This window comes from Chiloscyllium plagiosum, chromosome 24 (assembly GCF_004010195.1).
Source record: "Chiloscyllium plagiosum isolate BGI_BamShark_2017 chromosome 24, ASM401019v2, whole genome shotgun sequence".
NCBI lineage: Eukaryota > Metazoa > Chordata > Chondrichthyes > Orectolobiformes > Hemiscylliidae > Chiloscyllium > Chiloscyllium plagiosum.
The window spans coordinates 10,774,001-10,846,089 of record NC_057733.1 but is presented as its reverse complement, the minus strand read 5'-3'; positions in this window follow the sequence as shown (position 1 = coordinate 10,846,089).

The following is a 72,089-nucleotide window of genomic DNA, read 5'->3' as shown; positions in this document are numbered from 1 at the left end:
CACCAACTTTTGCCATAAACTATTTTTAAAAGACCATCATGCACCTGGATAAGTACTGCCTGTCCAGAGCTGCCCTGCATGGTTCCTGACATTTGCCCCAGAAGCTGGTACATAGGGAGCAATCAGATTGCCATTTTGCAAACAGCATCCTCAATGGAGTGATGCAAATGGAGGCCTTCCTTCCCCCAGTATTGGAGGCCATGCCAGCCTGGTCCAAGGTTGTCACTCGGATTGAAGCAATCTCAGCCGTTTAGAGGAATGTCCAGCATAGTAAGAAGGTGGTCAGTGTCAGAGTATGTACCACCATCTTTTCACACTCACTCTACCTCTGCTATGTCACCCACCACGGCTCACGCTCTACCCCATTCCCTGCAACATCTTCCCTCACTCCACGGCACCATTAACCCTGCATGCCCTCTGTGCCAAGATTAGAGTGGTGCTGGAAAAGCACAGCAGGTCAGACAGCATCCCAAGAGCAGGAAAATCGGCGTTTCGGGCAAAAGAAGGGCTTTTTCCCGAAACGTCGATTTTCCTGCTCTTGGGGTGCTGCCTGACCTGCTGTGCTTTTCCAGCACCACTCTAATCTTGACTCTAATTTCCAGCATCTGCCGTACCCACTTCCGCCCATGCCCTCTGTGCCGCCTACCCGTTTACTCAAGACACTTCGTAACCTGGAGCAAAAGAAACAGCCAGGCCACCCACTTTTATTCTTGCCTCTCTCTCATTCCAGGAGATAAACAGCCCTCAGTCAGGCTGGAAGCATCAGCACAAGCTGCCAGACATTCAGCTCCTCACCTCTTCTGTGGAATGGATCCTCACTCTTACCAAACCAAATGGCTGACTGACCGACTGTGTCCAAGCCCTGGGACTGGTATCAGAGCTTTGATTTGCTGTACCAAGATCCTTAAGCTAAGGCCTGCTGTCAACCACAATGAGCTCCCTTCCTTTGTGCCTCAGCTAAGTAATACTACAAGACCATTTGAGCTGGGTAGCTCTGGCTGAAGGGGCAAAGTGTACAAAGGCAAGGATCCCGTGGGAGTCCAGGTAGGCTCAGGATGAGCAAGCATTACAATCATGAGCGAAGAGCCCAGCGATACATCCTGGTTCAGTCTATGAGCTGGTGAGTGTCCCTGGGCACACAGTGTGCTTGCCGCAGTGTCACAATGATAGGTGCTGGTGCAGCCTGAGTTGCAGCATTGAAGTAAATAAGTGTCCTCTAATGGATAAGAGCTGTAGCACAAGCGATCTTAGAGGGTGGCATATATTGGAAGCCAACATCTGCGGACATGGGTTGCATGTCTATGAAGTATGCCCTGACATGTTGATGCCTAGTGCCCATGATCGATGTCCTTCGGTGTAGGCGATGAGCTGAATCACCAACTACACGTTCTGGTTTTCGTGATTTTTAATTGTTTGGCATGTTTGAATGACTTGAGGAGGGGTGAACATTTGGTAAGGAGTTTAACAAGCTACCTGCCTTAATTGGCAACTTGGTGTTGTGGTTCTGTTCGCCGAGCTGGAAATTGGTGTTGCAGACGTTTCGTCCCCTGTCTAGGTGACATCCTCAGTACTTGGGAGCCTCCTGTGAAGCACTTCTGTGTTCTTTCCTCCGGCAATTGTTTGAATCTGCCGCTTCCGGTTGTCAGTTCGAGCTGTCCGTTGCAGTGGTCGGTATATTGGGTCCAGGTCGATGTGCTTATTGATTGAACCTGTGGATGAGTGCCATGCCTCTAGGAATTCTCTGGCTGTTCTCTGTTTGGCTTGTCCTATAATAGTAGTGTTGTCCCAGTCGAATTCATGTTGCTTGTCATCTGCATGTATGGCTACTAAGGATAGCTGGTCATGTCATATCGTGGCTAGTCATGGATGCGGATCGTTAGCTGTCTTCCTGTTTGTCCTATGTAGTGTTTTGTGCAGTCCTTGCATGGGATTTTGTACACTACATTGGCAAAACCAATGTAGTGTACAAAATCCCATGCAAGGACTGCACAAAACACTACATAGGACAAACAGGAAGACAGCTAACAATCCGCATCCATGAACACCAACTAGCCACGAAACGACACGACCAACTATCCTTAGTAGCCACACACGCAGATGAAAAGCAACATGAGTTTGACTGGGACAACACTACTATTATAGGACAAGCCAAACAGAGAACAGCCAGGGAATTCCTAGAGGCATGGCACTCATCCACAGATTCAATCAATAAGCATATTGATCTGGACCCAATATATCGGCCACTGCAACGGACAGCTGGAACTGACAACCGGAAGCAGCAGATTCAAACCACTACAAATGCCGGAGGAAAGATCACAGAAGCACTTCACAGGAGGCTCCCAAACACTGAGGATGTCAGCTAGACAGGGGACGAAACATCTGCAACACAAATTCCCAGCTCGGCGAACAGAACCACAACAATGAGCACCCGAGCTACAAAACTTCTCACAAACTTTGGCAATTTGGTGTTGTCTGGTGAGAAACCTGGCACATCACTTGGCAAAAGCAGAAAGGACAATAGAACATGTTTCTGGCATTGAGATAAACTCACCAGATTCTTTTTTCTATTCTGCCACATATCTCCCCATAGCCCACACCACTCAGACTCTGATAAAGTTCTACCCTTGGTTTCTACCGATTTTTAATGAAGAGTGTTCCAAGCTCGCAAGAACCTCTGCGAGAAAAAGATTTCTCCTGATCTTGTTTTTAATGGGTGAGCTCTCAGGATCTTATCTCATCCCAGTTCATTGTCTATCACTTTCTGTGCTATAAATATCCACGGAAAATCCATACATTGCTGTTAACCATGAGTTGTGAATATACGACAATTAAAGTTGGAGCATTATTTAATACAGATTAACAGCATTGACCTCCATTAACTAATGGATAAAACATTCAAAATGTACTATCGTCTATAAGCATTTACCTTTATCACATATGGGAAGAGTTCCATGGTTGTAGTGAGTTGGTACAAATGATTCAACTAATAGACTGTTCACTGTGTCTGCCTAAATGAACCTAATCTGATTGCTAGAAATCTAATGGAAGACAATTCGATCTAATTGGTATCTTTTCCCCTTTGCGTGACCAACGTTTGGAACTAAAACTACATTTGCAAACAACTTGTTCGAATTTGTCGTGCAGCTCAAGAATCATTGCCAAGCTTTAGCAGTTGAAATTATTGGGAACCATCTCTGCTCAACTACAATAGAAGTTTCCACATTTGTCTAAACCCTGTATTAGCTAATAAGAGCATGCCTAATCTCTAAATACACATTGTTCGAGTAAAAGTGGAAACGGAATATAAAATAGGCAATTGAAAGATATCAAACAATAGAACAATCCAACCCCAATTTATTGCAGCTATTTTAAAATAAACATACACTACACGGTGGTTAGGAAACCATGTGAGATACCTGCCTTTAGCCGAGGCATAGAACCTAACAGCAGGAAGGTTATGCTGGAATTGTATAAAATATTAGTTAGATCACAGATACAGTATTGTGTGCAGTTCTGGAATTGTAGGAGGGATGTGATTGCACTGGAGAGGGTACAGAGGAGATTTACTCAGATGCTGCCCAGACTAGAGAGTTTTAGTTGTGAAGAAAGATTGCATAGGATTGGGTTGCTTTCCTCAGAGCAGAGAAGACTGAGGCAGGTGACATAATTGAGATGCACAAAATTACGAGCGGCACTGACAAGGTGGATAGGAAGAAGTTTTTTTCTCCTTGATGGAGGGATCAATGATTTAAGATAAGGGGCAGGAGATTTAGAGGGATGTGAGGAATTCTTTTTCATCCAGAGCATGGTCAGAATCTGGAATTCACTGTCTGGAGGGGTAACAGAAGCAGGAACTCCATAGCATGCAAGAAATATCTAGACATACACTTACAATGCCAAGGCATTCAAGTAATGGAAAATTGGAGGCCAAGTGCTGGAAAATAGCATTGGAAACGTTTTTGACCAGCACAGACTCAATGGGGTGAAGGGCCTTTTTTCAGTGACATAGACCTCTATGACTCTATAATTTAAGCTTATAACCAGGGTTATGCCAGTAATCTTAATTTAGTGTTTGTAAAATATATTAGCATTTCCTAAATTGGAATTGAGCTGGTTGTGTACAGTGTTCTTCTTAATAGTCAACTTGATGGTCTCATCAACTGAGTCACATTAATTTCACTGTTCTGACAGGATTGAAGAGCATTTGTTGCCTTCTTGAGGAGAATATAATGCAATACATAGCTGTAATAGCACAGCCCTGGCATGTAGCCTTTTGTAAAATGGGGCACATAGAATGCAGAGTTTGCATCACACAGCAGGCAGCACTAAATCTTTCCCTATAGTGTTTATGGTTAGGACACATTCATTGCTGTTTTGTGGATAGGGGTAACAGGACATTATTAGTAATTTCTCCAAAGCCTCTGCTATAATCTACAGCGTTCCATAATGAAATAGATGTAGTAGTGGTTATAATTGTCCCAGAGTTAGTTGGTGTTATTGTTGGGGGTTTTAGAGTGGATTCACACAGAATTGTAAGTACTTTATTTCCTGAAATGCACGTCTCCAGTCTTCTTAGATAACTGTCTGCATTGACAGACTAGGTCACCCATTTTAAGGCTCATATTACAAAATTAAGGCATGTTAGTGAACTACCCATGTTAAAAATATATTTTGTACAAATTTGGAAGACTTGACATTGATAATGAGTACCTCACATTGTAATGAGTTCTAGCAACTAAATATCTTTTCATATTTTTCTTAAGCATCAATATTAATGGAATTACAATAACAAATAAGTATATGATTCGGTGCATGGTTATATCGCAGCTGTTGAAAAACATGCAGATGGGATTTGAGTTTTTTACAGTGATGAGAAGGAAGTGTCACTGACTATCACTATCTGTCCCACCACTTTCTTGAATCTCTGCAGTCCCCTGTAGGTGCACAAACAATGCTTTTGGTTAGGGACTTCCAGGATTTTGATCCAGCAACATTGAAGAAATAACAAGATAGTTCAGAGGCAGGACAGTTTGAAACTGGGAGGGGATTTTGAAAGGAAGAGAGTTGCTCTCGACCTCTGCCTTTGTTCTTCCACAGCTTAGAGGTTTCAGATTTGGGTTGAAAGAGCTTGGAAAGTTTCAACTGTATATCATTGGACAAGCAATGTGGGAGGGAATGTTTAAACTGTTGAATAGTGGAGATGTCTTACAGACTATGGCTAAGCTCTTTTTTAAAGGCTGTTGGAATAGATTCAATTAGTTGATGGAATTATTGATTCTCTTTACAATGTAGAAGACAGACTTTATTGGAGTTATACTGGAGTCAAAGGATCCAAGTTGTCTAGCTGATGGCCGTCATCCAAACATTTATGTTCCACAGGATGGAACATGATCTTTACTGGACCATTTGTTTTCCTTGGAGGGTCTGCTCTGGGAAAAGGCAGCACAAGTCAATAGGTGAAAGCATGAAAGCTTTCGGGTTTGTTTGGTTCTGAGTGTATAGAACAAGCTTATCTTAGGGGGTTGTGATCACAATTACCTGACACGGTTGACAATCTGCAGCATTTTTCTGATAGTTTATAAGAAACTGCAGTTTAGATAATTAGGCAAATAAGGAGAATATATGGCCTGTGACAGATGAGAATGCTTCACTAATCCTGGAGCCATTCTGTAGAATGAAGGAGTAATAGCACTACACTCTTACATCCTAGAGTTTTATGATCGCTTGTGGTAGTCTTTGCTGGCAGCTGTCTTTGTTCATCCTTTGAGCTGATGTAGGGCAACTCCTGTTCTTGCTCATATCCCTTGTCCCTGCCTATTCCTATTGATTTACATTAGGGGGCTGGCCACTTCTGCTGTATCAATCACATGTCTAAACCCTCTCGGTCAATGACCATGGGCAGCTACTCACGATGGCAGGGTGACCTTTGGCCATTTGCCCAGCTCCATTTGAAGTCTAGTTTGGGTCACTTCGAGAAACAAAACCTTCTTCTTGTAACACGCCTATTGCCTGTGGCTGGTCACCTTGAGAACCTAACAACTGTTTGTTCAGCTGGGTGGCTCATTAAACCACTTCAGAGGACACTGAGAATCAAGTGCATTGTCTGCCACTGAAGTCATCCAACAGCCTTCTGGCAGAAAGATCAGAGAACTGGCTGTGCTACAGCTGGCAGCCAACACACTGTCGAAATGTCATTTTAATTTTCACATTTCATGATCAATGGCATCTGAGCAAAAAGCTAACTGTTGTAGTCTACCAATGGTGAAGCCAGTTTGCACGAGTAAAGGGAATTGAATTTAAAGGTGTGGTTGACTTAGTAGGAAGGCAGCCATGATGGAATCTGGGAAATATCTTGAAATGCATGGACACGTAGGCTGAAAGTGGGGATGAATTCAGTAGTCACAGAGTTATACAGCATGGAAACAGACCATTCAATCCAAACAGTCCATGCCAAACATAATCCCAAACTAAACCAGTCCCATCTGCCTACTCCTGGCCCATTTCTCTCCAAACTTTTTCCATTCACGTACTCATCCATTAAATGGTGTAACTTTGCCTGCATCCATCACTTCCTCAGAAGGTTATTTCCATATGTGAACCGTCCTCTGTGTAAAACATTTGTCCCTCATGTCTTTTTTAAATTTCTCCCTTCACACCTTAAAAAAATGTCCCCAGTCTTGAAATTCCCCCACCCTAGGCTGTTGGATATGAAATGATGGGAGTCTTCCTGAAAGTTAGTGGCTGATGTCAAAGTATAATTTCTGGATGGTTCTATAATTGCAATTGAGACAGGTGGTATTGGACAAAAGATAATTCACCGAAAGTAAAATGCTTAACTTATTTATCCTTTAGTCAATGCATTCATATCCATACTACAGGAAATTTTATGACAGTGTGTCCACATTCCCAATCAGTGCATTATGCATTTGTGCTGCTCCTTGGTCATTGATATTGTCCAATGTGTACCAGATGGAATACAGAAATTTGCCATCACATGTTCCTTTCAACTTACCAGCGATCCATCCCTACAGAGAAAAAGCTTTATATAAAAGGTAAATCCCATGAAGAGACATGTTTACTCACGTGAGTGTGCATTCCCTATGACTCTACACATGGAAGGCTGCTTTCTCTCCTCTGAAGTTGTTTTAAGTGTTTCCCAAAAATGGACTTTGGAGTCAAAACCAGAGAAAGGTCACTTGGACCAGAAAAAGATCACATGGCCGGGCAATAATCTATTGAGGCGAGGTCTCTGAGAAGTTTATTCCGAAATTAATCCCACTAATTTGCATCAATGTTTGAAGCAAAGCTGAACCATAATTTGATATTCATGGTTCGGTTAAAGCTGAATTACTGTGAGGCCACTGAGCTGTCTTTACAACCTGTGTCATTGAACTCATTAGTCAACCACATTTCTTTATTTGCATACTCAGTGCTTAATGCTAATCCTGATTTTCAAGTTGTCATAAAGTTATACTCCTTTCTATTTTGAAGAAAGAATTTTGAAAAAACTTTCAACTGGTTGGACCTATTGCAAATTGGATGGCAGGTCCATGTGGACTTGTTGTGCCGAAGGGCCGGTTTTCATACTGCAGGGAATCTAATCTAAAAAAAAATGCTTGGCCTGAAAAATGCTCAGTTTTGTCTGATCTCGGAAGTTAAGCAGTCTGAGTTACCTGGACTCTTCATCCTCACACCCTGCTTCCAGTAAAAACTCCATCCTATTCTCCCAATTTCTCTGTCTCCATCATATCTGTTCTGATGATGTCATCTTCCACAGAGGGACCTCAGAGATGTCTGAAATATTCCATAACCCACCACCATGACTGACAGGACTCTCAGGTGCATCTAACCCATTTCCTGTACTTCTGCTTCCACTCGCTTTCTTCCCTCCTACAACAGACGTAGAATCTCCCGATCCTCAATTTCTATCCAAGCAGCATTTGCATCCAAAGGATCATTAGCCCCCATTTCTGCCACCTCCAGACACATAATCCCTTCCCCTCCCTTGGGACCTTATACAGGTTTTTAAAATCATGAGGGGGACGGATAGGAATAATAGACAAAGTCTTTTCCCTGGGATGAGGGAGTCCAGAACTAGAGGGCATAGGTTTAAGGTGAGAGGGGAAAGATATAAAAGAGACCTAAGGGCAACATTTTCACATAGAGGGTGGTGTATGTATGGAATGAGCTGCCAGAGGAAGTGGTGGAGGCTGGTACAACTACAGCATTTATAAAGCATCCGGGTAGGTATATGAATAGGAAGCATTTAGAGAAATATGGGCCAAGTACTGGCAAATGAGACTAGATTAGATTATATATCTGGTTGACATGGACGAGTTGGACCGAAGGGTCTGTTTCCATGCTGTACATCTCTAAAACTCTACGACTGCTCCATTTAGTGTACAGATTGTAACAAGGTCAGCCAGGTGGACCTCCTAGAATCTGAGTTTCCCTGAGTGTATCATATTAACAGGTCCCATCAGGGAGCCCTGGCTGACTGATAAGGAGTTTTTGTATTAGTGGTGCTGGAAGAGCACAGCAGTTCAGGCAGCATCCGAGTTTACCTACCTGACTGATAAGGAGTGTCAGAGATTCTGTTCACTCTGAGAGCTGGATCAGTGTCAAGGTTCTCCACATGTAAATAAAGGGTGACTAGGTGATGGGAATCTGCCCTCTGTGGAGTTATTTCACTTGGACACCCTGGAGCATTCATCCTTTACTCCCCTACATCCCCACAGCACCTTCACGTGCAAGCACAGAAGGCATATCACTTGCCCGTTTACTTCCTCCCTCCTTACCTTTCAAGGCCACACATACACCGTCCAGATGAAGCAGTGATTAACCTGCAATTCACACAATCTAGTCTACTGTTTTGGCTGCTCACAGTGTGGTCTCCTCAACACTGAGGAGATGATATGCAGACTGGGTGACCACTTTGCAGAACACCCATATTCGGTCTGCAAAAATGACCCCAAGCATCCAGTTATCTGCCACTTGAACACGTCACCATGTTCCCTTGGCTAACATCTCTGTCGAGGGCTTGTTGCAGTGTTCCAGCGAGGCTCAGTGCAAGCCAAATCTGCAGCACCTTGCTTTCCCCTTGGGGAGCCTACAGCTTTCAGTTCTTAATATTGAGTTCAATAATTTTAGAGCCTGAATATCTTCCTCTGTCTTTTACCTACCACACGTATACACCCCCATCCCTACATCCCAGACCCTGTCACGACATGGGCTGCTTTAATCACTGTCTACCCATTTGTACCTACTCATTGTCTACATTATCAGCTTTTATTCTTCCCTGATTACTATCAACCACTCCTTTGCCTGTCTAATTTCCTGCCTGTTTCTCTGGGCTCTGTCTCCAGCTATCAGCTCACTCCTTCCCCACACTGCCTGTCATCAGCATAAACACCACCTTTTCCTTGCTACTATCAGTTCTGAAGAAGGGTCACTGGGCTCAAAATATTAACTCTGCATTCTCCCCACAGATTTTTCCATACCTACTGAGTTTTTTCCCAGAAATTTCTATTTTTGTTAAGGACTCTCTCCCTCTCTTATGGAAATGGTGTCTGGTTCTGCAAAACCTGATCAGCACAAAGAGGAAACCAATTGGGAACTGAGATCTTTTCAATAACTGCAACATTCTGCGTGACTGGCTGTATCCAAGAAACCAGATGCACAGATTTGGCCTCAGGTTAAAAGTTTATGTCTGAAATAAAATCATGAACTTTAAACTGTGTATCCTTTCATCTTCTTTCGTATTGGACACATTTCCCGTGTGCATGTGTATATGGATGTGTGAGTGTGCATAAAGGCCATATGCTTGACATTATGTTGGTATTATTTTGCTTGTGTTTGAAAGGGGATGGGATGGCCTAATGGTATGATCACTGGACCATTAATCCTGAGACTCAGGTAATAATCTGGGGACCTGGATCCTGTAACGGCAGATGGTGGAATTTGAATTCAGTGTAAATCTGGACTGAAGAGTCTAATGACAACCAATAATCCATTGTCAATTGTTGGAAAAACCCATTTTGTTCACTATGTCCTTTAGGGAAGGACATCGCCATCTTTACTTGCTCTGGCCTACATGTGACCCCAGACCCACAGCAGTGTGGTTGACTCTTAACTGCCCTTTGGACAGTTAGAGATGGGGAATAAATGCTGGCTTTAGACAGTGATGCTCTTAATCTGTGAATTAGTAAAAATAGTAACAAATTTGATTCAAGGAAACCTTATTTATTTACTCCTTATTGATAGCAGCAACACGTACTAACTAAATTTTAATTGAAAAAAGTATAGCCACATTTTCAAAATAACAAACATTTGTTTTGACCAATTATGAGCATAGCCAGAGGGGATCCAGCTATATTCCTCAGCTGCAATCCTCTTGCAATAAAGCTCAACATGCCATTTGCCTCCTGAATTCCATTGGTACACCTGAAAGCTGAGTTTTTGCAGTCTATGTGTGAGCAATCCCAAGGTTATTTGAACATCAACATCTACACATTTCATGTTTTTAAAAAAAGTCTAGTTTGTTTATTCTTAGGCGAACGTGACATCTGCAGGTGCTGGAGAGTGGAATCAAGAGAGTGGTGCTAGAAAAGCACAGCAGATCAGGCAGCATCCGAGGAGCAGGAAAGTCGACATTTCGGGCAAAAGCCCTTCATCAGGAATGAGACTGTTCACTCTTAACTAACTTCACACTTCCTTACATTATATTCCATTACCCAATCAGTTGACCAGTCCATATTTCTTCACAGAATCTCTGGCTTACCTTTCCATGTGATTTTTTATCATCAGCAAACATAGATACATTACTGTCCCTTCAGCCATAGCAATAAACATGGGCTGAATTTTTAAGATTTTGTAGCTAAATGTGAGTTGCGATGAGATTTTTGTAGGTTATTTACTGAGAGCTCCAATGAGAAATCTCACTGTACTTTGCCACAGCTCGATGGTGTTCCTCCTGTCTGATTCTAGCCCCATCTTACCACTTGCCATTCCCAGAACAACCAGCAACTCACTAGATACGGGTGAAAAAAAAATTGGCATTCCTTTGTTCCCATTCCATCTTTAAGAGCCTTTGTGCATCCAAACAAGCACCTCGAGTCTAGAGTTGCATTGCATGTATCTTTGTCCGGACATGGCGGACAGAGGGTATTAGCACTTGGCCTTGTAGCCAATGACCCAGACATCCTGCTGAATGGATCATGTAGATGTCCTTTGCCCCCAGGACCAGCAGCAGAGCCAATGACACCAGACCACACTGGCTTCGTTACACTGACTCTATCTCTGCTTGCTGTACCCTCCTTCTATCAAGGTTCCTGCTTTACCTCTCTTGTTATTACCTGCAATGGCTTCTCTGATCGCTCTCGCCCACCTCACTCTGAACAAGAACCCGACATGCCGTCTGTGCTGCTTACTCGTTTGCTAAGGGCACCTTACAACTTGAAGGAGAGATAATAGCTAGGCCATCCACTTTCATCTCCTGAAGCATCAGCCTCTCTGTCAACCCACAATAGGTCAGAAAGACTCAAGAAAAGGCAGTGGCATTCCCAACCTTTGGCTCCTCATGTGGAGATAACCCTAACTCTGACTGTCCCAAGCAGCTAGTTGACTGAGTCCCTGGAATGATATCGGAGGCTGCCCTTAACTTACACTGCCAAGGGAACCAGGGCGATATTGCCAGTAACATAACTGAGGCCTACTGTCAATCATGACAACCTTATTTTTTTGTGCATCTGCACACAGCAGCAAAGTAAGACAGGAGGAATATGGGCCCGGTATATCTGACTGAGGTGCAGAGAACCAAAAACCAGTGTAATGCACAACAGGGATGTTGCAAGCATCCAAGTTCATGCAGGGTAAGTGAGCACTGAGACAGCAAGTGAACAGCCCAGAGATGCAGCCTGGTCCAGTCAATGAGCTGGGTGCATGTCCCAGAGCCCACGGAGCAGCAGCATTACAATGAGAGATACTGGTGGAGGATCAACATTGATATGCAGAAGTATATTTTAAATGGACCTTTCTTGTTGTGCATCTTTTAATGGAATATATTTTAACTGATTATTTGAAATGCTTCTTCTTTAACTATTTCCAATTGTTTATTTAACATCATAACTTTTAATCTACTGACCCCCATTAACCTTTAATCTCATGCCTATTCAATTAGGTTTGTGCACATTTAAGAATCAATAAAGTAATTAACTTCAAACTTAACATTAAATTCAATCATGTTAGGATCACAATTTCCCATATCTTCTTACTGTATTATTACTAAACAACCATATTTCATTAAACAATGCTAGACCTAAGTTAGTTGAACTTAAGTTTAATTAAATTTGGAGTTAAAAAGCTAGTCTCCATAAAGAGGAATATGAAACTTGCATCAATTTTTGTAAAACTCCATCTGTTTCACCGATGTCCTTTAGGGAAGAAATTCTGCCATCTTTTATAAGCCAGACAGTACCAGGCCCACAGAAATGTTGTTGACTATTAACTGCCCTCTGAAATGCTTTATCACTAAGTGAGTTAGCCACTCAGATCAAGGCCAATAGGGATACGCATCACTGCAGTGACACCCACATCTCATGGAAGGATAATAAACTAAAAAAGCTCAATTCCTAATCAGTTCCACAATGTCGTGCTCCAAGAAACTGTGCCAAAAATATTCAACAAGCTATCTTTGAGCCCACCCTTGCCAACTTAACTGTCCAAGAACTTATGAGGATTAAAGTCTCTCATAATCATTGCATAAACATTTGTTGGTGTAAGTTGAGAGGGTGTTGCTGGAAAAGCACAGGTGAGGCAGCATCCTAGGAGCAGGAGAATTGACGTTTCAGGCAGGAGCCCTTCATCACTCCTTCCTGATGAAGGGCTTTTGTCCAAAACATCAATTCTCCTGCTATTTGGATGCTGCCTCACCTGCTGTGCTTTTCCAGCACTACACTCTTGACTCTAATCTCCAGCATCTGCAGTCCTCACTTTCACCCATTTGCGGTGTATGTCTTATATGAATTCTTTTTTGCTGATTTGAAAATAAACGGTTAAGTCAGTGTCTTGTGTATGTGCTCATTCAGATTAAATGAAATAAACTTGCAAAAATCTGTAAGCTTCTTGACTGACTTGATAATTCTGCAAGTTAAAATTTGTGGGTAGAGATTTCTGAGGTATTCATATTGGGATGTGGCATTGTCTGAAGGAGAATACACCTCAGACTTCTTGGCTTATCCAGCTGTCAGATTGCTTGTTTGCTCAGATAAAGGAAGTCATTGATCCGTAATGAAAAGCAACACCTTAAAAGCCGCGGAATATTTAGCAAGAGGTGAAAGGTTGTGAAATAGATTTGGAAACAGGCAGCCAAGCATCACAGCTGTTACTTGCTCCAGTGCAAAGTTAAACTGTTCAAGAAACCTTATGTTTTGCAAAGGTCTGGCAAGATATAAAACTGCAAACAAAGAACATAAACCACATTTGAGGATTATAAGTCAAAATTATCGATACTTTGCTAACTTAAATACTGTGACATTTACTCAGCAACTGCAAACAATAATGACAAAAGCTGCTATGAATTGCTGATGTTTCTCTTCTTTTTAAATTACAAGAAAACCCAGTTAAATGGCTACTTTCCATGTGTGTCCTGGAGAAATGGAATCCATGGCTTCAAACTTGATATTTCTTTGGTCAGACCCAAACTGAAAAGCAAACTGAACCTTTCGGTCTCTAACGAAACTAAAACAAAAATGGAAACAGAAACGTTTGCTTTCTTGGGAAACAGAAACTACTTGAAAACAGATGAAATGACACACATGCAATCAAGCTCAGATCACCCAGTACTGCAGCTGGAAGAGGAAAGCTTGATCTGAGAGTGAAGAAAATGGAAAGTATGGTTATCACAGCGTTGTCAGCACGTTATATCATGTACAGGGCAATTACTGAAGCTTTTATCGAGATACATAGAGGGTGGTTCACATGTGGAATGAACTTCCTGAGGAAGTAGTGGATGTAAGTACAATTACAACATTTAAAAGATACTTAGAGAAGTATATGAATAGGAAAGGTTTGGGGGGAGATGAGCCAGGAGCAGGCAGGTGGGACCAGTTGGGATTATGTTTGGCATGGACCGATTGGACCAAAGGGTCTGTTTTTGTGCTGTATGACTCTATGACTCAATGATTCTAGAGGAGTTGTGCAATCTTGACTACCTTGCAGAACTCAGGAGAATCTGGAGCAATGCGTCTTCTACTGAAGGCCATGCCTATGAACTCATGCTAATTGGGAGTTGTAGCGAGTTTTGAGCAGATTTGTAGCTCAGGTTGAGGTTCTGGATGTTGGTTTGCTCGCTGATCTGGAAGGTTCATTTCCAGACATTTTATCACCCTACTAGGTAACATCTTCAGTGGGCCTCCAGGTGAAGCACTGTTGATAATTCCTGCTTTCTATTTATATGTTTGGATTTATTTGGGTTGGTGATGTCATTTCATGTGGTGACATCATTTGCTGTGGTGATGTAATTTCCGGTTCTTTTTCTCAGAGGGTGGTAGATGTGTTTGTTGGTAGAGTTCCAGTTGGAATGCCATGCTTCTAGGAATTCTCGTGCATGGCTCTGTTTGGTTTGTTCTAGGATAGATGTATTGTCCCAGTCAAAGTGATGTGCATACAGATGAGGAAGGACACCACTATGTACACCACTTCGACTAGGACAACACATCCATCCTAGGACAAGCCAAACAGAGACATGCACGAGAATTCCTAGAAGCATGGTATTCCAACCGGAACTCTATCAACAAACTCATCGAGTTGGACCCCATCCATCATCCTCATCTAGTAGGGTGATGAAACGTCTGGAAATGAACCTTCCAGCTCAGTGAGCAAACCTACATCCAGAATTGGGAGTGGTTATCAAATGAGAATTGAGCCGCTAAATCCACGAAGAAAGAAGCAGACATTTTAACTGGGGATTTTCAGAGCACTAAAGGGCAACTAGTTAGCTGAAACTGGTGTCATATATACCACGTGGACGGCTGGGAAAACCCAGTATATCTATCATTATTAAATCTGTGACTAAATGTATAAATCACGTGGTTAGATTTAACGGAGCCCAACAGGCGAGTTGGTGGGTGGGTAGGTCTGCATAATCATAGGGAGAGATTGTATGTTCCAGTCTTACTGGCTGGAAAACTGACCCCACAATGAGTAGGAGACAGGAAATGGGCTGATATGAAGGAACCACTGATTAAGCTCCTAGATTCAATGCAGAAAAGTTCTTGGTACCTCATAAACACTTGAAGCTGCCTGGGTTATGTAGGGACAGATAAATAGACACAAATATTGTAGGAGCATACTGGCAGATCATGAGTATTAAATTAATCACAGGGTGTTTATATATTTGTCATTAAGCAAGTATTTTCCAGGATATTCTGCATCAAAATCCTCAATCATTATTCTCCTGCATTCAGAATGATGTTTATGCCATACTCAGAAAAAACGACACTGGCCTAGAGCACTTTTCTCAAGGCAGCATATAACAGGATCTTGATCAGATGGGTCAACGGGCTGAGGAGTGGCAGATGGAGTTTAGTTTAGATAAATATGAGATGTTGTATTTTGGTAAGGCAAACTAGGGCAGGACTTACATAGTTAATGGCAGAGCCCTGGGGATTGATGCTGAACAAAGACATCCATGGGTGCAGATGCACAAATTTTGGTCACTCTTTGATAGGAAGGATTTTGTTAAACTTGAAAGGGTGCAGAAAAGATTTATAAGGATGTTGCCGGGAGTGGAGGGTTTGAGCTACAGGGAGAGGCTGAATAGGATGGGGCTTTTTTTCCATGGAATATGGGAGGCTGAAGGGTGACCTTATGGAGGTTTGTAAAACATTCAGGGGCATGGATTGGTAAATAGCCAAGGTATTTTTCTAAGGTTGGTTGCAGACCTAAATGAGAGGGCATAGGCTTAAGGTGTGAAGGGAAAGATTTGAAATGGACCGGTGGGGTAATGTTTTCATGCAGAGGGTGGCGCGTGTGTGGAATGAGCTGCCAGAGGAAATGGTGGAGGCTGGTACAATTACGACATTTAGAAGGCATCTGGATATGTATATGAATAGGAAGGGTTGAAACGGATATGGGCTAAATGCTGGCAAATGGGATTAGGTCAGATTGAAATGTCTGGTCAGTGTAGATGAGTTGGACTGAAGAGTCTGTTTCCATGCCATATGACTCAATTAATCAGTCTATAAAAGCTCAGAGGGCTTTACAAAAATACAGAAATTTACAGAAATTTTTGGAAGAGAGGTATTGTACTCAACCTTTGTATCTGTTGATATTTGAATTCCCAATTAATGTTAAATGGCCCACTTCTTTTCCTCAGAAGGCAGTATCTTTCTCAGAAAGTGTCTTCTTTTGTCAGGGTCCAGAACCTGGTGACAGCAGGTGAGTCCGGATCCGAGATTCTGAAACTGGCTTGCGGGGGGCTGAGAACGGCAAACTGGTGTTGGCTGCTAGGTCAGTTGAGGCCAGTGGTGGCTTCGGCGTTCAGGTGGTTTTGGCTCAATATCCTGCCATTGGGGATTCCTTTGGACGGCTTCGACAACATTTTCCTTCAGGCTAGGCAACGGGATTGGCCCTTGGGGAATCTCCTATGGATTGGGCACCTCCTGGGCTTCTTGCAGCCCAGGATTCCAGTGGCCCGGCGTGGGTGGCCTTCTTTGATGCCAGCTTCCAGCCTGGGATTCCAGCACATCAATATGGTGGCCTTCCAGTGATATTGTCTTTTCCCAAAACCCAGGAGCCGAGAATTGAACTAAGGTCGTCTTAATTTTTTTAAAAATTATCTTATCTATGCATTCTTTTATTAATGCAGGTGCCGTGGTATGGTGACTTAAACACTTTACACTGCTGTTTTTTTGTAAAAAGTACAAGTAACAGTAAATAACTATTCTATTCTATTCACTGCACAAAGGCATCCAGTTTCAATGAGTGAGTGTGCATGAACTTTGGTTAAACTACTAACATGAATAATGATATATCATTAATTTTTAATTAGCTACCTTGTGCTTTTTACCCTCCCTGTACAGCCAGTTTCAATGTAGAGGGATTTTTTCTTTAGCAGCAAGTTATAGACAAGGCCATAAAAGAAGACAACAGGTGAGCTAGTATTGATGAAGAGAATATAAAGACATATGATAAGTCACCACATCAGTGATAATCCTTAGTAATTAAATTACGAGGGTAATTACATAAATGCACTGTTGAAGTGTTTCACATTTGTTTCACAGTGGCACAGTGGTTAGCACTGCTGCCTCACAGCGCCAGAGACCCGGGTTCAATTCCCGCCTCAGGCGACTGACTGTGTGGAGTTTGCACATTTGCCCCGTGTCTGCGTGGGTTTCCTCCAGATGCCCCGGTTTCCTCCCACAGTCCAAAGATGTGCAGGTCAGGTGAATTGGCCATGCTAAATTGCCTGTAGTGTTAGATAAGGGGTAAATGTAGGGGTATGGGTGGGTTGCGCTTCGGCGGGTCGGTGTGGACTTGTTGGGCCGAAGGGCCTGTTTCCACACTGTAAGTAATCTAATCTAAAGAAATCTAAACTCAGTTTGCTTTTAGTGAGATGCAGGAAATTACAGGGAGGCTTTGTGGCTGCTATACTTATTACCTGTCCCTAGTTATCTACAGTACATTAAGTGTCAACCACATGACACAGAAATAAAGTATCATTAGTGAGGTAGGTAAGGTTTTATGAAAATTCAGAAGCTTTGAGGATGCTTTTTTTGAAGACCACAGACTTATCGAATTGGACTTCATGATCAACCTCAATGAGATTTGAACACAACCTCGAGCATCATAACTCTAAGCTGTTGTATCGGCACTCTAATTGCCCGTAGTGTTAGGTAAGGGGTAAATGTAGGGGTATGGGTGGGTTGCGCTTCGGCGAGGCGGTGTGGACTTGTTGGGCCGAAGGGCCTGTTTCCACACTGTAAGTAATCTAATCTAAAAAACATATTCACTATTGATACTTGCTGCTGTTGCCTTGCCAACGGTGTCACCAAGTGCAAAAATATCTTTTAAAATAATCAAACAATATTTAGCTGTAAAATGTGTTTTATTCGATCTGTTGGTGCCAGTTTTAAGAAATGAATCTTGTTAATGTACAAGTTGACAATTGCTATAAATACTTTAGCACTAAGTTGCACTTTGAGTTTAATCAGTGATCAGAGCACATATGGTGAGTCAAAATTTCTCTCGGTTTAAGAAGTAGGTTTTGCTCATTTCCACTCAAGAGAACACATAACAAACAGATCTGGAAGCACTGATCATCTTAATCACTAGTATCAAGATTTCAGTCATGCTCAGTTGATGCTGCAAAGGTTTGGAGAGGAGCTGGCCAATGAAGATTCACATGGTCTTCTGCCAGTGAAACCCAGTGCAAAACAACTGAAGCCCAACAACAGATTATTGCCATTTCTATGACATTCTGAGATGTTTACAAAGGGAAGAAAATTGTGCTACTTTGAACAAAGCATATCACAGGATCACAAAAGTTTTACCATGCAGAGGAAGGCCATTTGGCCCATTGTTAAATGACTATCATTACCCAGTGCCAATATCCTTCTTTTGCCCCATGTCCTTGAACAATATTTTTCTCCAAATAACCATCCAATACTCTTTCAAATGCCTCAATTGCACCTGCCAACACCACACCACCCATCAGGGTACCCCAAACACCGACTACTTGCTGTGTAAAATGGTTTCTCTTCACTTCATCCTTGCTTCTTTTGCAGATCACTTTATGTCAGTGGCAGAGCTAAAAGGGAGGCCTCTTTACTTCAGCAATTCCCATTTTGCTATTTCATTCGGGTTCTACTGTTCAAAATTTGTGAGAAGATTTGTAGCTCGGATGCTCGTTGTTGTGGTTCTGTTCACCGAGCTGGGAATTTGTGTTGCAGACGTTTCGTCCCCTGTCTAGGTGACATCCTCAGTGCTTGGGAGCCTCCTGTGAAGCGCTTCTGTGATCTTTCCTCCGGCATTTATAGTGGTTTGAATCTGCCACTTCCGGTTGTCTGTTCCAGCTGTCCGTTGCAGTGGTCGGTATATTGGGTCCAGATCGATGTGCTTATTGATTGAATCTGTGGATGAGTGCTATGCCTCTAGGAATTCCCTGGCTGTTCTCCGTTTGGCTTGTCCTATAATAGTAGTGTTGTCCCAGTCAAACTCATATTGCTTGTCATCTGCGTGTGTGGCTACTAAGGATAGTTGGTCATGTCGTTCGTGGCTAGTTGGTGTTCATGGCTGCGGATCGTTAGCTGTCTTCCTGTTTGTCCTAAATAGTATTTTGTGCAGTCCTTGCATGGGATTTTGTACACTACATTGGTTTTGCTCGTGCTGGGTATCGAGTCCTTCATTCTGGTGAGTTGTTGTCTGAGAGTGGCTGTTGGTTTGTGTGCTGTTATGAGTCCTAGTGGTCACAGTAGTCTGGCTGTCAGTTTGGAAATGCTCTTAATGTATGGTAGTGTGGCTAGTCCTTTGGGTTCTACTGTATTTTCACACGGGGTGGGACATATTGGATTCCAAGTAGGTTCTTTGCAGTATGAATAGAGCATGGAAGATATGGGGACTCTGGCCCTGAAGAGCAACTTGGGAAATCTCTTCCAAAGGTATTTGTGGATATGAAGCTTGTGTAAACCTGGGATCATTTCCTGAGGATCTACAAAGGTTTAGAGTTTAACTAACTGAATGGCTCAATTTGCTGCTTGACAATTGGCATCTTCCAATCGAATTAAGCCATACCGCTGAACTTTCCAAACAAAATTTTCATTGTACAGGAGGTGATGTTTAGCGGTATTGTCACTAGGCTTTGAATCTGGAAACTTAGGTCATGTTCTGGGAATTGGGGTTCACAACCCATTATAGCAGATGATGGAAATTGAATTTAGTTAAAGATCTGGGATTAAAAATCTAATAATGACCATGAAACAGTTGTCAATTATCAGGAAAAAAACCCATTTGGCTAATTAATATCCTGTGCGGAACGAAACTGTCTGGTCTGGTATACATGTGACTCCAGACCCCCAGCAAGGTAATCGACTCTCAGTCATGGGCAATGAATCATGGCCTAGCCAGTAATATCCTCAACCAATAAATGAATTTTTTAAAAAGTCGACCAACAATGCTTTTAGGGAAAGGAAATTTTGACTGAATGATACTGAAGGAATGACAAAATATCTCCAAGCCAAGATGATGAGAGGCTTGGAGGGTAATTTGCAAATGTAATGATACTCATTGCGCGTGCGAACACACATACACACACCAATTGGGCAAGTGCAATAAATTGATGGCTTAATTACCAGCACTCCTGCGGGAGTATGAAATCCCCCTCAATTCAAACTGTGCACTAGATACTAATGATATCATGGCTTTGGACACACTGTTCTTTGAAGATAAGAGCTCACATAAATCCATCTTATATCAGCACAACGATCAGCATTTCAAACATCAACATTGTCAGCCATGGCCAATTCAACATTCAGTGGGCTCCCTGAATTTAGTTCAAACCGATACTGCTGTACAAACAGTACATAACATTTGTTACCCTTGTTATTCGGTGATTCTTTGCTGAAAGCATGTGAATGTGTTCTTGATATAAGATGAGAGGGATCAATCTCAAGAAACATTGGAATAAAAGGCAAAATATAAGATCAATAGTCACTATGCATGGTGCACGTTCAGGGCACTATTATTCTGGCTTCTTTAATAACAGTGAGCATATGATTTCAAATGCACTTTGCCTGCCACATATGTGCCAACAGCAAATGGACTGCAGCAGTTCAGGAAGGCAGCTCACCACCACCTTCTCAAGGGCAACTAGGGATGGGTAATAGATGCTGGCCCACATGATGCCCATGCACTATGAGTGAATTTTAAAAAAGCCTTTTGATGTAACAGAAAGATTTTAAATAAAAACACTGTTGGAATCCTTATCCACAACCTTTCCACTTTCAGCTTTGGAAAGTCATAATGTGGACATCTGCATTGCATTGGCAAATATTAATGCTGTTTGCCCAACAATGGTAGTGCCAAAGTAATGATAGGTCATGGAAATAATGGGCACTTTTTACTTTACCCTTTCATGGGATGTGTGCTTTGTTGGTGAGGCCAGCACTTTTTCTCCATCCTTTATTGCCCTTGAACTGATCTAGGTCATTTCAGAGTCTGGCATGTGCGGGCAAATGTCAGGAACTTAGCAGGGCAGTTCCGGATTGATAGTGAATAGGAGTACCACAGGGTCAGTAGTGAGTTGTTCCGGGAACAGTGCATCGTAAGATGGGGCAGAATTCAGACAGGAGGGATGATAGAGGGGAGTTGAAGATAATTAATAGGATGAGCTTGGTAAGACACAGTGAATGAACCTGGTTAGACTTGAGACAACAATCCCTCAAAAACACACTACTCAAACCAAGCAAATAAAATGTAAGGTTAAATGCTGTGTGTAGAAACGTTCACTGGAACACCCTGTATCAGTTTTACATAAAGTTGATTTCCCCCTGGACAGTGAGAGGTAAGCAGACATCATGGAACTCATGGATTCTGAACTTAGTGACAATTGCTTAGTAACAATGTTTTGACTGGCTCTTGAGTAGGTGACTGTGGCTTGTGTGAGGTGGGTCTGCGCAGCAGAGATCCACTTAGCCTGCCAAAAGCAATCATCAGAAAATCTCTATCTCTAGTGGAGGTAATAGGAAGTCTCCAGTAACTATCTTCCACTCACCTCTGCAAATCCCCTGTGTAAAGTGGAAGGAAACAACTTCAAAAGGTAATGAAAAGACAGGTTCGCAACCGTGAATGAAAATAGCATCGGTGTGCCGACAACAGCTTGGCAAAGAAACGTTCTGGAGCACAAATCTTCAGTATATTGTTGGAATTTCATGGAGTAAATTAAATTGGCTGAAGACTCATATCTCTGATGCTTGGGGCCTCTGAAGGAAGCTGAGATGGATCATTCATTTGACACTTCTGGCTGAAGGTTATTGCAAATGCCTCATTCTTCCCCCATTACTGAGGATGGGGTTATGTGTGGAGCCTCATCCTCCTCCAGCAAGGTGTTTAATTCACAACAACTGACAATGGATCACTTAGCGATGTGTATCATTTTCTGCTTATGCTGTTTGGAACGCATGTAGTTCTATTTGGTAGCTTCACCAGGTTGGCACCTAATGTTTGGATATGCCTGGTGCTGCGCATGGCATGCCCTCCTGCACTTTACTGAACCAGAGCTGATCCCCTGGCTTGATGGTAATGGTTGAGTGGAGAATATGCTGGGCCATAACGTTGCAGATTGTGTTACGGTATAATATTTTTCTGCTGCTGATGGTCCATAGCACCTCGTGGATTTCCAGTCTCGAGTCAGAGCTATGTTCAAACATTTACCCCATTTAGCATGATGATAATGCCATGCAAAAGTCTTCCCAGCGTGAATACAGGAATTTGTCTCCACAAAGACTGCACATTGGTAACTCTTACTTTGTCAATAACAGACAGATACATCAACAGCAGACAGATTGGTAAGGATGAGTTTGTGTTTGTTCTGCCTTCTTGCTAGTTCCCTCACCACCTGCCATGGACCCTATCAGCTATAATCTTTAAGACTCTACCTGTATAATCAGTCATAGTTCCGCTAAGTAATTCTTGGCGATTGACATTGAAGTCTCTCACTCAGAGTATATTCTGTGCCCTTCCCACCCCCCTCCCTCCACCCACTTCCTCAAAGTGGTGTTGGCCATGAAAGAACATTGGTTAATCAGTCAGGAGAAGCTATATACGGTAATCAATAGGGAGTTACCTTCCCCGCGTTTGACCTAAAGCCATGAGGCTTCATGAGGTCCTGTGCCAACACCTCTCCTGGACACGGCAACAGGACATACCCAGGGATGTTAATGGTTATGTCTGGGAGCTGGTCATGTTCACAGAAACATACCTTACAGACAATGTCAGGCTGTTGCTGTGAGACAGCTATCCCAATTTTGGACCAAATCCCAGATGTTAGTAAAGGGAACTTTGTCAGAGTCGTCAGTACTGTGTTTGTCATTTTTATTTCCAGTGCCTTAATCAATTCCAGATGGTCCTCCCAGTTTCATTCCTTTGTTGAGAGTTCCCAGTGGTTGTTACAAACTGAATGGCTTGCGAGTCAACTTCAGAGGGCAGTGAAGAGCCACCACATTTCTGCAGGTTCTGGAGTCACATGTAGGCCAGGTAAGGATTGCAGTTTTTCCTTCACTTAAAGACAGTAGAGAATAAGGTGGGTTCTTACAACAACTGACAATGGTTTTATCATTAGGCTTTTATTTCAAGACATTTATATGAATTTAAGTTCAAACAATGGGATTTGAACACGGATTTCAGAACATTACCCCGGGTTTACTAATCTGGTGACAGAACCACTAGACCATCGTCTCCATAGTACACTATCCTAGTGAGTCATGACATATCATTACTGTACTGTCATCTCCCTCCTGGACTTCATTTAAGCCTACAGCATCACAGAGAAATTTGTTCAGTCCTGACCTTCTATGAAGTATAATGGGTGAACTAACAAAATAGCCAATATTTTAACAGTGAAGAGAGTTATTTCATCTATTGTCTCTCTGCTGCTATGATAGTTATCCACACAAAAATAAGCAGTTCTCTATCTGCATCACTGTGCATCAATAATTGTTTCTTGAAAACTTAATTCCATGATTGCATTCCAACTCAGGTTTTCCTCACACTGACAAAGATTCTGTAATCCCCTCTGGAGTGCTATGATGTCATTGTCTCCTCTTTTAAAACCTACTCTGTTGTGAAGGAGCACCTGGATTCTAAGCTTGTATTTTCTTGAGACAAGACTCCAACTGAAAAGGAAAACTGACCAATCTCAGCTTCTAAGGAAATGTAGACTAAAACAGAGACGGGGAATCAAAACTTCTGGGGAGACTGAAATGGAAAGTGACAAAGCCATCATTTCCCAGTGTTGTAGTGCAAGGTAGCTGAAGATGACAGAGGCTCAATCCAGAAGCTGAGGATTAGCAACGCTGCAGCTGCTAGAGCTGTTCAATGACTTGAAGACAACATTGCTGGATCTATGCCCATCCAGACCACTGTCAGCAGAATTGAGGAGGTGCTGCATGAATGTTATTTTGATAAAAATAATGCATGTGCAACACAGGTTGGTTGAACCCTGCTGTTGGCTGAGAATGAGATTAAATCAGAGAAGAAGAGAAGCTAAACTTTTTCGTGAATAAGACAGAGTTCTGAAGGACTTTGCGTCATGATATTGATAACATATATACAAGATGGACTGCTAGTCTTCGAGTCACAGAGCTGTACAGCATGGAAACAGATTCTTCGGTCCGACTTGTCCATGCCGACTGGATATCCTAAATTAATCTAGTCCCATTTGCCAGCATTTGGCCTATATACCTCTAAACCCCTCCTATTCAGACATGCATCCAATTGCCTTTTTAATGTTGTAATTGTACCAGTGTCCACCACGTCCTCTGGCAGCTCATTCCACACACACACACACCACTATCTATATGAAAAATTTGCCACTTAGGTCTCTTTTAAATCTTTCCCCTCTCACTTTAAACCTACACCATTTAGTTTTGGACTCCTCCACCCCAGGGAAAAGACATTGTCGATTTACCCTATCCATGCCCCTCATGATTTTATAAACTTCTATAAGGTCACCCCTCAGCCTCTCCTTCTCCAGGGAAAACAGCCCCAGCCTATTCAGTCTCTCCCTTTAGCTCAAACCCTCCAACCCGAGCAACACCCTTGTAAATCTTTTTTGAACCTTTCAAATTTCTCAACATCCACCCTATGGCAGGGAGACCAAAACTGCATGCAATATTCCAAAAGTGGCCTAAAACTGCTGAGCTAATTTGTAAGATGTGTCTTACACACAGTTGTATCTGCCACATACTGTGTAATTTATAGCTTATAATCAATCACAATTTGCCTGTTAATTCATGTTTAAATTATACTCTAAAACCCAGAATCAGCACAAAGGGTTAGGGAAGACATTATTTCAAACATTCACCACATGATAAGTTTCAATTCCTCCACCAGTGACATTTAGTAACAGCAGGGTTTACCATCTACACGAAGCAAGCAGAAATTCACCAAGGCTCCCGAGACAACATCTTCCAAGTTCATGATCTCTACCAACAGAAAGACAAGGGCAGCAGATAGATGGGAACACTATCCTATACAACTTCCCCTCCAAGCCACTCACAATCCTGTCATGAAAATATATCGTGGATCCTTCAGTGTCACTGGATTAAATTCTTGCAACTCCCTCCCTCATGCCATTAATCTACACCACGTAGACTGCAGCAGTTCAAGAACACAGCCCATAACCACCTTATCAAGGGCAAAGAGGGATGCACAATTAATGCAGGCCCAGCCAGCGATGCCCACCTCCCATGAAGAAATAAAATGTTTGTGTTTGCTTCAGTTGACTCTTGCAATGTAAAGAAATCTTTCGTTTAAACAGTGGAATCCCCTGTTGAAACTTTATTGCTGGAACAGCACAGCAGGTCAGGCAGCATCCAGGGAACAGGAGATTCGACGTTTCGGGCACAGGCCCTTCCTCAGGAATCCCCTGGCCTCATTCTTTCAGTAAATAACTGGGTTTTGGATTTCTCCCTTTCACTTCAAAAAACAAGCTATTAGCCTCAGCTGAGATCATAACAACATCCTTCAGGTGAGAACGATATTCCCTGACAGTACTTTCAAGTATTAAAGCACTTTCTTCCTCCGTTAATGTTAGTCGTGACTGCTGTTCGATTATGCTCTATGACTGGCTGCTGCAGACTCACACCATTTTTGCATGTTCCTGAAAATCCCTCCCTAAATCTCCAGCACATATAATGGTATGTGCCCAGCTTGCGCTGCTCAGGCATATTCCATGAGAGCTGTAATTACATTTGTAGATCCGCCCATCGCCAAATTGAAGTTTTCCTCGTTACCCAATGGCTGAGCACAGTAATTTTCCATAAAGGACAAGGGAACACAGCAATTCCCAGACTCTGAATCCAGCTTCAAATGGATGGCTCATAAACGTCTCCACTCTAATTGCCGTTAAGGAGAATAAAACGAATTTTCAAGTCCACACAGAACACACATAAATCTGTGACAGAAAAATGACCTAATTAAAACCAGGCAGCATGTAAAAGGAAAGTAACTACATGGACCTGTAGCAGAGACTACTGACTTTACATTCTTGCTCATGTATCTGAGGCTGGGAGAGGGGGAAGGGTGGTTAGGGTTGGGAAAGTATAACTACATGTGCATTAAATGTCGAAAGAACAAAATTGCATTTTTCACATATGCCCCAAGGGTATGCTTTGGTACATTTTGCATTTTCACATTAAAAGTGATATCTTCTGATTTATTTTTAGCACCTTTCCACTTCACTGTTGAAATACATTTAACAAGAAAAAGTAACACTAAGTAACATTTGAATTTTTTATGGTCAACTAAACCATTATATCCCAGCATTCATAAATTCCACTGCCAAATTCACCTCCAGCTATCCACCCTTGTATATGTGAGAAACAAAGCTCACTCACTTCAATAATTTCAGTCCGAGACAAGATCTGAATCAGTGGTGTCATTTATTTCACACTTGCAAGTGGGTGTGATGTCCAGTGCCTATAAGGCAGAGGACATACACACCAAATTCAATTCATACACAATATTTATATAATTTGGTTTCTTTTGTTTTACATTACTCCTCCCCTGTTTACATCCTCCACTTCCCTACTCCTGTTTATCTCTTGCCTTATCCTGCCTTGTCTGTGACAAAATGCTTATTTCTGGCCTCACAAGGCCGTTTGACTCCATCCCGCTGCAGGTCATTGTTAGGCATATTCTTTCTTCATCAGTATCTACTCTCTCCATCTGGGCCTCTCCCGAGGCCATTCTGATCCCTATGACCTCTTTAATTAGGGTTTGTTCCTGTGTCTCTGTAAAAGTGGAAAACAGATGTTCATACCTACTGTTTGTACAGGTGTGTATCTAGCCTAACTTCATCCCCTCACGACATCTTATCTATTTGCCCATAATATCTACCATTGTTTTGCAATCACGTTTCATGCTGACATACAATTTTAGCTAATACAAAAACAATTATATATTTCCTCCACATAGTTTCCATTCTTGTTGACTCAGCTCCCGGCCGAAACAACCACACACTGGTGTGAGTTCATTTACTTTTATATAATCAATTATAATTGCAGAAGTAACATTAATTTACCTATATCCCACATATAGCTGTTCTTTCCTACATCAACCAGCTTCTGCTTCAATTGTTCCACCATTCCCTCTTACCTCTTGGAATATTTTTAAACAAATATCCACACTTCTTTTTTAGGTTAGATTAGGTTCCCTACAGTGTGGAAATAGGCCCTTCAGCCCAACAAGTCCACACTGACTCTCCAAAGAGTAACCCACCCAGACCCATTTCCCTCTGATGAATGCACCCAATTTAGCATAGCCAATTCACCTGACCGGTACATGTTTGGACTGTGGGAGGAAACCAGAGCACCCGGAGGAAACCCACGCAGACACGGGAAGAATGTGCAAACTCCACACAGACAGTCGCCCGAGGCTGGAGTCGATTCTGGGTCCCTGGTGCTGTGAGGCAGGAGTGCTAACCACTGAGCCACCCTGCCGCCCACTTGTCCCACTTCAACACAAATTGGCAATACATTCTCACTTCAACCCTGTTCAACCTGGAACTCTCCATTCGTTATGGCTCCCTACCTTTCCTCCTTCAATGTGCTGCTCATTTTACAGTTCACATCTCTCCCAAACTCGAGTTAGCCTCCATTTCTCATCCAATCCTAAACTTAGTTAGCATTATTTCAAATTTAAGCTGTCATTCTCAGGAATTATACTCAAGTGTATCTTCTCTCACCCCTATTGCCTTCCTCAATTTAAATGCTTACTCTCCCTAACCCTTAGTGGGCGGCACGGTGGCACAGTGGTTAGCACTGCTGCCTCACAGTTCCAGGGACAGGTTCAATTCCCGCCTCAGGCGACTGACTGTGTGGAGTTTGCATGTTCTCCCCGTGTCTGCATGGGTTTCCTCCGGGTGCTCCGGTTTCCTCCCACAATCCAAAAGATGTGCAGGTCAGGTGAATTGGCCATGCTAAATTGCCTGTAGTGTTAGGTAAGGGGTAAATGTAGGGGTATGGGTGGGTTGCGCTTCGGCGGGGCGGTGTGGACTTGTTGGGCCGAAGGGCCTGTTTCCACACTGTAAGTAATCTAAAAAAAAAATCTAAAAAAAAAATTCTAAAACAAAAATCTAATTTCTTCTCCATTAATATAAATATGAACTCACCCCACAACCTCTCACTTAAGCTGGTATTAATTCTGCCCACTCTTGGCTAACATTGCTGCTCTCCCTACTATTTAATATCGTCTTTCACCAGAATGTACTAGTCCCAGTTTCTGCCCTCTTTCTTCATCTTTTGATAGCCTTTCCCTCCTTCCTTCAGGGTCAACAACTTCTTTCTTACTTTCCTGTACTCCTTCCATCGTCACAACCATCTATTATTATCCTTTCCTTCTCCTTATGATTGTCATTGATTTCCACATTCTCTTTCATAGTCCAGTCATATCATCCAACTCTTTTGACACGATCATCCCATTCCCTGTTCCTTTCCATCTCCCTTAAGCAGCACATTCCCCGGAGTGTAGGAGACTGAGGGGTGATCTTAAAGAAGTCTATAAAACCATGAGAGGTACAGATAAGGTAGATAGCCAACAGCTTTTCCCCATGGGAGGGAAGTCTAAAACTAGAGAGTGGCATGGTGGCTCAGTGGTTAGCACTGCTGCCTCACAGCACCAAGGACTCGGGTTCAATTCTTGGGCCTTGGGCGAGTGTCTGTGTGAAGTTTGCACATTCTCCCTGTGTCTGCGTGGGTTTCCTCCGGGTGCTCCGGTTTCCTCCCACAGTCCAAAGTTGTGCAGGTTAGGTGGATTGGCCATGCTAAATTGCCCATAGTGTTAGGTGCATTAGTCAGAGGGGAAATGGGTCTGCATGGGTTACTCTTTGAAGGGTCGGTGTGGACTTGTTGGGCTGAAGGGCCTTTTTCTACACTGTAGGGAATCTCATCTCTCAATCTAGAGGGCATAGGTTTGAGGTGAAAGGGGTGATATACAATACAGTCCAGAGAGGCTGGTTTTTCACACATTGGGTGGGCAGTGTCTGAACTGGGCTGCCAGAGATAGTGGTGAGAGTGAGTACAATTTTCCGCTTAAGAAACAGTTGGACAGGTTACAGGGATAGGAAAGGTATGGAGGAATATGGATCAAACATAGGCAAATGGGTCTAGATTAGTTGTGAAAACTGGGTGGCAGGGGTGAGTTGGGCCAAAGGGCCTCTTTCTGTGCTATAAACCTCTATGACTCCATGACCTACAATGCTTAATTAAATTCCAGCTGTCATATATTGTCAAGAAGGACAACAGTGCTAATGGCAATTGCCGCTGACAGTGTACAGCTTTGGGAATCTATTTCATTTGTAAATGGTCACTAAGAAAATGGGTCCCAAACCAGACCATTTTAATCTGAAAACTTGTTTACACATGGAGCAAAACACTGACAATTGACTTGTAATTGCAAAGTACCTAAAAATGTTTGACACAATTGATACATAAAGTCTATGATATTCACTTGCTTCACTTGCAAAGTCTTTTAGTACATAGAACATTGTGTGAGGAAAGGCATACACACAATTTCAAAGATTGACAAATATAGCTTTGAGGTCAATCTCACTTTACTTTGACTAATGCATAAAAGCAGCCATCAGAAATATACATGAAAGCATTGCATGACGATCGAACATTCTCAAGTTGGACAAACAGAGCAGAAATAGCTTTGCTTCCCTTGGTTTCAAGGGTTCCTCCCTCTTAACATCAGAACATATTGGAGCAAAAGGGACAGCATGTAATGAAGACACTGAGCCATCTATGATAGAACCATCTTTGTTCCACTGAGTTCCATGGATAGTATTAGATAGAATGGCTATCGCAGCTAAGGAGGACATGTGTCCATCTTGAATCTCTGCAAGAAATTGATACATTGCTTTACGTGACCATTTGGATTGCCAGATTATATCCTGGCCTGAGATAGTACTCTGCTTTTGGAATAATGCAGTTTACACATCAAATTATTACTTCAGAAATAGGTAGCTTGCCAAGCATGTCTATACTTGAAGCAAAATGTTGATAATTGACATGTTTTGAGAGAGCTCTGTATTAAACTAGTTATCATGTGCCTGAAAATGTTTGATGTTATTAATAAATAAATCCAAGTATTTTCTCACATTCTTGTCCCTCATTTCAGTATGTGGAATATTGTGCAATTAAACGTCTACACAATCTAGATTCCCTGCAAATATATTTTTGAGGATAAACTCACTTTGACTAATGTGCAAACGCAGATATCAGAATTATGCTTAAAAGCAGTCCACAAAGCAAATTCTCATTCCCTGTAAGTGGGGATCTTTATCAGGAGAGCTTAATCATTCTAAACCAACAGTATAATAACTTCAGTCACTGTCACTACATTTATTGTAAGCTTAAATGTGTCATTACTGGGCCAGTTGTAGGCTAATTGTTTTAGATTAACTGCTATGATTTGGTAATGACTCCATTACCATTCTTCATGTACTGAGGGAAGTTGCACTGTCAAGAGGTGCCTTCGCTGGGATGAAACGTGAAATTGAAGATGGGGCTGTCATCTCAGTAAATGATCCAACTCTGTTATTCTTTATTGCGTGATGATCAGAATGGCAGAAGGTAAAAGAAAGGCTTTCATTTATATAGCAGTTATGATCACTTGACATGTCAAGGTATTTTGCATCAAAGGAAGTAATCACTACTGTAACGTCAGAATCATGAGGCAATCTCTCCCAAAGGGCAAAGTCTTAATGACAAAATAACAAAGGTCAGATAATTAAGCTTTGTGAGGTTGATTGTGCGATAAATATTGGCCAGGACACTGTAGGTAAGTTCCATATTCTTTTTTGAAATAGTGTATGGGATCTTATATCTAATCAAATAGGACCTTGGTGTAACATATCATCTGAAAGGCAGCATTCTGACAATGAAGCACTCCTTTGCTACTGCACCAGAAAGCCAGCTTTGAGGTTTGTGCTCAATCCTGGGGACAGCCAGGAAAAAAGTAACATGGATATAAAAATGTTGCCATGGGTACATGGGGAACAATGATTAAGGTTGATTGAATAACTAAACTGTAAGGCATGATGCTTAGGAGGCAGTGGGAATTATTGAAAGCAATGTTCCATTAGAAATGAAAGCATCTAGAAAAATCCATCTATGGCTCACTAGAGATGGTAAGGATTGAGATAAACCATGCTCAATATAGCCAAGTCATATTATAAGCTTTCAATCAATGCTTTTAAAATTTCCTTCCAAATTTGCTGTATCATAAAATCCCTATATCATATAAGTCTGGAAGTTGGCCACTCAGTCCATCGATTCTATACCAATGCTCTGAAGAGCATCCCAACCCCTTTCCTATCCCTACATTCCCCGTGGCCAATCCACCTGACCTACACATCTTTGGACAGCAGGAGGAAACCAGAGCACCCGGAGGAAACCCATGCAGACACGGGGAGAACATGCAAACTCCACACAGACAGTCGCCCGAGGCCGAAATCGAAAATGGGTCCCTGGTGCTGTGAGGGAGCAGTGCTGATCACTGAGCCACCATGTCATCCTTTACAAATGGTTTCCAATGCATTTACAAGTTTCTTAGAATAAAGTAACCAATATTGCACACACCACTACAGACTTGGTCACAGCATATATTCTATATAACCAATAATACTATATACTATACATACTATATAACTAAGACACAACTTCCCAACTTACATATTGATATTCAATTTCCATTGCAATAAATGATAACATTCTATTGGCATTCTGAATAACTTGCTGTAACTGCATGCTTAACTTTTGTGATTCATACGCAAGGATATTCAAATCCCTTTGCATCTCAGAGCTCTGCAATCTCGCACTGTTGAGATATTGTGCTTCTTTTTTATTCTCCCAGTCAAAAATGGACTATTTTCCATTTTCCCAAAAATACCCCATTTGACAGATTTTTGCTGACTAACATAAACCACCTCTATCCCTTTGTATCACTATGATGTCCACTCCATCATCACTTTCCTACTTATGTGTAGGAATCAATAAATTTAGCTGCAGCACCTTCATCCATGTCATTTGTTTAAATTGTAAAAGTTGAAGTGCGGTGCTTGTTGTCTGTGGTATAGTACTTGTTACATCTGGAACCCAGAGTGTGGAAATTAAACTGGGTAAGAGCAGGGCCATTCTGAGTCCACTTCTTTTGATAGCAAGAGTACTCCTTTGGAGAGCAGAGGTGCCACTGTGGATATGGTACCAGCACAGTGGTGGGAGCTAGGAATCCTTTGGAATAGCAGGATGGGGCCACAGAAGTCTTTTGAGATGGTTAATTGTACATAAATGGTGTGTAAGCCCTTTAGAACTGCCTGACTTGTGAAGACCTATCAACATTTGTCAACTAGCATGAACAAATATTGACCGACAATGTAATGTCACAAGAAGTAACAACCTGTTATAATATGTGTACAAGAGTCAAAATGTACAGTTATAAATAAGTGTGTTTTTCTCAATACAATGTAGTCTGCAGCAAATTGAAACAAATGTAATAACTCAGGAAGCCCGAATGGAAAGGACCATCATTTATTGTTGAACACCCAAAATAGAGCCATTACTCATAGCACACATGGGCTAGTCCCAGCCTGGGGCAGAGAGTTCTGAAGACCTAGGTGATGAGCTCCTTTTGAAGTGGTGAGATAGCATTGAAAAGAAATGCACTGAGAATGGTCCCAGGACCACTTTGGTCGAGGTAAGGCAGCCTTTTGAATGGTGTGAAGGCATGCTTATGCACAAAAAATGCATAATGTCGTACGATCCTGGCAAAGTCATCCAAAAATATGTGAAATTTAAAAACAATGATCAGTATTTCACAGTGCCTGTTCTGATAAAACCACCATGAGATTTGTGCTGCACGGCTGATTTCCCAAACTATCATTTTCACACTGGTATGTCTGTTGCTGGGTAACTCCAATTGTATAATGAATGGAAATAGTGTTTCGTTTTAAAATCAATGTGTTGGGGAACACCGTCACTGCACCACAAGACCCCCAGATATATGTGGGAGGGTTTGAACTTATACCTTTCTGATTTTTTTACAACTAAATTACTCATGTTTGTTGACATATTGGATTAAGCTGTTAAGTGAGATATTTGTTCACACAGCAATTTGAGCACTAAGTAAAATGCTTGGCTTCATAAAGGACTGGTTGAAGCATTTTCAACATATTGGGCATTTATTTGCTTTCAATGAATTTTTTTGTCAATAGTGACATTTTCAATTGACTGGAAATCAGGTGTGCTAGCATGTAAAGAAAAGGGGAAAGGAGTAGTATGTGTGCATATGAGTTGGCATTAGGGTTGTACAGGATTATGGTTGGTGGTAAATGGTGTATGAAGAGCCACTGAAGATGGGTACAAGAGCATAGAGGCTGTAAGGAAGGTATAGATTTACATTGGTTGGCACAAGGGAGGCCATTGGGTATGGGGAAAAGTGTATAGAGTGGCATGGATGGAAAATGGAGATTGAGGAGAACAGAAGGTATGTTTTCTATTTGAATCTTTATTTTTAAACTTTGGACACATTGCTAGAGCCATGTGGCAGGTTTTCTACTCAATCTGCTTGGGGAATGGGAAGCCTGTTCAGCTTGTCACAGTTTTCCTGTTCTGACTTCCATTCCAGACTGCCATGCTCCCAGACTAATCAGAAGTGTAGCCAAGTAATTTTCCCCACACATGGCCAGGAAGAAAAATTGGGCCTACAACTCTGTATTAATTTGTATTACTCTTCAAGAAACATTTACTTGAATATATCATCCTTATAAATCCTTATTATCCTTAATATCCTAACCTTACCTTTGGGTTAAAAGTCCTATTTTGAGCCAGAGAATCAAAAGCAATGTCAGGTCAGTTGGAGTAATTCCAATTGGGAGTACGTTCAAAACAATGTGGACACATTCATGTTGAGCAGACCCTCCTCAGTTATCACAATGTTCCACTGAACACAAATTTGGACGTGTTGCCCTGGCATTTAGCTCATTGCGACTTTACTGAATGAAGGATGTGACACGAGTAGGCAATAGGGTGGCAGATGGATGTGCAGAAATGTAAGCTTATCCACTTTGGTAGTAAGAATAGAAAAACAGAATGCCTTTTCTAAAAAAGCTGGGAACAATTTGAATGTTGAAGTTCAGACATACGTGGGCGTATTTATAGCAGGAACACAAAGTTAGCATACAGTTCTAGCAAGCAATTAAAAAAGACAAACAATATATTGATATCTATTGCAAAGAGTATTGGAATACAGGAATAAGGGAATCTTACTATAATGGAATGGAGGTTTGGCAAAATCACATACTTTCTGCAGTTTTGATCTTTATGTCACAGAAATAATATACTTCCCTTGGAAATGGGACATTAATGGTTCATCAGATTGATTCCTGAAATGTTACATGATGAGAAGTCACATAAAGTGAGTCTGTCTCTCAAAAATGTAGAAGAGCTGACCCTGCAGAAGCATTCAATATTCTTGTTTGGGGGGGGGGGGGGGGGTGGTGGTGGCGGATATAGACAAGATATAGACAGTGAGAGACTTGTTCCCCTGGCTGGGGAATCAATAATCAATCATTTCTTCATTCTGAATGTTCCAAGTCTTCGGAAGGTTCATAAGTGGGTTATGGAGGCTCCATCATTGAATGTTTTCAAGGGTGGGATAAAGAGAATGATGGTCTCTTAAAGAACCAAAGGATTTGGATTGTAGCTTGGAAAAAAGAGTTGATGGATGCAGATCAGGCTCAGAATTCCATATGGGCTACTCCTGCTGTTACTTGCCATATTCTTATATTCAAATGAGATGGACTTTGGTCTCATTTGTCTGACAATTTGTCCAATTCCATGTCATTGTGTAACTTTAAACATTGGTGTCACTGGCAAGGCCAACATTTGTTGTCCATCCCAAACTGCCCTTCGCCTGAATGCTGAGAGTCTGGAGCAGACCCAGATTGGAATGGCAGATTGCCTTCTCTGAAGGATAATAGAGAATCATATGCATTTTAAGACAATCAATGGTGGTTTCATGGTCATGACTATCGAGACAAGGAGTGGAACCTTATCATGCACTGAAAGACATGGGCGATGGTGAGAAAGTTGGAGAATCACATTGAGGAGCTTCCTGACATCAAGGATGAACTGTCCTATTTTCCAATCAAATGGCAAAACAGGATTCTCAATAGTGAGAGGTATTAACATCCTCGTTATGATGCCATTTCATCTCATTGATATGCAGTTTTCCACCATTGGATAGAAACAAGATTGCATCAGTTTCCAGAGTGAATGTCATAGGGGCATCTGGTGACTCCAGCTCACCCCTTACACCTCTGGCCCTCCATTGGTCACCAATGTCTTAGGGCTGTGACAGCCTGCACCCTCCATTCATCAGAACCTCCAGGTCCCTGTTGGCAAAGCGGGGTACCAATTCATCTCTGCCTGATAAGTCTGGGGCAATTGATGGTAACCGTGCAGGGCAGCTGCAGACTGTCAGGACTTGACTGGGTGCATGACAGGCCTTTAAAACTGATGCCAGAACCAGGAATCCTGAGAAGCTTGGCAATTACCAATATCTCTGGCTGCAGCGTGTGCAAGAACATAACAAGTGGGGCACCAAAGAGAAATAATGCGAAATAAAGGGTGAAATGTCCTATTTCACCCTTTATTTCACAGAGGTGAGTATGGGAAGATAGCATGAGAAAGCCCCACTAAACCTTGTGAAGAGAAACCCTTCATGGAACTGACACATAGCCAATGTTTGATAAAATTGAGCCTTTCCTTTCAAATCCAGGTTTGGTGAAATGAAATGAAATTCTAATGGTTTGCATTACGGGATTTGAATGGTATGTCCCCAGAGAATTAAATTAGAACTTGGGGTTGCTAGTCTCATGACAGTGCCATGACATCACAATTTAACTCAATCAGCACAAAACAATAAAGCAAATCAGTTATCCTCTATTGTAATATTTTGAAATTATCAGCTGGTACAAGGGTTAAATGGTAATAACAGCATGGTACAATATAATAAGATTATAACAAGAGTCAGTATTGGACAACAACTCATGCAGGTGTCATGTATCCTTTTAAAGGTGGATGGACAGTGTATATGCAATAATACATAAAGATGTCACATTTGAATGGAACAGATAAGAGAGGGGCAGATAATGGTATTGCTGCCTGTCACTTTAAATCCTCTGTATCATCCTAGAAACAGTGCTGAATGAGGTCATTCAATCAACAGTGCTCTTGTCATCTCTTTGTAAGTGCTACCCAGTCAGTTCCTCCCACTACTTTCACCCCATTTCACATATCTAATTCCTGTTTGGAGGTCACTATGATTCTGCTTTCGCCAATTTGGCCAACAGTTCATATAAAATCGTCAAAATATTGTTTGTATCATATAGAATATACATATCCTATTTCCCATTCCCTCCCAGTTCTCTAATTAAATGTTTGCTCAATTTTCTATTAAAGGAGGCAATGATTTCTGCCTTAACTACTTGCTGTGACAAAAGAATTCATTGCCACTACATGCTACATTGAAATAAATTTCTCCTGGTGAAAAATTGATTTGAAGATCATGCATCACTGATTCTTCAAATCAAAGAAATTGATTTCCAGTATCTTTTACATCATAGCCTATTTTATTTTATTTGAAAAAATCTGATAAATATCTCCTCCACTATCTTTACACCTTTAGAAATACTTCCTGTATCTCTTTTCAAATCATTTGAATGTCAGTAACCAGGCCCTATTTCTGCATATCATCTGGAAGTGACCTATAGTTTTACAGATGTAGCATTCTTTCTTTTAATAGTTGAGCACTGTGCATACTGATGAGACCTCCTTATTCTGTAACATGGATGCTGACACTTTGTATCTGCTGACTGGCCCATTGATTGTGTTGGCTGTCAGGTGTGTCTTCACACTGTCAATACTCAGTAAACTGAATGAGTTCCGTTGGTACAAGTATTCCTTTTTAATGTCAAGCCTTGTCAGACTGTTTTGCATTATTGCTGTGAAGGTCATCCATTAATCAAAATGGATGACCATCTAACCTCACTTTCTGGTGGGATCTGTAACTGCCAGGTGTGACCAGCTTCCAAGGGCCAAAGTAAAAGGCTTTACCATTAACTGTTGTTTCTCTCTTGGCGATTATTTAATGAGTTTCTCTGCAGACTGTTTAGTGCTACAGCTGATATCTGATAATATGGGTAGTTCTGAAATGCATAAAGGTTTTAAAGCTATAGATTTCCAGTAATTCTCCTGGATTCACTGGAATTCTGTGCTATTGCATCCATTAGAATTCTCAGCATTGTTACCTTGTGGTATTTAGTAATGTTGTCCAATGTTGTCTAATGTTTCACAATATCAACTATTATGTTGATAGGTGGGTTAGTAGCTTTACAGATGATACAAAGATCAGTGGAGTTGTGGATAGTGCAGAATATCAAAGGATACAGCAGGATATAGATCAGTTGCAGATATGGGCAGAGAAATGGTAAACGGAGTTTAAGCTGGGCAAACATGAGGTGTTGCAATTTGGCAGATCAAATGTCAAGGGAAAGTATTCAGTTAATGGCAGGACCCTCAACAGTGTTGATGTACAGAGGGATCTTGGGGTCCTAGTCCATTATTCCCAGAAAGTGGCCACACAAATTGGTAAAAAAGGAATAAAAGCATGCTTGCCTTTATTGGTTGGGGCATTGAATACAAGAGTCAGGAGGTCATGTTGCAACTTTATAAAAGCTTGGTTAGGCAGCACTGAGCATATTGCATTTAATTCTGGTCACCACATTACAGGAAGGATGTGGGGGCTTTGGAGAGGGTACAGAAGAGGATGTTGTCTGGATTAGAGGATATGCGCTATAAGGAGACACTGGACAAACTAGGGTTGTTTTCTCTCGAGTGGCAGAGGCTGAGGGGAGACCTGATAGAAGTTTATAAAATTATGAGATGCATAGATAGGGTTGACAGTCAGAATCTTTTTCCCGAGAGTTGAAATGTTTAAAACGACAGGGCATGCACTTGAGGTGAGACGGAGAAAGTTCAAAGGACCCTTGAAGGACAAGTTTATTTTACACAGAGTGACAGGTGCCTGGGATGTGCTGCTAGACATAGTGGTGGAGGCAGGTACAATAGGGGCATTTAAGGGGATAAGCCCGTGAATAAGCAAGGAATGGAGGGATATGGACAATCGGCAGGCTGAAACGATTAGTTTAACTTGGTGTCATGTTTGGCACAACATTGTGGGCTGAAGGGCCTGTTCCTGTGTTGTACTGTTCTATTTTCTATGTTCTACTACCATCTTATGTTTGATATAGCTTGTTGCCACCAAGTGAGTTTTAAATGAGAAGAGGTTCTTGCCTTAAGCAAGATACATTTTATTTCACAACAACACTCGGGTGAAAGTTAAATGTTGCTACCAAGCCAATTAGGAGACCTGTGGATATTAGTCTTCCATCAACAAAACCCTAAGCAATTCTGTGTTGTCCCGACCAAGTTGGTGTACAATATCATCACAGCATGTGGAAGCTAATGCAGTCACCAACATTAACTCTTTCAGAGCTATTACTTTATACAACACTGGTTTGTGCTGTGATCCAGGAAATTTCATCAAACCTGTTTCAAATTTCCTCCAATTTCCATTCACAAGGTCCAACTCTAACCTTTCCTTCCCTTTCTGTTCTGTTGAAGGGACTCGAAACATAAACACTGTTTCTCTCTCCACAAGTGCTGCCAGACGTGCTGCGATATCTAGCATTCCTTGTATGTGTTTCAGATTTCCAACTTCTGCTGTTCTCTAGTTTCATTATCTTCCCTTCCCTTAATTTTACTACCTCAATGCCCAGATATCAATCAATGTCTACTATTTAAGCCCACTGACTTCCAGCGTTAGTGTGGTTCTTCCATTCCACTTTTTGGAAGATGCTGTATTTCTCCATCACATCTTCCACAGCAGTTCTTCCAATTCCTCTTTTATTTCTCTTCAACTGAGGATTATCCTGCACCATAATTAATCGCCCGTGATCATGTTTGTCCAATTTCCCACGTTTCTGCTTTGGACCTTTCTTCTCCCTTCCAGGTCACCGTTTAAAAATAAGGGCTCTCCCATCTAAAACAGAGATGAGGCAAAATCTCTCAGAGGATTGCATGGTGGCACAGTGGTTAGCACTGCTGCCTCACAGCACCAGAGACCTGGGTTCAATTCCCACCTCAGGCAACTGTCTGTGTGGAGTTTGCACATTCTCCCCGTGTCTGCGTGGGTCTGCTCCGGTTTCCTCCCACAGTCCAAAAAATGTGCAGGTTAGGTGAATTGGCCATGCTAAATTGCCCGTAGGTTAGGTGAAGTGGTAAATATAGGGGAATGGGTCAGGGTGGGTTGCTCTTCGGTGGGTCAGTGTGGACTTGTTGCGCCGAAGGGCCTGTTTCCGCACTGTAAGCAATCTAATCTTTGTCAAAATCTTCCTGAAAAGGTGATGAAAGCAGATATGTTTAAAGCGGAGGTAAGTAGGTTCTTGCTAAGCAAGAGAATGAAAGGTTATTGGAGGTGCTTGGAAATATAGGTTTGAGATTACAATCTGAACAGAGTCATTCAGCACGGAAACAGACCCTTCAGTCCAACCCATTTTCTTATTGAATTGCAAAGCCTTACTGGACTGACTGGCCTACTCCTGGACCTGATTCAGATGGCCATATGTTTGGAGAACATATGGTATCCTGCCCTCACTGTTCAGCTCACCAGCCTTCATAGTCTATAATCATCTGCCTCCATTTACACCCCTCTAAATGCTACCACCATCAAATACTGCTCCTTCAGCATTATAAGATGGTTTTCTTAGTAACATGCTGGCCCACTTCCCAACACTTTCTTCCTTTCCCACAACCTTGTTACAATATCTCACCATTTCTATCATACTCCTTCTTAATGAAACAGGCATTCATTGCTACTTCTATCATTTTACTATCGTTTTCACCATCCATGATACATTGAGGAGGCTGTTAGCACTTTTCTTAAAAGTCACTATTGCAACAAAGATTTGTCAGTTTGACACAATACTTCTGATTATAAATCAAACATGCATTTTATACAACAAGCCTCTTTCCAGTGTCAATGTTGCTCATGACCCACAGGGACTCCTTGACATTAAAAGTGATCCATTTTCTAATATAACATTATAACATAAGTCTGGACTGTGTTTAAATTATATGGACAGATTATAACTTATGCATCTTTTGTCACTGTACTACAACATTTGTTGAGTGAGATGCCTGTGCACTATCTATATGACTTAGGACTGTAATGAAATATTCCCCACATGCCTCCAACAAAACTCAAGAAACTCAATATCACTGACACCACATCCACCACCTTTAAAATTCACTCCACTCATTACTGATGCACAGTGACAGAATTGTGTATCATCTACAAGATACAGTGCGCTGACTCGCTAAGGCACATCCAACGGCACCTTACAGACCGGTGACGACTACAAACTAGAAGGACAAGAACACCACCTCTGAAGTTCCCCTCTGAATCACACACCATCCTGACTTGGAAATATATTGCTGTTCTTCGCTGTTACAGAATCATAGAACTGTACAGCATGGAAACAGATCCTTCAGAAACTGGTCCATGCTGACCAGATATCCTAAAGTAATCTAGTCCCATTGCCAGCATTTGGCCCATGTCCCTCTCAACCATTCCTACTTATGTACCCATCCAGATGCCTTTGAAGTTCTGTAATTATACCAGCCTCCACCACATCCTCCAACAGCTCATTCCATACATGCAACACCCTCTGCATGAAAAAGTTGCCCCTTAGGTCCATTTTATATCTTTCCTCTCTCATCTTAAAATATATGCCCTCTAGTTATGGATTCCCCTACCCTGGGGAAAAGACCTTGGTTATTCACCCTATCCACGCCCCTCATAAACTTTGCATTTACTTTTATGAACCTCTGTAAGGTCGCCCCTCAATCTCCAACGCGCCAGGGAAAATAGCCCCAGTCTATTCAGACTCTCCCTATAGCTCAAATTCTCCAACCCCAAGGCAACATCTTTGTAAAACTTTTCTGCATTCTTTCAAGTTTCACAACATCTTTCCTATAGCAGGCAGACCAGAATGTTGCTGGGTCAAATTTCTGGAACATATTTCCGAACAGTTCTAAGGAGGCTGTGGTTTGAGGTGGCACCTTTCCAGGGCAATTATGGATGGGCCAGAAATGTTGACCTAACCAGTAATGCCCACATCCCTTGAATGAATAAGAATGTGTTCTTTCACGAAAAATTTATCCAATTCCCTGGATCCACTGGTCATGCTTAATGACCAGGTTAAGTCCTATACTATCTCACATACTTTAGTAAAAATATTAAAATTAGCTTATCAGTGCTGGGATAGACGGACTTTTTAAATTATCTTGTAACAATCCAACAAAGACCAAATTCCAGTTGGGTGATTGTATTGTGGAACAGCTATTGTGGAAGTAGACTTGGAGGAGGTTTGATGATCTTTATTACAGTAAAGATGTTCCTGAAACCTAAAATTTTGTGAAGATAAATGTTTATAAATTTTTTTGTGAACTGCATGTACTCTTCGACTTACTGTGAGGCCTACAAAATAGAATCTCTTTCAATAGTCTCTTTATCATGTGAACTTTTACATCACCGCTGAAGATTATTATTTACATCTCTAATCATTAACTGTTTAAAAACCGAAAGAACGGGGCAGATGCTGTAAATCAAAATAGAATCAGAATATGAGGAAGGGTCACTCCACCTGAAATGATTCCTCTCCACAAATGCTGCCAGCCCTGCTGAGCTTTTCCAGCAATTTCTTTTTATTAACCATTTACTCTGCACAGGTTTGACCAACAACTTCCGTATTAATTTTTCATCTCACTCCCACTAGACTTGCTTGTCTTCAACCTGTGACTCTATTCCAATCAAGCCTGACACAGCATTAAAGAACAGTCACTGATGGTTGAATTAAGCATTTTGCAGCCTTTCAGACTCAACAATCAGTGTAACAATTTCAGACCATAACCAATACTTTGATAGTTTTGAACAGGAAGTGCAGTCACATCGCTTCTAGACTCAAAGTCATTTCTCTACCTTTTCCATTACCATGCCCCATTCAGCTTGCACCATTATAGGACCATAAGATGTTGGATTAGAAGTAAGCCATTCATCCTCAGACATTCAACGAGAACACAGCTGATCATCCCTTGAATTTCAGCCATGCTACCTTCTACCCACCACACACTTTCTCCCTTGTTTCTTGCTCCATGAAACAATCCTTTCCACCCCCCTTTCCCTTCCTTAAAACCTGTTTTAGCTCCTGTCTAGACTGGAATTACCCAGCGCTTTCTGCTCCTATTTTAAACAATAGATGGAACTGATTTGTGTCATTTGTGTCTGGTGCCTGACTGTGAAAACCACAGATTATCTTGAACTTTCCCACACAGTGCAAGAACAGGAGGCTGAATGTTCACATAGTTCACTCAATGTTTCAACCACTCTTCTGATGACTGTTATTTTGCTTGCAGCTGTTTTAGTAATAATGGGGGAGGAAAAACTGCTCCACATAAATCTAGCCAACAATATGACATATGAAAACCCCATGTACCATTTTCCACTGTTGTTTTCAATGGTCTTAAATGTCAGATTACACTAAGACATGTTCTTAGCCTGTCCACCTGTCGACATCCCACCACCCCCATCCCTCCTCCTGCTGAAGAAGATTATCTGTACTTGGAAGTTTCACACTGTTCCGCCCTTATATTACTGATACCATGAGGCAGTCCCGGGTCAAAACCAATATTGGCTCGATGGAGGAAAAAGTGCCACAGTGGCTCAGTGGTTAGCACTACTGCCTCACAGCGCCAGGGACCTGGGCTCAATTCCAGCCTTGGCTGACTGTCTGTGTGGAGTTTGCACATTCTCCCCATGTCTGCGTGGGTTTCCTCCGGGTAATCCGGTTTCCTCCCACAGTCCAAAGATATGCTGGTTCGGGGGATTGACCATGTTAAACGTAGGGTTACACGGAGAGGATAAGGGTCTGGATTCTGGGGTGTTGGTACCAACTCGACAGGCCGAATGGCCTCTTTCTGCCCTGTAGAGATTTTATGATATTCCTGAAATTCTTTTATTATCCTGGGCACTAAAAGCAACATTGGGTAAAAACAAGGACTGAAGATGCTGGAAACCAGAGTCGAGATTAGAGTGGTGCTGGAGAAGCACAACAGGTCAGGCAGCATCCGAGGAGCAGGAAAATCAACATTTCGGGCAAAAGCCCTTCAGGCGGAAGATGAGGCGTTCTTCCTCCAGGCAGCAGGTGGTGAGGGAGCGGTGATGAAGGAGACCCAGGACCTACGTGTCCTCGGCTGAGTGAGAGGGGGAATTGAAATGTTGGGCCACAGGGCGGTGTGGTTGATTGGTGCGGGTGTCCCGGAGATGTTCCCTAAAGCGGTCTGCGAGGAGGCATCCAGTCTCCCCAGTGTAGAGGAGACCGCATCGGGAGCAACGGATGCAAGAATTGATATTAGTGGATGTGCAGGTGAAACTTTGATGGATGTGGAAGGTTCTTTTGGGGCACTGGATGGAGGTGAGGGAGGAGGTGTGGGCACAGGTTTTGCAATTCCTGCAGTGACAGGGGAGGGTGCCAGGAAGGGAGGGTGGGTTGTTGGGGGGTGTGGACCTGACCAGGTAGTCACGGAGGGAACGGTCTTTGCGGAAGGCGGAAATGGATGGGGCGGGAAATATATCCCTGGTGGTGGGGTCTGTTTGGAGGTGGCGGAAATGTCGTCTGATGATGTGGTTTATGCAAAGGTCGGTAGGGTGGAAGGTGAGCACCAGGGGGGTTCTGTCCTTGTTACGGTTAGAGGGGTGAGGTTTGAGGGCGGAGGGGCAGGATGTGGATGAGATGCATTGGAGGCCATCTTCAACCACGTGGGAAGGGAAATTGTGGTCTCTGAAAGCAACATTGGCTAACTGAATAGCATGCTTGAAAAACTGGCCAACTGAACAGCATGCTGAGAATTGGATCAGGCCAGGCACATATGCAAGCCATTTACTTTGACAGACTATACTGGACAAATGTTGATGGAACGTTGCTGCAAGGTTTCAGGTTGAGCAATAGATCAGAGTTTCAGTGGAACTGTTTTGAGACAGCTTTTCTCCTAAGGCCAGTTCAATCAACAGGAAATTACAATAATCAATATTGTCTTTTGTAACACCCTTCCTGGACTGAAACCCAATTTACATGAAGTAACTGAATTATATTAATTATATTGTTATACCCCCAAACTGCTGTTGTTAAATGACAGTAAGCAACTGAACTTGGGGATGACTTGGAGGACTGTATTTTAAAGATGCAGGTCAAATCAAAGGGGCCTGACACTCCATAGACACCATTGAAGGAGCTGGTGGACTTAAGGAAGTGGAATGGAGGACACACCCCTGTCCACATCAATGGTGCTGAGGTAGCAGTAGTCAAGAGGTTCACGTTCCTAGGAGTAAACATCACCAAGAATCTATCCTGGTCCATCCACGTCGATCCTCCAGTTAAGAAAGCATACCAGCTCCTCTATCTCCTCTGGAAGCTAAGGAAATTCAGTATGTCCACAATGACACTTACCAATATTTATAGATGCACCATTGAAAGCATCAGTTTAACACGGCAATTGTTACACCCAAGACTACAAGTACCTACAGACAATTCTGGCCACAGCTCAGTCTATCACGCAAACCAGCCTTCTATTCATTGACTCCATCCATAATTCCTGCTACCTCAGGAAGTATCATCAACGACCCCTCCCCTCTAGTTATACACTCTTCCATTCTGCTGTGAATGCAGAAGATACCAAAGTTTGAAAACACTTATCAACAGATTCAAGAACAGCTTCTTCCCTGCTGTTCTCAAACTTATGAATGGACCTCTCATATATTAGAGTTGATTTTGCTCTGCACCTTCTCTGTAGCTGTAATACTGCTTTCTGTCAATTACCCTGATGTACTTATGTAAGGTATGATTAGTCTGGTTAGCATGCAATACAATACTTTTCGCTCTATCTCGGTACATGTGACAATAATAAACCAAATCACATCAGCACCAAGAAACAGGAACCTTGGGAGGAGGAGGAAGAGCCTCAACATCAATTCAACAAGCTGGAATCAGAGGAGGACAAACTTTTTCATTTACCAACTTCCACTTCCAAAGCAGGCTTTAAAGCAGAGTGAGAACATAGTCATTTAAGAACCGGTAGGTAACTCTGGAAATTGGAGGGAAAGATGGGTTTCATAGAATTGCATATATGGATCATGTTTCAAGGATAATAAACTCATTATTAGTGCAAAACGAGTCCCACTAAGTAAACAAATAAATCACACACTCAAAAACAACACTGAGAGCATCTTAGTCCTAAACGGCCAACCTCATATCCTTAGACTTGTTACCCCTGGTTCTGGACTCCTCAGTCATCGAGGACAACCCTCCTGAGTTTATTCTGTCTACTCCTGTTAGAATTGTACAGGTTTTCTAGGAGATCACCCTTTATTCTTCTAACCTCTGATGAATATAGTTCTAACCGACCCATGTGGAGAGATGATGGAAGAGGAAGAAACAGAGGGCTTGGAGGCCTTCATCATGGCGGATAGATGTGTATAGGGATTGGATGTCCACGGTGAAGGTGAGGTGCCCCCTCCCCCTCAGGCTTACTTCTTCCATCAGGACTCTCACCCACCCTCCAATCCCTTCTCCTGACTCCACACACCCCATCCACTTGGGCACTCTATGCCGGTCTGCTACCCATCCTCGATCTCATTACTTCCAACTGCTGCCAGAACATGGACCACCTCAATCTGTCCTCCCCCCTCACCCACTCCAACCTCGCACCTTCACAAAGAGCAGCCCTTCACTCCCTCCCCTCCAACCCCAACAGCACTATCGAACCAGCAGACAAAGAAGGGGGTGCAGTGGTGGTTTGGCATACCAACCTCTACACTGCTGAAGCCAGGCGCCAGCTCATGGACACCTGCTCCTACTGCCTCCTCGACCATGACCTCACGTCCCATCACCAAACCATCATCTCCCAGACCATCATCTCTCAGGGCATGTCCCACCAACAGCCTCCAACCTTATCGTCCGGGAAACCCACACCATTCGGTTCTGCTTCTGACCCAAAATTTACAAACCTGACTGCCCCAGTCAACCCATTGTCTCAGCCAGCTCCTGCCCTACCAAACTTATCTCTGCATACCTTGACACCGTCCTGTCCCCTTGGTCCAGGATCTCTCCACTTACATTCAGGACACTACCCTCGCCCTTCACCCCCTCCATGGCTTTCATTTCCTTGGTCCCCAATGCCTCATCTTCACCAAGGACATCCAGTCCCTATACACATCTATCTGCCGTAACAAAAGCCTCCAACCCCTCTGTTTCTTCCTCTCCCATTGTCCTTCAAACCCACTGATTCCCACAGCTACCTGAACTACACCTCGTCTCACACAAATTCCTATAAAAATGCTATCCCTTATTCCCAATTCCTCCACCTCCACCACATTTGCTCCCAGGAGGACCAATTCCACCACAGAACACACCAGATGGCCTCCTCTTCAAAGACTGCAATTTCCCCTCCCACATGGTCAATGATGCCCTCCAGTCCATCTCATCCATGTACCACACCTCTGCCCTCGAACTCCACCCCTCCAACCACAAGGAGGATAGAACCCCCCCCGGTCCTCACCTTCCACACCTCCAACCTTCGGATACACCACATCATCCTCCACCATTTCTGCCATTTACAAAAAGACCCCATCATGAGGGATATATTTACCTCCCCACCACAATCAATATTTCATAAAGATCATTTCCTCCGCGACTCTCTCAACCCACCCTTCCCTTCCAGCACCTTCCCCTGTTACTGCAAAATCTACACCTGCACGTCCCCCTCACCTCCGTCCAAGGCCCCAAAGGATCCTTCCCCATCTGACAGTGATTTACCTGCACTTCCACACACGTCATTTAGTGTATCCATTGCTCCCGATGTGGTCTCCTCTACATTCGGGAGACAGGACTTCTACTTGCGGAATGCTTCAGAGAACATCTCCGGGATGCACGCACGAAACAAACCCACTGACCCGTGGCTGAACACTTTAACTCCCCCTCCCACTCCGCCAAGGACTTGCAGGTCCTGGGCCTCCTTCATTGCCAAACTGTCACCAACCAACGCCTGGAGGAAGAATGCCTCATCTTGGGACCCAACCACATGGGATCAATGCGGATTTCACCAGTTTCCTCATTTCCCCTCCCCCCACACTATCCCAGATCCCACCTTCCAATTCAACCTCGCCCTCTTGACCTGTCCATCTTCCTTCCCACCTATCCGTTCCACCTTCCTCCCCAACCTATCACCTTCACCCCACCTCCATCTACCTATTGCATTCCCAGCTACCTTCCCTGCATGCTAACCTCCCCCTTCCCATTTATCTCCCAGCCCTGGACCCACAAGCCTCATTCCTGATGAAAGGCTTATGCTCGAATTGTCGATTCTCCTGCTCCTCAGATGCTGCCTGACTGGCTGTACTTTTCAGGCACCACACTCTCCAATTTCTCTTCATACATCAGTCCTATCACCTCAGGAATCAGTCTGGTAAACCTTCATTGATAGAGCAACCTTCCTCAGATAAGGAGACCAAAATTGCACAAAATACTCTAGATGTGGTCTCACTAAAGCCTGGTTCAACTGTAATAATACATTGCTGCTCCTGTACTCAAATCCACTCATTTAGACTTCTGTTGAAGTCTCAGAGAAAGTGAGGACTGCAGATGCTGGGGATCAGAGTCAAGAGTGTGGTGCTGGAAAAGCACAGCAGGTCAGGCAGCATCCAAGGAGCAGGAGAATCGACATTTCGGGCATAAACCCTTCATCAGGATGAAGGGCACCACACTCTTGACTTCTGTTGAAGTCTGTGTATTATATGTCAATAAATACACAAATATAGATCGCAATCTGAGATACATTCCCAAATCTGCTGGTGAATGAACTTACTGTAAATAAAAAATGTTCAATGACAAAAATGTTGCAGCTGTTAGATTAAATTTCAACAGTTAACCTGTTGATTCCAGCAACAAGGAACTCAAACAATGGGCCTCAATAGTGTATCACAGACTTTCTCCTTGTCAGTATTCTTTTGACTTACTTATACTTGTTTCAATCTTGATGTCTGTAGTTTCTTCCTAACTTTGCCTCTATATTGTGAAGGAAACCGATGTAATAATTTGAAACAAGCTAACTTTTAACCTGTTTAAATAAAAGATTGATTGCTGGTCTACCTTAACTTGAATCATTACAAATTAAAAGGGAACTACATGAGTTATATGAGTTTACAGTTCATTGACTAAATGTTGCACTTGTCTAGTGGTTGTGATAAACCTTTTCCAGCCAGGATCTTCTTACTGCTCCATACTGATATTTTTATCTCTCACATGGGAATATTAACCTCATAATTTTCTCTGTCCATTTCAGTCTCGGTTGAAAATTCCCAGACACATTTCAATTAAACCAACAATGTGACAAATTCTTCCCACCAGCCTCCACTGGGTTCTAGGGATTCTACTGTATGTCTTCTTCTTGCCTGAAAAACGGTTCCATGCTCCTCTATTTTTTGTTACTCAGACAATTTCATGTCAATGCATCCACTGCCCTTTCTATTCCATTAGTTTCAAATCTGCTGACAAACCCATAAGTGGTACTTCACAAATGCCTGATGGAACACATCAACTGAAGGCTCTTGTGGTGCAGTGGTAGTGTCCCAATCTCTGAGCAATGTTGCCTAGGTTCAAGTGCCACTTGCTCCAAAGACATTCAAGGCTTCCCTGCATAGATGGTTTCGTAACTACCTAGAACACATTCACTTTGTTACCCTCATCCACATTAGTTCAATTTACTTCAGTTTGTCTAACATGATCAATTGTAAAAGCTTTCCCTAATGCAGATCAAATGAACTGACCTGCACTTGTTGGAAATATCCTTGCACCCTTTCACGAATAAGGATGTAACAGTAGTGGGCGGCACGGTGGCACAGTGGTTAGCACTGCTGCCTCGCAGCACCAGAGACCCGGGTTCAATTCCCGCCTCAGGCGACTGACTGTGTGGAGTTTGCACGTTCTCCCCGTGTCTGCGTGGGTTTCCTCCGGGTGCTCCGGTTTCCTCCCACAGTCCAAAGATGTGCAGGTCAGGTGAATTGGCCATGCTAAATTGCCCGTAGTGTTAGGTAAAGGGATAACTGTAGGGGTATGGGTGGGTTACACTTCGGCGGGTCGGTGTGGACTTGTTGGGCCGAAGGGCCTGTTTCCACACTGTAAGTAATCTAATCTAATCTAATCTAATCTAGTAGCAGTTTTCCCGTTCTTATGCCTCACACCCATAGAGGGAGGATTGAGAAACTATGACCAGCATTTCTGCAGTATCTACCCTTACTTCTCTGAGCATTCTTGAATCCTGGTAAATTATCAATGTTACCACTGCAAATGTCAGGTCGGACTTCCTGACATTAATCTGAGGAAAATATCTGACCCAGACTGAGTCCCTGGCCGTGCGATTAGATCCTGTGTGGACCAGCTGGCAGAGGTATTCTCTGACATCTTTAAACGCTCTTTGCTACAATCTGAAGTCCCCAGCTGCTTTAAGACCACCATCATCCCAAAGAAAACCCATGCAACATGCCTTTATGACTATTGCCCAGTGGTTCTGATCTCCAAAATCATGAAGTGCTTCAAAAGGTTGGTCATGGCCCCATCAACTCGAGACTCCCATCCTGCCTTGATCCCCTGCAATTTGCCTACCAGCAAAACAAGTCCACAGCGGATACCATTCCCCTCGGCCCACAGTCATCCCTGGAATATCTGGATAACAAGGACACTACCCAAAGCTCCTACTCATCAATTACAGCTCCATCTTCAACTCTATAATCCCTACCAAACTAATCTCAAAACTCCGAGACCTAAGTCGCTGCTCCACCCTCTGCAACGGGATCCTCAGCTTTCTGACCCTCAGACCTCAATCAGTGAAGATAGATCACTGCACCTCCTCCACGATGACCCTCAACACTGGCACCCCGCAAAGCTATGTTCTCAGCCCCCTATGTACTCGCTGTATACCCATGATTGTGGTAAAATTCCGGACAAAAGCCACCTGCAGATTTTTTGATGACACCACTGTGGTAGACCGGATATCAAACAATGATGAGTCAGAATTCAGGAATGAGACAGAGGGCTTGGTGTTGTGGTGTAATTATAACAATCTCTCTCTCTCTCTCTCTCTCTCTCTCTCTCACAATGTCAGCAAAACAAAAGAATTGATCATTGACTTCAGAAAGAAAGGAGGAGAACATGCCCCTATCTACACCAACAAAACTGAGGTGGAGAGGGTTGAGAGCATCAAATTCTTAGAAGCAACAATAACCAATCTGTCCTGGACTTTCCACATAGATCTGACAGTCAAGAAGGCACAGTAGTACCTCTTCTTCCTCATGCAGCTTAGGAAATTCAGCAAGTTTATAAGGACCCTAACCAACTTTTACACATGCACCACAGAAAGTATATTATTCAGGTGCATAACAGCCTGGTACGGCAATTACACTGCCTAGGACTGTAAACAATTACAGAACATTGTACGCACAGCCCAGACCATAATGGAAGCCAACCTCCCATCAATGGACCCCATTTACAGCTCTTGTTGCCATAGTAAAGCTGCCAACATCATCAAAGACCTTCCCACGTCAGTCATGCTTTCTTCCAACCTTTTCCGTCAGGCAGAAGATACAGAAGCTTGAACACGCAAAAACAAATTCAAGAACAGCTTCTTCCTTGCTGTTATTAGACACATGAATGGACCTCTCTAACATCAAATCTAGTGTTAATCTTGCTTTTGTGCAACTCCTGTGCAACCATGACATGTACGCCTCACTCTGTCTAAGCACTCTAGGATCTGTATGTCCTTTTTTGTTATGACCTGCCTGTACTGCTCACAAAACAAAACTTTTCACTGTATTCAGGTACATGTCAGAACAATTAATCAAATCAAGTAGAGGCAGCCTTTCTAATATTTCCTCTGTATAAATTTTAAGCAAATTAACAGTGAGAGTCTCACTGATGATGTTACCCAATCATGGTGATGAAACATCTGAAAACAAACCTTCCAGCTCAGCGAGCTAACATACATACTTAGAATCAAACTGAGCTACAAATCTTCGCAAAAAGTGCTAACATATTAACTATCTTAACCATGTCCTCTTTCACTATGGCTTGAGTAGCAAAGCACTCATTCAACACCTCAGTCCTGCCCCCTGCCTGTATGTACATGTCTGATGTTTGGTTCCAAATTAACCCCACTATTTCTCTTGCTATCCTTTTCCTATTTATATGTTGATAGTAAACCTTTGTTCTCCATTTTAACATAACTGCCATTCCCTGCCCAGATTCTGTTTTTCTGTCAGTTCGCTTTTCACTCTAAACTTTCTGTTATCAATCCTATTTTCACATGTATCATCATCCTGAAGAGGTCCCACCAAGGATTAGAGCTGAGCTTTGGCCCAGGTAGGAACGGGATGATGAGGTGGGAGGAGGGATATTACCATGGGTATGTCTACTTCTAGTTGCATTTCAAGGAGTCTGTGTTTGTTAGTACAACTGGACTCTTTCAGATCGGAATCTCCAAGACAGGCTTCAGGCATACTGAAGACACCAAAAAGGGTAAATGGCTGACTTTTGTCTTTGAGGATCGGAGACTATCTAGCTACTATTTCCAAAGCCTGCACTGTGTGCTCCTGTTTCTGCACACTCTTCTGCAGACAAGGCTCACAAGTGATATGAACCATTGCATCGATTTGTGATTGGGCTGTATTCCTGCCTTCCTTCACTAACCTTGAGTACACAACACAGGCTCAATGCCTGGCAAGGTAGAGGAGTAATGCAAAGACCAGGGTGTTAATTGGAAGCTTCGTAAACCAACATAGAATCATACTGCACAGAAACAGACCCTTCGGTCCAACCAGGCCAGGGTGAACCTAATCTCAAACTAAACTGGCCCTACCTGCCTCTCCTGACCCATAGCCCTCATTACCTTTCCTATTCATATACTTACCTAAGTGTCGTTTAAACACTGTAACTGTGTCAACAGCCACCACTTCCTCAGGAAGTTCATTCCACACGCGAACCACCCTCTGTTTAAAAACTTCGTCCCTCACGTCTTTATTTTTTAAATCTCTCTCCTCACACCTTAAAATATGCCCCCTAGTCTTGAAATCCCCATCCTAGGGAAAAGACATCTACCATTAACCCTATCTATATCCCTCGTGATTTTATAAACCTCGATGAGGTGACCTCTCAACCTCCTACGTTCCAGTGAAAGAAGTCCCAGCCTACTCAGCCTTTCTTTCTGACTCACACATTCCATACCCAGCAACATCCTGGTAAATCTCTTCCTGACCCTCTCTTGCTTAACAATATCCTTCCTATAACTGGGCGACCAGATCTGGACACAGTGTTCCAGAAGAGGCCTCACCAATGGCCTGTACAACCTCAACATGATGTCCCAAATCCTTTGCTCAAAGGACTGAATAGTGAAGGTAAGCGATCATTTTAAATCAGCACAACATTATCCTCTCAACTCAGAACAATATTCAGGGAAGAGTTCCCAAACACCTCAGCGAAAGAGCAAGATGCTGCCTTCACAACGTCGTGAAGTTAATGCACTCAGCGCCAATTGACCTTTGTTATCAGTGAACCTCAATCCTCAGTTGTCATGGGGTTGCACTTCTTTTGTCTAATATATCACCTCTAAACTTTGCTTCTTTAGAAACCATCTGAAAATTCCTTATGAATTGTCAACTGCCTATATATTTGGTAACAGGCCATGAATCCCCAAAATCTAACATTTTGACCACTAGATTCAATCCAACTCAAAATTCTTTAGATTAGATTACTTACAGATTAGATTAGATTACTTACAGTGTGGAAACAGGCCCCTCAAAATTCTCTGAGTATGTCAGTGTCAGAAGGATCTTTAAAGTAACTGGATTACATTTAGTATCATTTTTAGTTAGTTTTGGTACTTCTTGCATACAGCTGAATTCAGCAACTCCAGCCTTGCTCTAATGATGTTCAAGACATGCAAGAGCGAATACCATGAAACCCTTGTGTAGAGCTGGCTAGTAAAGGGATTTTTTCTTCTATTCTAAATATTGCTGCTTAATATGAGCAAGAGGTCAACAGATTAATCAGATGGCATTGAACTGGAACTTGGGTCGAGTATGCTCAATAAATCTTCTTGCTGTTCACTCACGTTGAAGATCTCATATTCATCACAAATCTCCAAAGTGATAAATTACCTGGTACTGCAGTGTTTTCATGACACTAATGCTGGCATATTTGCTTTGTGGGTGAAGGTCTTTTGGTAGCATTCCTCATCAGGGTCAGAAACTTCAGGTTTGAGTTCCACGTCTGGACTTAACGGCACAGAACGTATGTCATAATGCAACCAAACTGATTGGAAGGATTTGTAGATTGATAACCAATGCAGCTATAGCCGGCAGTAAGAAATTGATAGGTACCTGGTTAGACAGAACCAGATGGTGACTGCAGCACATTAAAATACTTCATATGCAGGTCCTTGACATGAGCAGGTATCATCCTTGCTCTAAGGGAGTTTTACAGACACACAATATTTACTAAATGGGACGTGAGTCATATCAGGTCATTGCTATTTACAGTTTATAAAGTTTTAACACGCTTGGCCTCAAAACCAATAATTTATCGTTCCATTAAGAAGCACTAGCGGATTATTTGTGTGTTGCAGTTAACTATAATTTGAATCAAAACTAATTACAGTACAACTTATAAATCTCAACTACCTTTGAAGTTTTTCAGAGCAAACTGATCCCATTATGGAAACAGATAAATGAAGGAGATCATTCTTCTCCAAACAAACCACAGGCAGTAGATAGTTTGATAGATTGGTCTGAACAGCAGTGTTTTGTTCAGCTTTACAAATGGAGGCCTTATGGCCTCATTACAGTACATGAAGAACATTGTGCCTCAACGTTCATTGAATTATTCTCTGCGACTGCTGAAGGTGACTTCAGTGCCATTTCATTGGGATGTTTCAGAACCCCAGGCAAGGAATCAATCAGGTAGTGATGACAAAATTGGTTTACAGTCGCGATTCCTTCCCATTCTCATGCTTCCTCTCCTGAAAGCAGTGTCTCTTTTTGGAATAGTTTCCTCTGACACCTTAATGAACTGACTATTCTTCTCATGTGAACCTTGATGGTGAAAATCAGCACTATTTTGATCCATGGACTCGGATACCTGCACTTTATGATGGGAATTTGGATCTTGGGCAACTGAGTGGGAATGATATTCAACTATGAGACAGTGAGGTCTGCAGATGCTGGAGATCAGAGTTGAGAGTGTGTTGCTGGAAAAGCACAGCAGGTCAGGCAGCATCTGAGGAGCAGGAAAATCAATGTTGCGGGCCAGAGCCATTCATCAGGAATGAGGCTGGGAGCCTCAGGTGTGGAAAGGGAATGATATTCACCTTCATGTCAGCTTTGGGGCCAATTATGTCAAGGCCACTGCCCTGGTCAAGATCAACTGGATAAGGACAGACAACAGATTCAATATAGGAATTGACCAATCGTGTGTCATGCTCAATACATCACTAAATTTTTAAATAAAAAACGGCCTCCATGTAGTGAAATCAGTTGCCTAAACTATTTTGTCTTCACCAGTTAAGAAAATTACAAGTTATTGTAACAGTTACCAGCATTTCTTTTCTCCACTTGTTGAGAATGTTCAAAGCAGGAGCCAGTAGGTTTTTGGATATTGAGGAAATTGGCAGCTACGTGGACAGTGCAGAATGACAGGGCTAACATTACAGTTCATCCACAGTCTTATCAAAATATAGTGCAGGTTTGATGGATTCTATGGCCTATTCACACTGCTGTTTCTCATTTTAGGACTACTTAAAATCTTCTAATTAAAGATAACGTAGTCAATCTCCGAAACAAAAGAAGAGGCATTTTTATTCTGATGTAAGGGACCGCTGAATAAAGGCAAAAATAGCAATACACGAACAAAAACTGCATTGCACTTCAGAACATCACTATGGTACAGTTTCCCACAAATATATTGTTGCGAGCAGGATAATGAATAGTTAGGGTGGAGCATAAAAGTTAAACATTTAATGTTGTCTTTCTAAGTGCTACCCCAATAATGGTAACAACAGAGCTGGGAGAGGAGAAGTTTATTCTCTCAAATCTATGCTCAATTTTCTAAAAGGTCTGATCATGGGAAGAGATGAAAATGGAATTGTAGCTCGAATTACACACGAGATTGTTTAAGATGATAGACAGACAAGCATATTTATAAATTACATCATCACACTGTATAGGAGGTGGTCACTTGACCAATTGTACCTGATATCATAATCGAGACCATCAAACAATCTCACTACAAAATTCAACACAAGATCGTAATACAAGAAAAAAGAAGCCAAGAGTTTGCTCCTTTGACCCTCACAATCAAAGACTAATATAACTTGCTCACAAGTTAACAGACGAATTACAGTCAATTTATGATAAATTTCACTGTAATCACAGATACAAAGACATATCTCATCCAGTTACTAGATGGTACACTTAGTATTAATGGTTTCAATTTCAACCATCCACATGCAGGCTTCCACCTTCTGTTTTTACAAGGAACTTAGTCACTGGTTTTGCTCTGACAGCTACTCCCATCCAGCCCAATATCTTCAGAAAACGACCAGCTCTGGTTAATTGGTTCTTTTCAAACTAACTGAAGCAGTGACAATTGTACCGTTGCACAGATCTCAGAAAGGCACTACACCTTTAGAACAGCTAGGTCACAGTGGAATGTGTGACGGTCGAGTGTAGGAGTTCTTCATCTTACTCTATGTGTATTCCATTAGTTGGCAGTTGATCTGTTAGCAATCAAACAACTATGTGTAATGTAATAGCAATCAAGCTATGCCTATGTTAATCTGTGATATCAAACCAATGAAAGTAATTAGGTGTTCATTAACTTCCAGATTTATGACTCTATTCCCAGCTCTTTATGATATGTGCTGCATTGGCTAAGTTGTAGAAAAACATGTCACAATTCATGCTGGTACTGAATATATGATGGTGACATTGCAAGTCAATAGCAGTTAGTACTAAAAGCTGACTGAAGTTGCAGTTGCAAAGACTTACTTTCCTAACAATCACTCATCATTTTTCTGAGTTCAGAGGCGATGTTATGACAATAACCAAGACTGAAGTCTAAAACAGGAAACAGTGTGAACATCTCAATGTCAAATGGTATTAATGCCACTGAATCGCACATTAATCAACATCCTGGGGTTACTACTAAACAGAAACTGAACTGGATGGACATAGAAATATTATGGCTATACAAGGAAGTCAGAGGCAACAATTCCATGGTGTGCAGCTATTTTCTATCTCCCCAAAGTACATCTACAATCTACAAGTCAGGAGTGTGATGGAATACTCTCCACTTGCCTGGATGAGTTCAGTTCTGAAAATACTCAAGAAGCTTGACACCATCCTGGACAAAGCAGCCTGCTTGATTGGCACCAATATCAACATGCACTCATTTCACCGGCATAGTGGCAGTAATGTATACCATCTACAAGATGCACTTGCAGTAACTCACCAAGCCTCCTGCACCTTCAAAACCTACAGCCTCTACCATCATGGGGGAACAAGGGCAGGAGATGATGGCTACATCACCACCTGCAAACTCCCTTCCAAGCCACTCATCACACTGACTTGTAAATATAACACTATTCTTTCATTGTTGTTGGGTCAAAATCTTGAAACTCTCTTCTGAACAGCACTGTGGATGCATCTACACCCCAGGTTACGACAATAATTCAAGAGGTTGTTCAGTATCTCCTGTAGGTAATGAGAGACAGGTAATAATTACTGGTCTATCAGTGATACTCACATCCCTGGAACAAATAAAAACAAACTCTCTCATTTAAAAAAAAACAGGCCACAACTGAATCAATTTAAAAAACACAATTTCTATAATTGGGACTTCTAGAAGTTGCTGAAAGAACAGCTCCAAGTTGCTGCGGCAATCTGGCAAATAAATACAGCAAAATAAAGAAAGAATAAACTGAAAAAAATAATCTTGATATTAAGGAGATCTGACCTGTGCTCAGAGGTCAGTCCATTCCACCATTTTGTCTTTGCAAAGTCAGCTGCTCCCTCTTTTTAGGTGCAAATGCCACCTACAGGCAGAAGCTTGCAACACCAAAAGCAACAAGCTTGAAAGCAGTAAAGCATGAAGACTAACAGAAAAAAAAGAGAAGCCAACAAAGGCAAAGATAATGAAGATTTTGACTTGTGACATAAAAGAGCACAAAATAACACAACAATGGAAAGCAAACATCCAAATATGAAGGAGAATTTCTCAAAAGGGATGGATCTAGTTGTTATGGTCCACATGGTAACGACAGAACAGAGAAGTCTAGGAAAGAGGTTCTCCTGAGGGATTACAGGCAGCTCGGAGCTACATTAAAAAGCAGAATCAAACCTTTAGGTTCTTTATCTGAACATGTGCAGCGTTTGTAACATAAGATAGAGAAGTTCTTAATTCTGATACAATAATTGCAGACTTCAACAAGAGCAACAAAACATCCAAGGTGTGTATGAGATGTGTCAAGCATTATGTGGCAAACGTAACCTATGTTCAACACGTGAACACAGGACTAAAATATGCAAGAAATTCAAGTGCTCGAGAAGCATACAATGTAACAGTATGGACCCCAGCAGCATGTGAGGGAGAACCAACCATGCGGCAATGCTGAATTAAGTTTCTAAATTCCCACTAACACTAAGTCCAAAGGTCACTGTAACATGAAAGCTTGCAGGCTTCAATCAGAGAACATGTGCTAGACTTGACCCACCACACAGATGCCATCAGAAAATCAGAAGATTCACTACCACCGAAGTAATGTCCCTAGAAAGGAATGGGCAATATGCCACGGTTGACATGGTGCCAGGTAAAAACAATGATGGCAGATGCTGGAAACCAGATTCTGGATTAGTGGTGCTGGAAGAGCACAGCAGTTCAGGCAGCATCCAAGGAGCAGCGAAATCGACATTTCGGGCAAAAGCCATGGTGCCAGAGCAAGTGTCATCGTTTTATGCATGCTGCTGGAGATGTACTCTGGAAACTGGAACAATGTGATGCAGTCTACATGTTAAGCTAACTACTTAGGTTTAGTCTGACATCCCTTACAATGTTATTATCCATCTTCAACAACAATGCGGCTCCTCAGGATGGGCACCTGAAAACTATGGACTGAAAATTGTGGACACAGTGGGTCCTTCTATCATAGCACTACCAGCCTGCACCAATCTATGTTTCATCACGACCCACGATGCAACTAATATGTCAACTCCAGAACCAAAGACTAAATTCACAACCTGGCTGGTTCTTACCCTGACTGGTTGAATTCTATTGGCAAATGTAGACGAGATGCAGTGTTACATCTGAAAGATGATGCCCAAACCAACATTGACTGTCCTTGTAAATGTAGCAATCACATTCAGGATAAGCTCAAACTAGAATTGCATTCCGTGGTTCAAATCAAATTTGACAAGATTGCACATCACAACAATTGGTGTTTCGAAGAAAGACAAAACTCTGTGTATGTTTCCCACTGCTGACTCCTTCTTGGAAGAACTTAGTCTCAGATTTTCAGTTGCCAAACATTTTTCTACAAGTAATGCCAATAATGGATAAGGAACCATAGATCTGCCCCCCCAGATTCACAGCAATCATCAACTTTCAGAACATTTTTCAGTTAGCACTGTCTACTCGGACTACCATTTGGATTATCAATTAGTGAATAGTGAAAATATATTGGTCATAACCCAGAGAATCCACCAATTTGTTTCTGTATTGTGGATGATGTCATAGTTCTTGAGAGAAGTAAACACAAGCATGATGTAAACTTCCAACAACTAATGAAAGCAAGAGGAAGCTAAAGTTTAGTTCTCAACTGCAAAATATGTAAAAACAACATGAGCCAAATTAACTTCTTTCGATCAATGGAATATTGCACCCGATCCTACCAAAATAGTAAAAATACAAAATATGTCTTAATCCCAAGACAAAAGTGACACTATAAAGGTGTCTTAGTTTCTTCAAATGTATCCTGTGCAATTAGAATCTTGTGACCAATCATATCTCTGTCTTGGGATTTTCTCCCACAGATACAGCAAGCAAGTGAGAAGAAGATCACCAACACATTTTTTAAGCTCTCAAGTATGCTTTATCCAACAAGTGTGTACTTGAACATTAAGGCAAAGGTATATTATGATCCTTCATGACACACCATATTGGAACTAGATAAATCCCAGAGAGGCCTCGATATATGTCAATTACAGGAAGAGAAGTCAGTTGTATTTGTTCAGAAATCCTTAAGATAGTTCTAGAAAACTACTTAAACTGATTACTTTCTCTCCCTAGATGACAATACTCACACTTGAAAATTATGTCATTGGCTGCTGAGATATCCTCAGGTCATGAGAGGCACAATGTAGATAAAATTCTTTCTTTCATTCTAACTTTCCAGTTGTGGATTTCAGGTTAAGTTTATTCAGGTAGAAATACCATAATGCAGTTTGTCTCGTTTATGAAGCATTGGATCATACACTTCAAGCAGTAGCAATGAGTATGAGGGACCTGAGTTGAATCTTTAAATGCTTATATCCTTCCCATTGTCAAAGATAGAAATGCAGGTCCTTTTAAAGGTCAAATGGAAAGCTTCACAGTTGACTGAGAGCAATTGATGCTCATATATTTTTAAGACCTGGATTCATTCTGGTGGTGGTGAGTGTGCAGTCAGAGGACCTCCTGATGGGCCTGCTCCTGGGCTTGGCTACAGTAACCATTAATAAGAGCAGGGACTAGGCCATGGAGTGGGACAAATTGCCTGCCTGTTTTTTATGGAGGAAGTGAGGACTGCAGATGCTGGAGATCAGAGCTGAAAAATGTGTTGCTGAAAAAGCCCAGCAGGTCAGGCAGCATCCAAGGAGCAGGAGAATCGACGTTTCGGGCATAAGCCCTTCTTCAGGAAACCTGAAGAAGGGCTTATGCCTGAAACGTCGATTCTCCTGCTCCTTGGATCCTGCCTGCTTTTTATGGTTACATCCGTGCCTGCGTGTCCTTGGAAATGGAGAACAACTGGCACCAATGTAGAATTTGGGTCGGTGGGCTAGATGGTATTTTGACTTATTTTCCCAAGTTTCAGGTTTTGATTAACATTGCAATGCTACTAGTGGGTTTTTTTTTTCTAAAGAATAAACTAAATTAAGAAAAAGATTTGAGCTCTTGTCCAGCGTAGGAAGGAGATCCTTCCGAAAAGGGAAAGGGTCCAGAAGGGAAAGGTGGAAACTAAATGTGTGCAAAAATGATGGATTTACAGCAACACTCCTGTAAATCTTTGATTGGGGACGTGATTGGGATCAACTACTTCTCCAACTTCTATTAAGATTAAATTCTGCTTGTGAGGCCGAACTGCATGCTGCAGGGAACTGCAGCACACTTCAATTACCACTCCATATTGTTAGTACAGATGTGAATGCCTATACTCAAAGGAAGATGAGCAGCATAGCTGTGAAAATCATTTGGGGACAGAGTCAAATACGGTGGCTCAGTGGGTGGCACTGCTGCCTCACAGTGTCAGCGACCTGGGTTTGATTCCAGCCTCAGGAGACCATCTGTGTCTGTGAAGATTTCTTCCGGGTGCTCCAGTTCTTCCCATAGTCCAAAGATGTGCAGGTTAGGTGGATTAGCCATGGTAAATTGCTCATAGTGTCCGGGGTATACAGGCTAGGTAGATTAGCAGTGGGAAATGTGGGATTACTAGGGTGGATCTGGGTAGGATGCTCTTCAACGGGACTGTGTGGACTCAATGGGCCAAATAGCCCGCTTCCACACTGTAAGGATTCTCAATAAAGTCATTTAATGGGACTGTGTCCTTTAAACATGGAACTAAAATGTAGAAATATGATAGCTTTTTCAGTTATCCGAAAGGATAGTGGGATTCAGGATAGAATGTGACTTTAGGAAAATTACCATTGTGCTTACAGTTTATACCATAGTGGATTGACTTTTTTTGTGTAAACTTTGAAGACTTTGAAGTGAATTTTAATCTGCCATCATCTCGGAAACTGATGAGTATGGTTATCGTCATTACTTATCCTTTAAGACAACTGAAGGAACTAACAATGTCCATAATCATCAGTTCCCAAGATGATGGCAGATTAAGGTTCGTTTCAAAGTCTTCAAATTTTACACAAAAAAATGTCCAACATGGTCATCACTAGACCCTTAATTCTGGGTTTAAAATTTATAATCTGCTATGATGGGATTCAAGTGCTAATCTCCAGTACACTACCTTGATCTCTGGATTAATGGTCTAGCAAGAAGACCACGAGGAGTCATCAACTCCTCTTCATTCAATCCAAAGTACATGTGACATTGTAAGGTTATGAAAGGCACTACATAAATGTAAGTTTTTCTTTCTGATTTCCATCTCGTGGGAATTCTTGGTTAAGATTTTTCAGGTAGATGTACAAGCCTGGAATTTAGCGTACCTGCTGAGGATGTAAAGGAGGCTGTATGAATGTAAGCTTTTTTCCAGATTTCTAACATGAGCATTGGACAAGTCATCACATTGTGAACGATATTGAAACTGAATACAAATCATTGATATTTTAAAACAATGGTTAAAAGAATTAGCAGTCTGTGACTTGAAATTGTAATGATAACAATGCTGGCTGTGATCCATTTATACTCACTGCAGCTTCTGATGCAAAAAAAAACCAGAAGTGACTCTGTCATTAGATTAGGTTCACTACAGTGTGGAAACAGGCCCTTTGGCCCAACAAGTCCACACTGACTCTCCGAAGAACAACCCACCCAGACCCATTTCCCTACACACACCCCTGACTAATGCACCTAACACTACGAGCAATTTATCATGGCCAATTCACCTGACCTGCACATCTTTGGACTGTGGGAGGAAACCGGAGCACCCGGAGGAAACCCACAGGGAGAACGTGCAAACTCCACACAGACAGTTGCCCGAGGCAGGAATTGAACTTGGGTCCTGGCGCTGTGAGGCAGCAGTGCTAACCACTGAGCCACCGTGCCTTGACAACCACGTTTCAGTTTTGATCTGACAATGGTCACTTACGAGGCATATTCTTGCCTCAACAGCATCAGTACGAGTACGTTGGGATATGTGCTGCATCTGAGAAAATGAATCTTTTCAATCACTGAGCTAAAACAAAAGTTAATTTTCTATTGCTGTCAGTGAGTCCTGAGCTCACAATCATGCCGATGAAGAGGACAGGGACGGCTTGGCATCAAATGAAATTGGTAGCTGGCTGTTGTAACCACAAGAACTACTTAAGAAGATATCACATTGTACATGTGCTCAGTAACGTCAAGTTCCACTTCACTCACTGACCTGTGACTGGCGTCTTAGTTTTATTAAACCCACTGATGCCAGTGAAACTATTTGGGTCTCAGTAGTGTCATCGGCAAATAGTGTCTCACTTCCTCCTGGATACCTTCCCCTCCCTGCAAACAAAAAAAAAGAGTTTTTTTAAGCTTCAGATTTCTATCCTAGATTGTGTCGGCACACTTGTCAGACCCTCTCACAGACTGAACGATGTACCTTTACCAATGCGAGTCGGATCAGCTGTGTCAATTACAGTTCATTCGGAAAGTGTGTTTGCTCTGCAATACCATTGTTCACGTTCAATTTCCAAAGCACGCAGATAGCACTATTTCAGCTAGAGCTCCTCAACAAATAAGCTAAGAAAAAACAAACAGATAAATAAAAGCGTTTGATCCACCTACGCAATCATTTTGTCACAGCGTTAATAGAACCTGTTTTACTCTGATCCTTCTGTTGTGTTACATGTGGGAAGAATTATCAAAGAGCTGAAGGGGAGTTATTTTTTAGCAGTTTGGAAACCAAAAAGGAATCACGAGGGTGGATCCAGAAGTAACATTATGGGGTGCGGACAGAGTGGGCAAATTATCCATCCATCTCCAACAGTGGATATTACCAAGGCATTTGGTAAGGCTTGTTCAGAAACTAAGGAGGCATGGGATGCAGGGGGATTTGCCTGTGTGGATACAGAATTGGCTGGCCATAGAAGACAAAGGATGGTAGTAGATGGAAAGTATTCAGCCTAAAGCTCAGTGACAGTGGTGTTGCGCAGGGGTCTGTTCTGGGACCTCTGCTCAATGTGATTTTTATAAGTGACTTGGATGACAAAGTGGGTAAGTAAGTTTGCAGATGACACAAAGGTCGGTGGAGTTTAAGAGCTGCGAAATTATGCTGCAGCTCTACAGAGCTGAAAATGTGTTGCTGGAAAAGCGCAGCAGGTCAGGCAGCATCCAAGGAGCAGGAGAATCGACGTTTCGGGCATGAGCCCTTCTTCCTGAAGAAGGGCTCATGCCCAAAACATCGATTCTCCTGCTCCTTGGATGCTGCCTGACCTGCTGCGCTTTTCCAGCAACACATTTTCAGCTCTGATCTCCAGCATCTGCAGTCCTCACTTTCTCCTGCAGCTCGATAGAGCCCTGGTTAGACCACACCTGGAATATCGTGTTCAGTTCTGGTTGTCTCATTAAAGGAAGGATGTGGACTCTTTAGAGAGGATGCTGCCTGGGCTGGAGGGCATGTCTTATGGAGAAAGGTTGAGGGAGCAAAGGCTTTTCGCATTGGAGCAAAGAAGGGTGAGAGGTGACTTGATAGAAGTGTACAAGATGATGCGAGGCATTGACAGCGTGAATAGTCAGAGACTTTTCCCCAGGGCAGAAATGGCTATCACAAGGGGCATAATTTGAAGGTGATTGGAGGAAGGTTTAGGGAAGATGTCAGAAGTAGGTTCTTTACACAGAGAGTGGTGGGGCTGCCAGTGATGGGAGCAGAGTCAGATATATGAGGGACATTTAAGTGACTCTTGGATAGGCACATGGATGATAGTAAAATGTAGGGTATGTAGGTTAATTTGATCTTAGATAAGGATAAAAGGTCAGCACAACATCAAGGGTTGAAGGGCCTGTACTGTGCTGTATATGCTCCACCTTGAATATTTCAATGTGTCATTGACACAGTGGCACAATGATTCGCACTGTTGCCTCACAGTGCAAGAGACCCAGGTTTGATTCTAGCCTTGGGTGACCAACTGTGTGGATTTCTCCCTGTGTCTGTGTGGGCTTTTGCCAGGTGCTCTGCTTTCCTCCCACATTCCAAAGGTGTGCAGGTTAGATGGAGTGGCCATGCTAAATTACCCCATAAAGTCCTGGAGTATGCAGGCTAGGTAGGTTGACCATGGTAATTATGAACTTATGGGAATATGATGGGATGGTTGGTGCTGAATCATCTCTACCTGTCCTATTGGGATTTTATGATTTCTCTCACGTCCAGTTTTTCACGCCATTCACATCTATCTCTTCCCCCTCCTGCATTTTTCATAACTTCTCGTCTAGAAATACCTCTTTTAGAGGTCATTTCCTTTCGTTGATGCAAATTTACATATTTTCGGAGACAGTCGGTTTAAATTTAAAAAGAGTTATCTGATCCAATCAGGCTTGTGTCGATTTTCCAATTCACAGAGGCATTAGTGAAGGTGTACTAATCTGGGTTTGTCACCATTCTCATTGAAAATTCATCACAGGCCTGTGACGTACAACATCTGAAAGGCAACCTTTCAGACCAGTTTGTCATGTTCTTCCACAAAAATTGCAAAAGCCAATTTCAGTCACTAAATGAAGACTTGACGCCGATGTTGAAATTGGCACAGGCCTGTTCAAATAGGTGAACCAAAAGATTAGCTTTCACACTGAGACGGGTGATCAACAGTAACTTCATAGCACTCTTATTGTGATTTCATCAATACTAGAATACTAGAATCAATATTAGAAGAAACAGGCATTGCATAATAACTACTCATCAAGTACTCACAAGTGTAATGAAAATAATTTGCTCGATAGAAGGTTTGATTTTCATTACAGGATTTGTACACTAAAACTGGAAAGGTTTGACAGCATGTCTACACCAACATACACTTCCCACAGCCAACATGATCAAAGATCCTTCCCACTCCGGTTATACTCTCTTGCACCTTCTTCTATCAGGCAGAAAATACAAGAGTTTGAGCACACACCAACAGACTTAAGAACAGTTGCGTCCCCACTGTTATCAGATTTATGAATGGACCTCTCAAACATTAGAGTTGATCTTTCTCTGCATCTTCTCTGTGGCTGTAATACTATATTCTGCATTCTGTTCTATGACCCTGATGTCCTCATGTAAGGTTTATATGATTTATTTGATTAGCCTGCAGTGATACTTTTCACTGTATCTCGATACATGTGACAACAATAAACCAAACATACTATCTGCAGTCACTCAGATGACTCAATCTTGACACGCCATACATGACTTCTTTTCATTCATTCATAGGATGAGGGAGTCACTGACTAGGCCAGCATTTATTGCCCATCTCTTGTTACACAGAGGGCAGTTAAGAGTCAACCACATTGCTGTGGGTCTCAAGTCACGTGTGGGCCAAACCAGGTAAGGGTGGCTGTTTTCTTCCCTAAAGCACATCACTAAACCAGATAGAGTTTCCTGACAACTGATTCTTGGTCATCATTAGACTCTTTAATGCCAGATTTTTTTAAAAATTGAATATTACCTGGGTCTCTGGATTAACAGTTCAGCGATAATACCACCACTCCATCACTTCCCCCGATCCAGATGATTGCAGAATTGCCACTCTCAGATTATTCTGTCAGGTAGGACCAAGTCAGCCACTTGTTGCCTGGTGGTAGTGGAGCTTCTCTTGCACATACAATTTAGTTAAAGCCCAGCTTAAACTGGAATCATATATCACAATGATTCCGAGATTACAAACTGCTCCTCCTCATTTTAAATGTGCTTTGTATTTTTAATCATATAGCTAATTATTCCACAACTTGCAATTTCTCTCACAGGCTATTTGTGCTAGTTTACTTATTCATCACCCTTCTGCATTTTGTATGTTTTTTACTAATGCATTTTTGTATTAATAGGTCTGAATTCTTTTATATGGATTAATGCATGAACCATCTATTTCTTTTCTGGGTCAGCACACAGACTATTGGCAACAGTTTTGAAAATCTTACTGAAAAGAGATGCAGCCACTGAAAAATAAGCATTACTGTGTCATATCTATTTCTGTCCTGTGATATTTATTCTGCAAGTTAAGTTAAAACTATTTTATTTTGAAATATCTTTCAAACTCTGCTCAAGTTTGGGATGAAAAATACGACCTCATTGTTGTCCTCTTCGAGTAATTGTATTTAAATAAAAAGATATTACTCCTTTAAATCAAAACTGAGGAAAGGTCAGCAATCTGAAATGTTAACTCTGTTTCCCAGATGCTTCCAGGCTTGCTGAGGACTTGCAGCTTTTTGGGGGGGGGGGGGGGGGGGTATTCAGTTCTCTAGGTACTAAATTATTTTCATTTTGCACGAGTTTGAAGTTTTGGCCAGTGTCAATGTACAAGTGTTTATTTTTGTTCAATCTTGGTGTGACAACATCAAAAGAGAGACAACCCAATAATAACTGTCATAAGCAAAAAGGCTTCACGTTTGTTAGAGGGAAGATAATTGGTTATTCCCAATCCACTTGCTGAGGCCAGGTACTTTGAAGTCCTGATGACGTTACATTGATGAGACTGCATCTTTTTGTTACTTGAACATATGGGTTCCGAAAACTGCTGACCCACTGTCTGATTTTACACAGTGGACAAAGTTATTGTTGTATATGGTATTGATTCTGCAAGGAGACTGCATTAAACTTCACCAAATCTGCTGAATTTGTGAAACATTCAAACTGTCTCAATTTGTGAAGTCAGAGATGTTGATGTAGATGTGCTAGTGGTAAATATAATTATATTCATGACTATCAGATTGGAGACTTGGCAAAGTCAGCCTGCCATTACCTGGAAAGAGCCTCCAGGTTGGTCTCCACACAGCCAGCATCTCAGGGCATGACACATGGGGACCAGCTGCATGCATCTGGACTCTGGATCTATACTCAATGGAATTTAGAAGGATGGGGGGGGATCAAACTGAAACTTACAGAATACTGAACCATCTGGACAATGTGGATATTGGGAAGATATTTCCATTGGCAGGAGAGACTAGGACCCGAGGGCACACCCTCAGAGTAAAGGAAGACCCCTTAGAACCGAGAGAAGGAGAAACTTCTTTTAAGAGTGGTGAATCTATGGAATTCATTACCTCAGAAGTCTGTGGAGGCCAGGTCATTGTGTATATTTAAAACAGAGATAGACTGCTTCTTGATTGTGAAGAGGGTCAAGGGTTATGGGGAGAAAGCGTTTGAGAAATTTATCAGTAGTGATTGAATGGTGGAGCAGATTCGATGGGCCGAATGGTCTAATTTGTAGTCTTATGGTCATCCGTCACCCACCAACTTTGGTGTCTACTAATTGCCAACCATTCAGGATCTTTATGGTATCTCCCCAGTTCAATTGTACAGAACTAAAGAAATGTTTTAATCATTGATTGGATGAGGGCATCACTAGCTAGGCCAGTATTTATTGAACTTTCTTAATTACACAAAAGACAGTTAAGAATCAAGTACATTTCTGTGTATCTGGAGACACATTTAGGTCAGACCAGGAAAGCAATTTTCTTCCCTCAAGGATATTAATGCACAGGATGTGTTTTTCTGACAACCAACAATGGATTTGTGGACATCATTAGATTCTTAATTCAAGACTTTTTCATTGAATTCATCTGCCATGTTGGGATTCGTTCCTGGGTCCCAGAACTTTACCTAAATCACTAGACTAACAGTCCAGCGATAAAACTGCCGGGCAGTTTCCTCCCCTTGTGTTTAGAGTAAGAGTTAGGGTTAGGAGCTGGGTTAGGTTTAGTGTTAGGATTAGAATTAGTGTTAGGGCTAATGCTCAGGTTAGGATTAGGGTTTAGGGTGGAGTGGAAACCTTTTGCTGAACAAGATATTCATCTAATACCTACCGCATGTGTCAGCTGCCTGCACAACAAACTGTATATTTATTAAACATGGGAGCGATAGGCACAGGGCAGGCTATTCAGTTCATGATGCATTTTAACGTGTTAAATAAATTAACTCATGCAGTTAATCAAATCCTAATAAGCCAATGATGATTAGAACATTATCATTAATCTGAAAACATTTTCCTGTTATAAAGTATCTGCCGAATGTTTGAATGACGTTACATTGATGAGACTGCATCTTTTTGTTACTTGAACATATGGGTTCCGAAAACTGCTGACCCACTGTCTGATTTTACACAGTGGACAAAGTTATTGTTGTATATGGTATTGATTCTGCAAGGAGACTGCATTAAACTTCACCAAATCTGCTGAATTTGTGAAACATTCAAACTGTCTCAATTTGTGAAGTCAGAGATGTTGATGTAGATGTGCTAGTGGTAAATATAATTATATTCATGACTATCAGATTGGAGACCTGGCAAAGTCAGCCTGCCATTACCTGGAAAGAGCCTCCAGGTTGGTCTCCACACAGCCAGCATCTCAGGGCATGACACATGGGGACCAGCTGCATGCATCTGGACTCTGGATCTATACTCAATGGAATTTAGAAGGATGGGGGGGATCAAACTGAAACTTACAGAATACTGAACCATCTGGACAATGTGGATATTGGGAAGATATTTCCATTGGCAGGAGAGACTAGGACCCGAGGGCACACCCTCAGAGTAAAGGAAGACCCCTTAGAACCGAGAGAAGGAGAAACTTCTTTTAAGAGTGGTGAATCTATGAGGAAGGGCATGTGCCCGAAACGTCGAATCTTCTGTTCCCTAGATGCTGCCTGACCTGCTGTGCTGTTCCAGCAATAAAGTTTCAGCTTTGATCTCCAGCGTCTGCAGACCTCACTTTCTCCTCAAATGTTTGCCCAGTCACTTAAGCTATCTTTGTTCACCAAACTGCTTATATCCTCATCACAACTTTGTTGCTTGCCTGTCTTTGTATAATCAGAATATGTACCTATTGTCTTTCTCCATAATTTTGAAATACTTTTACAATTTTCAAATATTTGTCCAATTTGCTTTCGGAAGTTATTATTAAATTTACTTTCACTCCCCTTTTGAGCAGTGTAATCCATATCATTGCAATTTCTTTGTGTAGAAAAAGTTTTCCCAAACTTACTGTTGGTTCTTTAGTTATTCATTTAACATTTGTTCCTTTCGTTACTAACCCATATAGCCTTGGAAATAATATCTCTTCAGCTATTCTAACAAAACTCTTCATCACCTTGAGCACCTCCTCCATGAATCTTTTGTTCACCTCCTCTACTGTAAGAAGAATGCCCTATGCTGCAAAACTCACTGGGGCAGAACCCCAGATAGATGGGGTATTGGGGGAACTGTTTTTGGACTGTTGGACCAGAAAGGAAGTTTGAGTAGTGAGGTTCAGTAAAGGGAGCAAATGAGGGGGCCTTTTGTCAGGTGATAAAAGATGGTATATGATTAGATTTTAGATTAGATTACATTACAGCGTGGAAACAGGCCCTTCGGCCCAACAAGTCCACACCGACCTGCCGAAGCACAACCCAGCCATACCCCTACATTTACCCCTTACCTAACACTACGGGCAATTTAGCATGGCCAATTCACCTGACCCGCACATCTTTGGACTGTGGGAGAAACCGGAGCACCTGGAGGAAACCCACGCAGACACGGGGAGAACATGCAAACTCCACACAGACAGTCGCCTGAGGCAGGAATTGAACCCAGGTCCCTAGCGCTGTGAGGCAGCAGTGCTAACCACTGTGCCACTGTGCCACCCATGACTGGGTAAATCCCAAGAAAAAGCTGGCATACAGCAATTTATCCCATCATGAGATGCAGATTCGAAGAATCCTACAGTGTGGAAGCAGGCCATTCAGCCCATTGAGTCCTCACCAACTCTCTGAAGATATCCCATCCAGACCCAGACCCTATCCTGTAACCCTGCATTTCCCATGGCAAATCCACCTAGCCTGGACATTTCTGGACACTATGGGCAATTTAACATGACTAATCCACCTAACCTGCACATCAGTGCTAACCTGAATCACCATGCCACCCTGTGTGGGTGTCGCTGGCAAGGTCAGCATTTGGTCAATCCATTTCCTGTTACCCCTGAGTAACCCACTACACCATTTCAAAGGACGGTTAAAAACCAAACACATCGCTTGGTCTCACACATAACCAGTCAAAGATTTACTTCTCAAAAGAATATCAGTTAACTAATGCAGTAGGCTTTTTATTAACCAACATCTATGGGACCAGAAGTGGGCTGGTTGATCAAACATCCCGGTTGACCAAGAGGTCCACATAATTAATGGAAAAACACATACTAAGTAATAGAAACATAATGCAGGGAGTTTACATGTCACTGTTACACTTCATTTACAGCATCATTCATTGTAAAAAATGCAACTTTGCCTTAAATAAAACTTGCCGGCAGAAAGCCTTCTCACACGCATCTTCAACTGACGACTTGGACATTGCGGCATTTGAAGAGAAATTGACTCGAAATTAAATCAGCTGTTGATGTTTCATCTGGTCATTCGATTGCTGAGTATATTTACATTGAGGGAAATACATTTTTACAAAACGATAATAATTGGACTGAATTACACATTAAGCTCTGCAGTTTTGAGGTATATATTTTCTGTCAGTTTATCGAAAATTCATAAGGTGTTGGTTCTAACAAAGTTTGCTGTAGTTTCATGGTTATCATTGGAGTAACTTTTGATTCCAGAATTATAAATTAAACTCAAGCTTGACTTGTTGTCAAGCATACTTGAACTCAGCCTCAAAACGTTAAGCTGGATCTTAGGAGTATTTGCTAATATAACACAAAGCCACCATCTTTCCCTCAACTCATAGCTGTTCCTTCATACCTGTTGAGTAGGGCGGCTGAGGCAGAATATGTAGAAACTTGCAGAAGACAGTTGAAGTAGATGACGTCCTTTATTCATATCTATTTTTCATAGCAGCGACAGCTAAAGACCATGAGAAAGAAATTGGCCTTTAAATATAAAGATCTCGGGGAAAAATTATAACCTTTCTTAATTAACTTGTGAAAGGAGCACGTAATTGATACATTAATATCAAGGTGTGTAAAAACAAGGTGTTTTGTTGGAAGAGGAAGGAGGTCATGTACTAGTTGAATGACTAAAATCTAAATTAGTTTTGAGAAGAGATAGGAATGAGCAGACCAGAGACACAACTTACTGAAAATAGCAGCTCACATTAATGTTTGGAATCATATATCTAGTTCGGATGTTCACTTTAAGTTTTTGTTTCAGAATCCCTACAGTGTGGAATCAGGCCATTCGGCCCATCGAGTCCACACCGATGCTGTAAAGAGCATTCCACCCAGACCCACACTCCCCCTCACCTTATCACTGTGACCCTACATTTCCCATTGCTCATGCAACTAGCCTGCACACCCCTGAACACTATGGGCAATTTAGCATGGCCAATCCACCTAACCTGCACATCTTTGGACAGTGGGATGAAACCGCAGCACTTGGAGGAAACACACGCATACAAGGGGAGAATGTGCAAACTCCACACAGACAGTTGCCGGAGACTGGAATCAAACCTGAGTCCCTGGC